General features: G+C 41.1%; 2 protein-coding genes and 2 pseudogenes across 2 annotated transcripts; 1 reads left to right on the top strand and 3 right to left on the bottom strand.

The window, feature by feature from the left end:
• Positions 1 to 14,136: 14,136 nt before the first annotated feature.
• LOC130868816 (ubiquitin-activating enzyme E1 Y-like) lies at positions 14,137 to 21,984 on the bottom strand. The gene is made up of 6 exons (XM_057760838.1): positions 21,946 to 21,984; positions 18,336 to 18,435; positions 17,253 to 17,446; positions 15,454 to 15,506; positions 15,089 to 15,284; positions 14,137 to 14,337 (listed from the first exon to the last, which is right to left on the bottom strand). The coding sequence occupies exons 1-6, from the start codon at positions 21,982 to 21,984 to the stop codon at positions 14,137 to 14,139; spliced, it is 783 nt and encodes a 260-aa protein (XP_057616821.1).
• LOC130868817 (ubiquitin-like modifier-activating enzyme 1 Y) lies at positions 21,983 to 36,200 on the top strand (annotated as a pseudogene).
• Positions 36,201 to 52,296: 16,096 nt separating this feature from the next.
• Positions 52,297 to 52,785, bottom strand: LOC130868862 (probable ribosome biogenesis protein RLP24). Its single transcript, XM_057760874.1, has one exon. The coding sequence runs from the start codon at positions 52,783 to 52,785 to the stop codon at positions 52,297 to 52,299; it is 489 nt and encodes a 162-aa protein (XP_057616857.1).
• A 3,984-nt stretch (positions 52,786 to 56,769) lies between these two features.
• On the bottom strand, positions 56,770 to 63,071 carry LOC130868854 (RNA-binding motif protein, Y chromosome, family 1 member B-like; annotated as a pseudogene).
• Between the last annotated feature and the right edge of the window lie 9,018 nt (positions 63,072 to 72,089).

Consider the following 72,089-nt stretch of genomic DNA (forward strand, 5'->3'; position numbering starts at 1 on the left):
CAAAGAAAGGAACTCAGCATCCCAAAGTAAGGAGAGTTTCATTCCACTCTGTATACCTTTGCACACTCAATTAACTACACACTGCTTCATAATTTAAAGCATGGCAGACATCACACGGCAGCATGCTCCAAACACAAGAACTGGGCTAGTGATCTTATTCAAGATACGTGTCCTGGAGACTTCAGAAACATCTGAGGCAAATGAAGTTAAGATTCCAAATGCCCTAGCAAAGATACTAATGATGAACACAGTCTGTTCAGGCTGCCTTGACAAAACGCCTTAGACTGTCTTCAACAAAGGAAATGGACTCATTCAAAGTTCCTTAGGAGTGATATTCAAGGTCAAGGTGCTTCCCATTCTGTCGCTGATGAGAGTCGAACACCTGGGTTTCAGGAGGAGGTCTCCTTCTTAGGGTCTCTTATAACCATTCCAAGGTGTTTGCTTAAGGCTTGAGTACCCGCTTCAGTGTGTCTTTTTCTCTTCTTAGAAACAAATGTATTGATTGATTAACCGTCCAGGCTATCTTGGAGCACACAGTATAACCCAGCTGCCTTTGAATTTGTGGAAATCCTCCTACCTTAGCCTCCCGAATTCCGTAATTACAGGTATGAACGACTGGGCTCAGCTTCTATTTTTTTTTAATCTTAACTGACATGAAAACATTAAAAATACACACATTAATGAAACATTTGACACATGTATACATGGTATAATATTTAAGCTATCTAAGTTAAACCAACACATCTCTTTAAACATTCACTAACCCTTTATGACAAAATCCTTCCAAATCCTTTCTTTTATCTCTGGACAGCATCCAACTCACTGGTCTCCCTACAGTAACTCTACCATATTGTACCACATCCAAACCTCTTGCGTATGGCATCCTGTAACCCAATAGCCATTGTCTTCCTCCCTGCTAGTCTCCAGCATCTGGTAATTACCCTTCTACTTTCAAGTTCCAGATCAGGGGTTTTATATTCAATACAGGTAAGATCATCAACTACTTATCTTTTTATGCCAAGTCTAATTTAACATAATAGTCTCCAATTCAACTCATTTCGTTAGTAGCAATACTGCTTCTTCCTTCACTCACTGAGTAACATTCCATAGTGAATATGTACCACTTATTTTTATCTATTCATTAGTTTCCTGTATTCTTTTAAACACTGCTTGGCCCACTAGCTCTAGCCTCTTATAGTCTAATTCTCATATTTTGCCTTACCCATTTTTACTAATCTATGTAGCACCAGTCTTACCGGGAAAGATTCAGCATGTCTGACCTGGTGACTTGCTTCATTGCATCTGCTCTGGAGAGGAGTGTCATCGCGTCTGCCCCAGAGAGGAGAGCTATCAAGTCTGAGCTCACTTCCTCTTCCTCCCAGCATCTTGTTCTGTTTACTCCACCCACCTATGTTCTAACCTATGAGGGCCAAGCAGTTTCTTTATTTTTTAACCAATGACCTTCCTCCATCATTTTTTAAACAAAAAAGGAATGCTTTAGCTTTAACATAGCAAAATTACATATAACAAAACAGTTATCAAGTAAGAATTACAGTTACAATATTTACATCTATTTTATCTTTATCATAGTAAGGAAAACTATAACTATCTATCTATTCTTCAACTCCATCAAAGACTCCAGAAGGATATAATATTACCCAAGTAAATGAGAAGTAAGCAACTTACAAAACTCTAGAAATCACAGAGACATCTTGCTGCCTGGACAGTCACCCAAAGTTCCTCTGTACTGTTGGGGCATCCATCTTCGGCCTACAGGTCCATAGTATCCAGAGACGTTTCGATGAAGCAGGAAATTTCAAAGAGAGTTCAGTCACTATCTGCTGTGTCCTGCAGAATGTCTCGCAGACTCTTTCATGAACCAGGAACCCCAAAAGATCATCTCACCTATAGGCAAGTTAAGTACTCCTCTCTCTCTGCGGGTTCTCTGTGTCCAGTTTATACAATAGTCCAGGCAAGAGCAGTTTCTTGCCCAAATGGCTATCAAACTCCATAAGGTAACACTTCAATGCCCATCTTCTTCTTGAAGTAGCTGGTGCTGCCAGGAGCAGACGTGTCTCATTGTTATGAAAAACCCTAAGTTATTAAAACATTAATGCCATATTCTGTAGTCTTTGAAAGATATGAAGAATGCCTATCTGAAATATATCTATGCACATCTAGAAAATCTACTAACATGACTACAAATTTGACTATTATAGATGATTATCTCTTAACAACTTATATACATTACATTTTTACATGAACTACACAATCACAATACCTTAATCAAGATCAGAAATACACACACACACACACATATATACAACAAAATTGACCTTAAATTAATATCATTAAACAAAAATTCATATCAATGCAAATTATTCACATCTATATCATCTCCCCCTTTAACTGTAAAAGAACATTTATAAACAATGTATGGGAACATGGGTGCAGTTATTTCTCTCCAAACTGCTTCCTGCTGTATGGGGGCACTGTTATTCAGGTCTTTCATGATATAACCTGTGTGCTAGATTCATCTCAGTCAGCAGTCAAGTGAGGTAATTTTTTCTTTTTTTTTATTGAAAAAAAATTTTCTGACTCCTCCCCACCTCCCATTTCCCTCCCCCTCCTCCCGCCCCTCTCCCCCTCCCCCCACTCCTCTTCCCCTCCCTCTCCAGCCCCAAGAGCAGTCAGGGTTCCCTGCCCTGTGGAAAGTCCAAGGTCCTCCCCACTCCATCCAGATCTAGGAAGGTGAACATCCAAACTGTCTAGGCTCCCACAAAGCCAGAACATGAAGTAGGATCAAAACCCCGTGCCATTGTCCTTGGCCTCTCGTCAGCTCTCATTGTCCGCCATGTTCAGAGAGTCCGGTTTTATCCCATGCTTTTTCAGTCACAGTCCAGCTGGCCTTGGTGAGCTCCCAATAGATCGGCCCCACTGTCTCAGTGGGTGGGTGCACCCCTCGTGGTCCTGACTTCCTTGTTCATGTTCTCCCTCCTTCTGCTCCTCATTATAACCTTGGGAGCTCAGTCCGGTGCTCCAGTGTGGGTCTCTGTCTCTATCTCCATCCATCGCTAGATGAAGGTTCTATGGTGATATGCAAAATATTCATCAGTATGGCTATAGGATAGGTTCATTTCAGGTTCCCTATCTTCAGCTGCCCAAGGAACTAACTGGGGACATTGGCCTGGCACCAGGTAGCCACTCCAGGTTCAAGTCTCTTGCCAAACCTTAGGTGGCTCCCTTAACTAAGATATGAGTTTCCCTGCTAACCTATCCAACCTTCCTTTATCTCCAATCATCCCATTTCCCCAGTTCCCCCAATCCTCTCCTTCACACTTTTCTCTCTCCATCTCCCCTTACCCCCATCCCACCCCACTCCCAAGATTCCAATTTTTTGCCCGGCAATCTTGTCTACTTCCCATAGCCAGGAGGATATCTATATGTTTTTCCTTGGGTTCACCCTCTTATTTAGCTTCTTTAGGATCACAGATTATAGACTCAGTGGCCCCTATCCATAGCTAGAAACCAATTATGAGTGAGTACATCCCATGATCTTCTTTTTTGGTCTGGGTTACCTCACTCAGGATCGTATTTTCTATTTCCATCCATTTGCATGCAAATTTCAAGAAGTTTTTTACTGCAAGTAGTACTCTTTTGTATATATATTCCACACTTTCTTCATCCATTCTTCCATTGAAGGGCATCTAGGTTGCTTCCAGGTTCTGGCTATTACAAATAATGCTGCTATGAACATAGTTGGACAAATGCTTTTGTCATATGATACGGCATCTCTTGGGTATATTCCCAAGAGTGCTATTGCTGGTTGCAGGGGTAGGTTGATACCAAATTTCCAGAGAAACCCCCACACTGATTTCCAAAGTGGTTGCACAAGTGTGCAGTCCCACCAGCAATGGATGAGGGTACCCCTTTCTCCACAACCTCTCCAGCAAAGGCTATCCTTGGTGTTTTTGATTTTAGCCATTCTGACAGGTGTAAGATGATATCTCAAAGTTGTTTTGATTTGCATTTCCCTTATCGCTAAGGAGGTTGAGCATGACCTTAAGTGTCTTTTGGCCATTTTAACTTCTTCTGTTGAGAATTCTCTGTTCAGTTCAGTGCCCCATTTTTTAATTGGGTTAATTATCCTTTTAAAGTCTAGTTTCTTGAGTTCTTTATATATTTTGGAGATCAGACCTTTGTCTGTTGTGGGGTTGGTGAAGATCTTCTCCCAGTCAGTAGGCTGCCTTTTTGTCTTAATGACAGTGTCCTTTGCTTTACAGAAGCTTCTCAGTTTCAGGAGGTCCCATTTATTCAATGGTGTCCTTAATGTCTGTGCTGTTGGGGTTATACATAGGAAGAGATCTCCTGTGCCCATGTGTTGTAGGGTACTTCCCATTTTCTCTTCTATCAGGTTCAGTGTGTTCAGATTGATATTGTGATGGAGGAGTTACTTTCATTTAATAAAGAAACTGCCTTGGCCCATTTATAGGCCAGCCCTTAAGTGGGTGGAGTAAACAGACAGAATGCTGGGAGAAAGAAGCCGAGTCAAGAGTCGCCATGATTCTCCCATTACAGAGAGACGCAGGTTAAGATCTCCCTGGTAAGCCACCAGATCGTGGTGCTACACAGAATATTAGAAATGGGTTAATCTAGATATGAGAGCTAGCCAGTAAGAGGCTGGAGCTAATGGGCCAGGAAGTGTTTAAAAGAATACAGTTTCCATGTAATTATTTAAGGGAATAAGCTAGCCATGCGGGCGGCTGGGTGCCAGGGACGCAGCCCTGCCACCCTATTACAACAATATTGAGGTCTTTGATCCATTTGGACTTGTTTTTTGTGCATGGTGATAGATATGGATCTATTTTCATTCTTCTACAGGTTGACGTCCAGTTCTGCCTGCACCATTTGTTGAAGATGCTTTCTTTCTACCATTGTTTACTTTTAGCTCCTTTATCGAAAATGAGGTGTTCATAGGTTTGTGGGTTAAAATCCGGGTCTTCTATACAATTCCATTAGTCGACTTCTGTGTTTATATGCCAGGACCACGCTGTTTTCATTACTGTAGGTCTGTATTAGTGTATGAAGTCAGGGATGGTAATGCCTCCAGAAGTTCCTTTATTATATAAGATTGTTTTGGCTATCCTTGGTTTTTTGTTTTTCCATATAAAGTTGATTATTGTCGTCTCAAGATCTGTGAAGAATTTTGAAGGGACCTTGATGGGGATTGCATTGAATCTATAAATTGCCCTTGGTAGAATTGCCATTTTTACTATGTTGATCCTCCCAATCCAAGAGCAAGGGAGATCCTTCCATTTTCTGGTATCCTCTTCAATTTCTTTCTTCAATGCCTTAAAGTTCTTGTCAAATAGATCCTTCACTTCCTTGGTTAGAGTTACCCCAAGATATTTTATGCTGTTTGTGGCTATTGTGAAAGGTGATGATTTTCTTATTTCCCTCTCTGCTTCCATATCCTTTGTGTATAAGAGGGCGACTGATTTTTTGGAGTTGATCTTGTATCCTGCCACATTACTAAAGGCGTTAATCAGCTGTAGGAGTTCTTTGGTGGAGTTTTTGGGGTCGCTCATGTACACTATCATATCATCTGCAAATAATGCAAGTTTAACTTCTTCCTTTCCAATTTGAATCCCCTTTATCCCCTTATGTTGTCTTATTGCTATTGCTAAAACTTCGAGAACTATATTGAAGAGGTATGGAGAGAGTGGACAGCCTTGGCGTGTTCCTGATTTTAGTGGGATGGCTTTGAGTTTCTCTCCATTTAATTTGATGTTAGCTGTTGGCTTGCTGTATATAGCTTTAATTATATTTAGGTATGACCCTTGTATCCCTTATTTCTACAAGATTTTTATCATAAAGGGATGTTGAATTTTGTCAAATGCTTTTTCAGCATCTAATGAAAGGATCATATGGCTTTTTTCTTTCAGTTTATTTATATGATGGATTACATTGATAGATTTGTGTATGGTGAACCATCCCTGCATCTCAGGGATGAAGCCTACTTGATCATAATGGATAATTTTTCTAATGTGTTCTTGGATTCGGTTTGCCAGTATTTTGTTGAGGATTTTTGCATCAATGTTCATGAGTGACATTGGCCTGTAATTCTCTTTCTTGGTTGAGTCTTTCTGTGGTTTTGGTATCAGAGTTACTGTAGCTTCATAAAAGGAATTTGGCAATGACTCTTCTGTTTCTATATTGTGAAATACCTTAAGGAGTATAGGTATTAGGTCTTCTTGGAAGTTCTGGTAGAATTCCGCATTGAAACCATCTGGTCCTGGACTTTTTTTGGAAGGGAGGTTTTTGATAACAGCTTCTAATTCTTCACGACTAAGAGGTCTATTTAGGTTGTTCACCTGGTCCTGGTTTAACTTTGGTATATGGTATTTATCTAAAAAAGTGTCGCTCTTTGGGGACATAACACCATCCAGCTCAGTCTGTCTGGCGCTGGGGGCAAATCCTCAGGGCAAGTAGGCAGGCGAAACCTCCTTTGTCTCACTGGCCCGCCTGCACCAACCAAGGTAGGCGCTCTGTTTACGAACTACCCAACCTGCACGGAGATCTGATCTCGGCACCAGGAGAGACAGCAGTGCGGTGAGTTTGTGACCGGCGGCGGCCGAAGCGGCCCTGGACAGGGAACTCTGAAGTTCCTCATCCCCCACCCTATACTCCCCGGGCTCCCTGCAGGGGCTCTACCCCGCCATACTGCCTCTCTCTTCTTGCCCCACCCAGCTTGCATCCAGAACCCTTCTTCCTTCTGCCCTCTTTCCTCTTTGGGCACATAACACCATCCAGCTCAGTCTGTCTGGCACTGGGGGCAAATCCTCAGGGCAAGTAGGCAGGCGAGACTTCCTTTGTTTCACTGGCCTGCCTGCAACAAGCAAGGAGAGACATCACTAGAACACCAGGAGAGCTATCACTGCAGAGAGCCATCACTGGGAAGGTACATCAGTAGGCAAGGAGACCTGATCCGGTAAAAGAAGATCCATAGGGGAGCATTCGGAGAAAGAGATGGGCAGGCGCCAATGCAAGAATTCACCCAACAGTCTGAAAAACTATATGAAACCACCAGAACCCAGCGACCTCCCAACAGGTGGACATGAACACCTTAATCATGAAGAAGTAGATAAAATTGACTTTATGAAAGTGATTGACGCCCTTAAACAACATGTAAAAAATGCCCTTATAGAAATGGATGAGAAGTATAACAGAAAGTTTGAAGAATTGAGTAAATCAGTGAATGATACCCTAGGAAACCAAGGAAAAACAATCAAACAGATAATGGAAACAGTTCAAGACTTAAAAACTGAAATGGAGGCAAAGAGGAAACACAAACAGAAGGCCAGCTGGACAGGGAAAATCTAGGTAAACGAATAGAGACTACAGAAGCAAGCATAACCAACAGAATACAAGAGATAGAAGAAAGAATCTCAGATTCTGAAGATACCATAGAGAAAATAAACACGCTGATCAAAGAAAACAGCAAGGCCAACAAATTCTCATCACAAAACATTCAGGAAATATGGGACACAATAAAAAGACCAAACCTAAGAATAATAGGAATAGAAGAAGGAGAAGAAGCGCAGCTCAACGGTCCAGAAAATATATTTAATAAAATTATAGAAGAAAACTTTCCCAACCTAAAGAAAGATATACCTATGAAGGTTCAAGAAGCATACAGAACACCAAATAGGCTGGATCAAAAAAAAACATCCTCTCGCCATATAATAATCAAAACACAAAGCATACAGAATAAAGAAAGAATACTAAGAGCAGCAAAGGAAAAAGGCCAAGTTACTTATAAAGGTAAACCTATCAGAATTACACCTGACTTCTCTATGGAAACCATGAAAGCCAGAAGGTCCTGGATAGATGTACTGCAGAAACTAAGAGACCATGGATGCAAGCCCAGACTACTATACCCAGCCAAGCTTTCGTTCACTATAAATGGAGAAAACAAAATTTACCAGGATAAAAACAAATTTAAACAATATGTAGCCACAAATCCAGCCTTACAGAAAGTAATAGAAGGAAAATCACTAACCAAGGAGTCCAACAATGACCACAATATCTCAGACAACTAGAGACCCTTCACCAGCACATCTCAAAGAAGGGAAACATACAAAATTTACTACTAAAAAAAAACACCGGAGTTAACAACCACTGGTCATTAATATCACTTAATGTCAATGGACTCAACTCACCTATGAAAAGGCACAGACTAAGAGATTGGATACGAAAACAGGATCCAACATTCTGCTGTTTACAAGAAACACACCTCAACCACAAAGACAGGCACCTACTCAGAGTAAAGGGTTGGGATAAGGCTTATCAAGTAAATGGACCTAAGAAACAAGCAGGTGTGGCCATACTAATTTCTAACAAAGTTGACTTCAAACCTAAATCAATCAGGAGAGATGGAGAGGGACAAGATCTACTCATAACAGGAACAATTCATCAGGATGAAGTCTCAATCCTGAATATCTATGCCCCTAATATAAAGCACCCACGTACGTAAAAGAAACATTGTTAAAACTCAAGGCAGCCATCAAACCGCACACATTCATAGTAGGAGACTTTAATACTCCTCTCTCACCAATGGACAGGTCAAGTAAACAGAAACCTGACAGAGAAATAAGAGAATTAATGGAGGTAATGAATCAAATGGACTTAACAGACATCTATAGAATATTCCACCCAAATAGGAAAGAATATACCTTCTTCTCTGCAGCTCATGGAACCTTCTCAAAAATCGACCACATACTCGGTAACAAAGCAAACATCCACAGTTACAAAAAAATATTAATAACCACCTGTATCTTATCAGATCACCATGGATTAAAGCTAGAATTCAGCAACAATGCTACCCCCAGAAATCCTACAAACTCATGGAAACTGAATAGTCAACTACTGAACCATACCTGGATTAAGGAAGAAATAAAGAAAGAAATTAAACTCTTCCTTGAAGACAATGAAAATAAAGAAACAACATACTCAAACCTATGGGACACTATGAAAGCAGTCCTGAGAGGAAAGTTCATAGCACTAACTGCCCACTTAAAGAAAACAGAGAAAGCACACATTGTAGACTTAACAGCCCACCTGAAAGCTCTAGAAAAAAAAGAAGCAGACTCACCTAGAAGGGGTAGAAGACTGGAAATAATCAAACTGAGGGCTGAAATCAACAAAATAGAGACACAGAAAACAATTGAAAGAATCAATGAATCAAAAAGCTGGTTCCTGGAGAAAATCAACAAGATTGATAAACCCCTATCCAAACTAATCAAACGGCAGAGAGAGAATTTGCAAATTAATAAGATCAGAAATGAAAAGTAAGACATAACCACAGACACAGAGGAAATTCAGAGAATCATTAGATCTTACTACAAAAGCCTGTATGCCACAAAACTGGAAAATGTAAAAGAAATAGACGCGTTTTTAGATAAATACCATTTACCAAAGTTAAACCAGGACCAGGTGAACAACCTAAATAGACCTCTTAGTCGTGAAGAATTATCAAAAACCTCCCTTCCAAAAAAAGTCCAGGACCAGATGGTTTCAATGCGGAATTCTACCAGAACTTCCAAGAAGACCTAATACCTATTCTCCTTAATGTATTTCACAATATAGAAACAGAGAAGTCATTGCCAAATTCCTTTTATGAAGCTACAGTAACTCTGATACCAAAACCACACAAAGACCCAACCAAGAAAGAGAATTTCAGGCCAATCTCACTCATGAACATCGACGCAAAAATCCTCAACAAAATTCTGGCAAACCGAAACCAAGAACACATTAGAAAAATTATCCATTATGATCAAGTAGGCTTCATACCAGAGATGCAGGGCTGGTTCAACATACGAAAATCCATCAATGTAATCCATCATATAAATAAACTGAAAGAAAAAAACCATATGATCGTTTCATTAGATGCTGAAAAAGCATTTGACAAAATTCAACATCCCTTTATGATAGAAGTCTTGGAGAGATTAGGGATACAAGGGTCATACCTAAATTTAATTAAAGCTATATACAGCAAGCCGACAGCTATTATCAAATTAAATGGAGAGAAACTTAAAGCCATCCCACTAAAATCAGGAACACGCCAAGGCTGTCCACTCTCTCCATACCTCTTCAATATAGTTCTCGAAGTTTTAGCAATAGCAATAAGACAACATAAGGGGATAAAGGGGATTCAAATTGGAAAGGAAGAAGTTAAACATGCGTTCTTTGCAGATGATATGATAGTGTACATGAGCGACCCCAAAAACTCCTCCAAAGAACTCCTACAGCTGATAAACACCTTTAGTAGCGTTGCAGGATACAAGATCAACTCCAAAAAATCAGTCGCCCTCTTATACACAAAGGATATGGAAGCAGAGAGGGAAATAAGAGAATCATCACCTTTCACGATAGCCACAAACAGCATAAAATATCTTGGGGTAACTCTAACCAAGGAAGTGAAGGATCTATTTGACAAGAACTTTAAGGCATTGAAGAAAGAAATTGAGGAGGATACCAGAAAATGGAAGGATCTCCCTTGCTCCTGGATTGGGAGGATCAACATAGTAAAAATGGCAATTCTACCAAGGGCAATCTATAGATTCAATGCAATCCCCATTAAAATCCCATCAAAATTCTTCACAGATCTTGAGAGGACAATAATCAACTTTATATGGAAAAACAAAAAACCAAGGATAGCCAAAACAATCTTATACAATAAAGGATTGTCTGGAGGCATTACCATCCCTGACCTCAAACTCTATTACAGAGCCTCAGTATTGAAAACAGCTTGGTATTGGCATAAAAACAGAGAAGTCGATCAATGGAACCGAGTAGAAGACCCTGATTTTAAAACACAAACATATGAGCACCTGATTTTTGATAAAGGAGCTAAAAGTATTCAATGGAAGAAACAAAGCATCTTCAACAAATGGTGCTGGCTGAACTGGTTGTCAACGTGTAAAAGAATGAAAATAGATCCATATCTATCACCATGCACAAAACTCAAGTCCAAATGGATTAAAGACCTCAATATCAGTCTGAACACACTGAACCTGATAGAATAAAAAGTGGGAAGTACTCTACAACATATGGGTACAGGAGATCACTTCCTACGTTTATCCCCAGCTGCACAGACATTAAGGACAACATTGAATAAATGGGACCTCCTGAGACTGAGTAGCTTCTGTAAAGCAAAGGACACTGTCACTAAGACAAAAAGGCAACCCACTGACTGGGAGAAGATCTTCACCAACCCTGCAACAGACAAGGGTCTGATCTCCAAAATATATAAAGAACTCAAGAAAGTAGACTTTAAAATGCTAATGAACCCAATTAAAAATGGGGCACTGAACTGAACAGAGAATTCTCAACAGAAGAAATTCAAATGGCCAAAAGACACCTAAGGTCATGCTCAACCTCCTTAGCGATAAGGGAAATGCAAATTAAAACAATTTTGAGATACCATCTTACACCTGTCAGAATGGCTAAAATCAAAAACACCAATGATAGCCTTTGCTGGAGATGTTGTGGATTAAGGGGCACACTCATCCATTGCTGGTGGGAATGCAAACTTGTGCAACCACTTTGGAAATCAGTGTGGTGATTTCTCAGGAAATTTGGGATCAACCTACCCCAGGATCCAGTAATACCACTATTAGGAATATACCGAAGAGACGCCCTATCATATGACAAAAGTCTCTGTTCAACTTTGTTCATAGCAGCATTGTTTGTAATAGCCAAAACCTGGAAACAACCTAGATGCCCTTCAATGGAGGAATGGATGAAGAAAGTGTGGAATATATACATATTAGAGTACTACTCTACGGTAAAAAACAATGACTTCTCGAATTTTGCATGCAAATGGATGGAAATAGAAAACACTATCCTGAGTGAGGTAACCCAGACCCAAAAAGAGGAACATGGGATGTACTCACTCATAATCGGATTCTAGCCATAAATAAAGGACATTGAGCATATAATTTGTGATCCTAGAGAAGCTAAATAAGAAAGTGAACCCAAAGAAAATCATATAGTCATCTGCCTGGAGAGGGGAAGTAGACAAGATTGCAGGGCAAAAACTGGGAACTTGCGGGTGAGGTGGCATGGGGCAAAGGGGAAATGGGATGAGAAACATGAGAAGGGGAGGATGGGAGGAGCTCGGGGGATTGGGATGGTTGGGATATAGGAAGGATGGATACGGGAGCAGCGAAGTATATATCCTAACTAAGGGAGCCATCTTATGGTTGGCAAGAGACTTGACTCTTGAGGGGTTCGCAGGTGTCCAGGAATATGTCCCCAGCTGGCACCTTGGGCAACTAAGGAGAGGGAACCTGAAATGACCCTATCCTATACTGATGAATATCTTGCATATCACCTTAGAACCTTCATCTGGCGATGGATCGAGGTAGAGACAGAGACTCAATTTGGAGCAATGGACTGAGCTCTTAAGGTCCAAATGAGGAGCAGAAGGAGGTAGAACATGAGCAAGGAAATCAGGACCACGAGGGATGCACCCACCCACTGTGACAGTGGAACTAATGTATTGGGAGCCCACCAAGGCCAACTGGACTGGGACTGAATAAGCATGGGTTGAAACTGGACTCTCTGAGCATGGTGGACAATGAAGGCTGATGAGAAGCCAAGGACAATGGCACTAGGTTTCGATCCTAATACATGAACTGGCTTTGTGGGAGCGTAGCCTGTTTAGATGCTCACCTTCCTGGGCCTGGATGGAAGTGGGAGGACCTTGGTCTTCCTGTAGAGCAGGGAATTTGGACTGCTCTTCAGTATCGAGAGGGAGGGGGAGTGGACTAGGGGGAGGAGAAGTGGAGTGGGGACAGGGGGAGGGGAGCGGGGGGAGGGGGCAATATGTGGGAGGAGGGGGAGGGAAATGGGAAACGGGGAGCAGTTGGAAATTTTAATTAAAAAAGAATAAAAAAATGAGGAAAAATAACAAAACAGGTAACATATTCATAGGAGATGAAGGATGGGAGAAACTAAATTATCCATCAATGAATGAACAGACAATCGTACAGAAACCTACTAAGTCATAAAGAGAGGTAATTCCGGGAGCATATGGCCATTAGACTAAACAAGAGAGATGAGATAAAGAAAGAAAAATCTGGTAGGATTTTATAACTCTGTGGTTCCACTACTATGTTACAGAGGGTGGTCAAATAGATTGAAACAAAAAGTAGACAAAGGTTTTCAGGGCTGGTGAAGTGGAGGAGGATGGGAGAAGTCGTTCAATGGGCACAGGGCTTTAGTTTTGCAAGATGAAGACAATGGAGCTGGGGCAAAGTGATTCATGTAAGTGCACAGGAAGAAATGACAAGCAGTGGTATAGGGGAGAGAAGCAGACACATACTGTTACGAACAACGAGTGAAGGACACGGAAGTCGGAAAAGGAGGCCGTTGGCCAAATATACAAAAAGAAAACACGAGGAGACAAATACTTTTTTAAAATATTTATTATGTGTACAATATTCTTTCTACATGCATGCCTACAGACCAGAAGTGGGCACCAGACCTCATTTCCGATGGTTATGAGCCACCGGGAATTGAACTCAGGACCTTTGGAAGAGCAGGCAATGCTCTTAACCCCTGAGCCATCTCTCCAGCCCCTGGAGACAAATACTTTAAAGGGACCTATATTAACTGGGAGAGCTGTACAAGAGAAGAGACTTCAGAGGGTTCGGAAGAGGAGGAATCGAGCATCATAACATGGAGTGCAGAAAGCCAGGTGTGTTTCAAGCAGACACAAAGAGGGCACTGACACAGAGGAAAGTCTGAGGTAGATACCTGGGTGGGAAACTAGAGGAGACCTATTATGAGACAGAGCAGCCAAGGTATCTAGACGCCCAGAGGGCAGGGAGAATTCACATTCTTTTTGTATGAAAATAAATCAAAAGGAAACAAATGAAACATTTCCATAAACCTACACTGCAAAGGAATGAGATACAGAAATCTGTTTCAAGCATCCATCCTTAAGTCCAGACTCAAAAGAAGATAGACTAGGTAACTCTCAAAAATACAGTAAAGAGCATGGCCAATGGCAAACAGCAGAGAGAGGCTTAGAGGGGGAGGAGACAAATAGGTGGGTGATCCCTGAACTCATGACAAAGCATTCTCACCAACTGTGGCACTGGTGCTCTGGAATTCCTGCTCAGAAACGTGAATCCTTAATGCAGACTTGGGAGCCAATTGGGGAGCTGCAGAGACTGCAGGAGTCTGGCCACAGCAGCGCTGTGGTGGGACCCTCCTAGTCTGGGCAAACAGGTTGACAGCAGCCATCACGCAGTCCAGATGCAGGGGCTGAAAGGCACGGCAAAGAAAAGTGAGCTCAAAACTTAACATGGGGTTAAGGGTAGAGACCTACTCGCCAGACACCTACCTAAGAGACCCTAAGGACACTTACACTGTTTGTGTCAAAGGTGAGTTGGTGTGGACAGCATTTTTGGCCCCGCCCAAAAGAGGGCTCCAGAGTTTGTTTACTAGGGCAGTGAGAAGGTATGAGGAGGGCTGAAGGAGAAGGAATTCTCAGGCAGACCTCAGTCCAAGAAGCCTAGGTTCACATTCTTGGAAACTGGCAATGAGCCATATACACAGCAAGTTAAACTTGCTGATTCATATGGTATTAAGTCGATGAAATTTTAAAAAGTGCACATTAATCCTCTCTAAATTACAAGCCATTATTACACCAACTTCACAGGTATGGCTTATCAACACACTATACTCAACATGACCCAATGTCAGAAACAACTGGACTCGAACCCACAGGTTGCTCTTTGCGTAGCTATAAAATTTCTCACTTGTAACTTGTAGTTACAGCCCTCAAGAGAAATCTGACATGACTCAGCCCAGGTGCAGGCAGCAAGGATACTAAGCCCTTCTTGTGGGACAGGAAGCAGGAAAACACAAATGTGTGCATAAGGCACTGGCCCAAACCCTTTCTTGGTATGCCTGGGGTGGCTGGCCGCCTGGAATAAGCCATATCCACAGGACAGTAACCATCCAATTCCCAGGGCACATACTGGGCCAAATATACCCATCGGGTGTGTAATACCTGGTCTGGAGGGAAGTTGTGCAGCAACTGCTGGATATTGTCAGAATACCGTGTGTGCCAGTAGCGGTAGGCCCAAGTCACACAGTCAGCCCAAGTCTGTGGCCTATGCAGGAGTAGACTATGCTGTACAGCTGCCAGTACTTCCAAAGGCTGGGTGCCAGCCAGCTGCAGTGTCTGCTCCGTGAACTTGGGATCCCTGTCCAACGCAAAGAGCTGGATTGTTTCAGAGGTCTAGAAATACGGTTTCTGGACAAGCCTCCTTTCTCCATGGAAACACCTCCCAAATTCACCCAGCTCATCCACTGTGACTCAGGCGGGCAGACGGAATGCCTTGGTTGATGGGCAGAACAGTGTCCATTACTTACGTGAGGTACTGGTTAACAGTTTCTGCTGACTGCTTGAATTCATCCCGAGCCCACTACTGACAGAACAAATACATGCATGAGAGACTACCAACTAGTAAAGCTTGACCTGCCTGAAGACTGCATTCAGACTCTAAATTCTAACTATCACACATACTTCCTACTTTTATGACCCATTGCAAGGGAACAAACACACCTGTACCCATTTCAGCTTTAAGCCTCTGAGTAAACCGTAATATCTGCAGTCATCCAAGTGAATGAACGAGCACACACCTACCATAATATTGAGTACAGTGCCAAATACAGGCCCAATCCAATGCTAAGTACTTTACCAACATCCTGTGATGGATAAGACAAGCCCAATCCACCCTTAAGTGCTTTACAAAATCTCTCTGGTACATTATTGCTTCAATGCACATTTCTCTCTGATAGGCATCACTTCAATCCACATTTTGCAGATAAGGAATCTGCGGGTCCCAGATGGGTCCTACAAAGTTGCTGGACACTCTCTGAAACTTTTTGTCCTTCACTGCCTGCTGTGCAGATTCAGAGAACAACTCCATAACCTCCAACAAGGACTATGACACTATTGCAATTCAGCTGGACTGCTCCACACTGTAATTTTTTCTAATCTTCAACCCCTTAGGATGTCCTTACTCTACTATACCTACAAACCTATGAGCCAACAGAAACCTAAACAGGTTTTTTTTTCTCAGCTTTAAAGAACATGAAAAGGACTAGGCTCTCAGTTGAGTTTCCACTCACTTAGCCATCCAGGATGATTGTGTACCTGACAACACAGGCAGAAGTCACACTGACAAACCAGCTGCTTAACACACTCTTGGTAAGAAGAAACCAACCAAAAATGCACTCACTCTACAGATAACTAAGAAAATCATCAGAAACAACATTAGTTGATCTGTGTAGCAAAAGCACTGTTTACACAGATCATTCTCACTGTTCGACACATGGTCAATGGTGCTCCTTTAACTCTTCCAAAATAGAAAGCTCGACATTAATTTTTGTACTAAAATGTTTCTTTTACAGTATACTTTGAGAATTTTCCCCTCTGCCAACACCCCCCAGAATCTCCTGAACTCCCTACCCACTCAACTCATGTTCTCTTTCTTTCTCCCTCCCTCCCTCCCTCTCTCTCTCTCTCTCTCTCTCTCTCTCTAACACAATAAAAGTAAACACCAAGCAAAGAAAGGAAGAAATGGCACACACACACTCACACACACACGTAGGACAAAACCAAAGTACACAAGAAAAACGAGGTCCAATCGTTCACGTACTACCAGACATGAGGCGTACCCTGGAATGTGGCTGATACACCCAGTTACATTCAAGTGTAGATAATGGATTTTCCCTTTCCAAACTGGTATCAATATTCTAGGTGGTGGTGGTGGTGGTGGTGGGGACGGGTGTTGCGGGGAGAGGTGTGAGGACTTCACCTTCTTTATGCTGGAATTTGCTTGGTTTGAACTTGTTAGACCTTGTGAGAGCTGTTCAGAATTGGACGACTCCAAAAGAAACTATCTATGCTAGTTAAAACAGGGTTGATATACATAAGATCTCAGAGACTCTCACAGCACACAGAAGATGTGAACGAAGGTAAAGTCCTTTTTATAAGAAAGCAATCACTGGCAGGTACTCTGACTGCTGGTATAGTCACAGAATGTGTTCTACACACAAAGCCCACAGAAAACCAAAGGAATTTGGAGGATGAGAAGAGCAAAGCCTTGATGATGGCCTGTTGCCTAATCCTTCTCCTACCTCCCATTCCTTCCAAGGTTGATCACCTGTAGGGTGTGCTCAATGGCATTGGGGAAGTTCTTCAGTGTGCAGATGGGGATGGATTTCTCAGGTGGGTCCTGAGAGCTGTAAGATTCTGTCAAGAAGGGAATGACCACCTGCACGTTCCCCTTGGTGCCCAGGGTGCCTGATTCCAGCAGAGGCTTTTGGTAATACACACAATGGAGGTCCATGTACAGACCTTCAGGGAGATGGGAAGAAATGGCAGGTGAGCAGCAGCAATGTTTGAATAAAACAGAAACTCAGGCAGGAACAAAAGCATCTCGCAAACACACACACACAGCAGGTGAGCAGCAGTAATGTTTGGATAAGACAGGAACACACACAGGAACACAAGCATCTCGTGAACACACACACACACACACACATTTGTCCTCACTTTACTCCATCTTATAAGCATCCACATTGCCCTGGGCATTGGCCACACCACCCAGGTTTTGGAAGAAGTCACCATAGAGATGTGTTCTGTCTCAGGGCCTACTTGTTTCAGGTGACTGAACACCCTGATGTGTGGATTTATGTCTCATACTGCAGCAACAGCAGTCTCAGACTTTAATTTCTGGGTGGGAATAAGGAGAACAGAGCTCTTTCCGAGGCACCGACACACAAAAACTTCACAGACAGATCCCGCGAAAGGATTTATGTCATGAAGGGCAATGAAGGCTCAAAGAGAAGCAGGCTCCAATTATGTCCATACCACAGGATGTTCTTTTATGACAGCAGGGATTCTGCTTCAGTTCATGCCCCGATTTTCTTAATGATAGCCTGACATAGAAATTCACCTACCAAATACATGTATTGGTGAGAAGGCAAGGGTCTAAACCAAGGATTCTAGGGAAAACTTGCTTGTTTGCTCTCTTACTCAGCTGGATTTAATTCTTGCTGTTTTGAGGGCACATTCCATGTTTTACTTCCATTTAATGCTGTATTAACCTCAAAATGACACATTCATGCACTTATCCTGCTTGTTGACTTCACCTAAATCTTAAAGCAAAGATTATAAACAAAGACTAATTCTGTACTCATGGTTGTCAATTTTTTTCTGTCCTGTTGCTTCTGTATTGACTCACCACTGAATTGTTTTATTTTACTGGAGTTCAGACTGTGGCTATCCACCCTTACTACCCTGTCTTCCTTTTCTAACGAGCAAGCATTTCTAATATCTGTTACCTGTAACAAGCAGGAACAGGTTTTGACAGAAATTCGTCAGTCACAAGGCATCATATTATTATGAATTCACTTTTTATTATAATACACCTTGAAGCTATTTTGATATACCAGTAGTCACCACCAACATTGCTCCAAAAGTTAACACAATTTGTGACAATATTCATTATACCTGCCACTGTAAAAATAATTCCAAGTATGATGTATAAAACATGCCATTTCTGTTCTTCCCTTTTGAGACTGTGCTTCTCAGGAAGACAAAGGTTTCCATGTGTGTCAGAAGGCAATGGAATACACAGCAAACCCAAATGCAGGGACACAATGAAGGTGATTCAAAGAGGAAAGTCACTAGGCACTAAGAGCCAACATAAAAGAACTGGAGAGTTCTCTTCTTAGCAATTCAAAAGCACACTTGCAACCTCTGGGACAAAATAAAGAAATCACACCCAAGAGGAGTGGATGTCAAGAGATAAACTCTGGGCTACAGTCAATAAAACAGAACACACATGCACAAACACAACGAATCAATGAAACAACAGTTAGATCTCAGAAAAATCAGTTAAGATTAGCTGTCAAACCCTTCTACAACTTATCTAAGAAGAGAGAAAATATCCAAATGAACAAATCAAAAATGAAAAGGAGACATGACAACAGACACAGGAGAAATCCAGAGAATCTTAAGGACATACTTTCAAGAAAATCTGAACACTACCAAATTGGAAAACCTCAACAAATGGGTAATTTTCTTCATGGGAACCTTATCAAAGTTAAATCAAAAGCAGAGAAATAAGTTAAGAAGTTCCATAGCCCCCAGCAGAATAGAAGAAGGCATTAAAGTCTCCCAAACAAAGAAAAGCCCAGAGCCAGATGATTTCAGCAAAGAATTCTACCAGACATTCAAAGGACACTTCGAGTCAATGCTCACAAGATTATTCTACAAAGTAGAACACTGTTGTCCAATTCGTTTTATGAGACCACAGTTACACAAAGAGATTGGAATTCTCCTGATCCTTTTATAGGATCACAACAGTTCCCTCTACGACTCAGTTCACCAAAATAGCCACAACTCGATGTTGTTAGTAAGAACAAGGAGATTAGACATACATTCCTAAAATCGGCCTCTGTTAGCCTGAATAGACCTTAGTTAAGGAGAGGCCCTTAGCCTAACTGCTTAGGTCCCCAACTTGCTGCATTATGAGATAGGAATACCTCCTTAGTCTCCGGAGTCGAGCTGTGGCCCTAAGTTTAAGACTTTTACTTACCTATTTATCAAGATTACATATTGATGATATTAGAAAATTAAAATGGTCTATAGATTTGTAATTTTAAATAATTTTAAAAGCTGTTCTTTAAAAATACCCAGCTTCTTTGTAAAAATCCATAATTCCCTCTTAGAAAGTACAAAATCTCTCAAAAATAAAGTATCTTTTAATTCAAGAGGGAAAAAAACAAGGGGAAAAATCATAATCCACACAAGGCAAAACCAAGATCCAACAGAACAAGCAATTTAATATTCAATATCCGAGGATTATTCCTAATCACCTGGCCTTTCCCAAGGAGCTTGGGTCACCTCCTGGATCCACCCTTGGCAGCATTATGCAGCCCGCCTTCTAGGTCCCAGCTGGCTCCATTTAATTGTGGCTGGGATTTCAGAAGACTATCCCATGACACATAAAACTCACTTTCCATCTGACATAAAGACCTCAATTGAGTTCTAGATTGTCTGCTGTGCTGGCATCCTTGAGGTCTGTGAGAAAGTTCTGATTAAGCCCGTGGGAAAGAGCATGTTTTGCCCATAAGAAAGAACAATTATCTATTAAGATTTGTTCTGGTGTATGCTGGCTGGCGGCACTACTCCTTAGTGATTAGTATCTGCTTGCTGTTATTGGAATTCTTGTATTGAGAAAATGAACCTGCTGGAGCTTCCTCCCAAGGATAGTGCGGGAGGCGGTTAGCTGACTTTGTTGTGCCTTTTGCCTGTAATTAGTACATATGATGGCGAGAAATAAACTTGGGGCTGTTTGGTATTCACCTTTGTTCCTCCAAGTCTACCCAATGTTTCTGTCTTCATTTCTCTTACTCTTTTTTTTCCCCTCAGCTTCAGCGCCTCCTCCCAAGTACCCCTCCAGCTGATTCCTGCCAGGGCATTCTCTGACACATCAGCCCCTCCAAAACTGTTCAGGTCTCTTCCTTGCAACTGGGATCTCTTTAGGAAATCCAGTCTGGTCACATGCTTGATGCTTGCAAACCTTAGTTGTTTCCCATAGAGCCATCATTTCTTTTTTTTTTTGGTTTTTCGAGACAGGGTTTCTCTGTGGCTTTGGAGCCTGTCCTGGAACTAGCTCTTGTAGACCAGGCTGGTCTCGAACTCACAGAGATCCGCCTGCCTCTGCCTCCCGAGTGCTGGGATTAAAGGCGTGCGCCACCACCGCCTGGCAGAGCCATCATTTCTTAAAACCAGTATCATCTGGGTGCCTCTTCATGTTACAAAGTTTGAGTGCCAATTCAAGGTACATTCTTGCTTATGAGGTGCAGCCCTAAATACCTCATTAAAGAAGCATTGTTTTATGAACCATGTTTTCAAGACAGGAATCATCATACAAAACTATCATGTAAAAATTTTTCTTGTTTAAAAGGATCTTTGGAGACCTGTTCTTCCCTAGGTGGCCTATACCATGTCATCACCCTTAGACAATATGGCAGTGAAGCCAACTGGCAGATGTCCTCTCCAACCCTAGCAAAGATGGCTTATATGTCAGAACTTACCCCAGAATTGAATCTTACCTTATGATTTGTTTCCGACTACCTAAAGCAGTCGGGCGGTGGTGGCACACACCTCTAATCCCAGCACTCAGGGAGGCAGAGAGGCAAGCGGATCCATCTCTGGGAGATGGAGGCCAGCCTGGTCTACAGCATGAGTTCCAGGACAGTCGGAGATACACAGAGAAACCCTGTGTGGCAAAACCAAAACAAAGGAACAAAAATTCACCTAATGCACAGATTTTTAATAATCAATCCCGGTTAAGAGTTTTAAGTTAATTTTTTGTTACAGATATCACAGATTTTAACCATCCCCAATAAACTTAGTAGGCTTTCTTCCTCCAATAATAGGCTGCTCCACCATTGCAGTAAAACAGATCAAGCCAAACCGAAAAGCTGTTAACAACAGGTTTATTTGAGCAAAGGAATTCCTGGGCAGGTGTTCTCTTCCTGCGCTGACATTCCTGGGGATGTAAGTCCAGGTCAAGGTGTTGGTGCACAGAAGTCCTTGTGCTCACAGAGAAGCACTAAGAGCACCAGGACTGTGAATCATGACAGGTGCTTGCTCAATGGAGGATAAAATAAATACGTCTGTCACTACAATAAAGTAGAACTTTTCCTGTTCTTAACATCTATCTCTCTTGTTTAATTACGTGTTCAGTCATACATTACGGAAAAAGATGTATCAATTTTACATTAATAATTTGTTTTCCATTTGGCGCCTGCACACATGCACCAAGAAATATCGCTCACCCTATCCTCCCCACCCCCACCAGCCCCATGCCCCGCCATGGCGGGTTTACATTTTGTCAGCTTTGCCTTTAAAGGTACAAGTCATACTGAAGTAGTCATTCAGACCCCAAGGCTGATGATTCTGTGTAAGAGAAGAGGGAGAGAGTGCAGCCATCAGCTCAGCGTAAACTCCTATTCGCTGGGGTGGGGAAGAAAGCTCCACAGCACGGGCAAGTGACCAGGAGTATAAACAGTAAAGGCATGTTCTGTTACCGGTCTGTACGGCAAGCATTTTCCCAGCAGGTGATTTCCCCATGGTTTCATGCCCTGCTTCCAACAGGAGCAATCACCATTTCTGCAGGGAGCTAGGCTGTCGCTCGAGAGGTTTGGACGATACCTGGCAGAGCAGAGTCACGCTTGCCTGCGGCTTATGTCAGACATGATTCCTGAGTGGGTGGTTGTGACTCTGGCTCCTCCTTTCCGCTTTCTCCTGGCAGATGCCATCTTGTTCCCCGACTGAGGAGAGGGATGCTCCTCGAATGGAGGGAGCTTCCAGTTACTCCTCTGGTCAGGGACCTGAAGGTGGAGCTGCCCCGGTGTGGGCCCGAGTCTTCGAGGAAGAGTAAGTATGGAAGAGAGTGGCAGGCAGGTTCGTTCTCTGGGCGGGCAGCACAAACTGCTTGTGGTGGAGGCTTCAGGGGCTCAGGAGAAACCTGGGTTCGGCTTCCTTGTGCCGGAGGCCTAGGATTTAGCAGGTGGAGGAGCTCAGTTTCACCTCAGTGTCTTGGATTCAGGGCTACAGGCAAGTAGGAGGTGCTTTCTCTTAGCTGTTCAGGGAGTTAAAGCTCAGGGCCGGACCTCAGTCACCAATGCTCCTCTAAGGCATTCTGGTGGGCAGAAGGAGCTAGTGCGTTTGCTCAGCAGAGAGAGATAGGCTGTGAGATAGAGTGCTTTAATTTATTTGTTGTGGTTTTATTTATTTGTTAAGTTTGTATTGTTAATTAGGATAGAAATGGAGCAAAAGAACGGAGATCCTGCAGTCACTTTTTTAGGCCACCATTTCCATAAACGAGGACACTCTGCAAATTTCTTTCTGACATCTACTCTGGATTTCTGAATTTCTCTTGATGCTTTTAGAACTAAGGACTGAATCACTTGGGCCCCCATGGCACACTTGTCTGTACCACATGACCAGTCTCACTCTAGGACTTTATGTAAAATCACTCTTGTGACTTAGCTTTTTTAAAATTAAGTAATTAATTACTTTCTTAGTGGTTTATTGAGATCAGGTTTCTCTGTGTAATAGTCCTGGCTGTCCTGGAAGTCCCAATGTAGACCAGGCTGTTCTTGAACTCATAGAGATCAAGATTGCCTTCCTCAGCCTCCCAGGTGTTGGGATTAGAGACGTGCACCACCACCATTCAGCCTTGACTTGAATCTTTAAGTCAGTGAATTAGTGCCTACATACCTTCCTGAAAAGATTTCTTAGAGCCAGCCTAAATTTCCTGGAGTGTACTTCTATAAAGACTCAGCAACTATCATTTACTTCCTTCTTGTCTGTTCATAAGGACCTGGTATAGGAAGTCTGTTTAGCCAAACATCGTTCTTTAGAAAGAGTACATTTGTGATGTAGCCTCCACTTTGATTGGACCCAGCACTTTCTTCAGATTTACTTTAGTTGTCTAAAGAAATTCTGAATGGACTAGATGCAAGACTAGACTTGTTATGTGTAACCTGTCTGCTGTAACTGTCCCAGTCTGATTTTCCAAGGCCTGCATAATTCTCATCCTTTTGATGGCTCTTCCCTACCTCTAGCTTTAAAAGCAGGATATAATGTGGAATTCGGTCTTATTGTCAGAGAAACCCAATACTACTTTGGGATGTCTGCTCTCTGAATCTTCTGGGGGTGAACTGTCAAATTCCTGATCTGTCCTGCAGGAGGGTCCCAGGAGGCTTTACAGCCGGCAGCAAAAACTGTCAGGGGGAGGTAAGACGGAAACTCAGATCAGCCTGATTTGGGTACTGGTGCTAGACCAGGAAGGACTTCTAGAGTCTGGCCCAGATCATTTTACTTTAGCCATTGTTTTACTTTAGCAGTTGGGGAGAGGACGGTAGTAGTCCTCTACGAACTCAGCCCCAAGTGCACAACAATTTTACGACATGCTTACACCCAGATTCTTTACAAAACTATGTCTGGTTTCTTTCATAAGAATGGGTACTGTTGACTCAGAGACAGTACCCAAGATTTAGGATCTAGGGAACTTGACTTAGTAAACATGATGCCTGTGGGTGTCAGGATTGGCCCTAAGAAAATGGAGAAGTCACTTAGGCTGTTGTTAAAACACAAGAGACCTCATAAGAATGGGTTTTATGGACTGGAATTGGTGCTCAAGATTTAGGTGAAAAGGGTTTGGGATAAGCAAAACATGAATTATTGGTGTTACGTATGGAGGAGGCTGGCTCCTCAGAGACAGCAGTGGATCAGCCATTGTGGTGGCGCAAATGAATGTAGACAGATTATATAAATATATACAGCTTTAATAAGGAAATAGACTTACAGGACCACAGGTTCCCGCTGAGCACAGCGGAGCAAAAGAAGAAAAAGGGGCTGCTGGGACTGGCAGATTTATCAGCAAACATTAGCCCGAGGCGAACACGCCCCCAATGGGTGGGGCTATGTCCCTACATCTCCCCCTTTTGTCTAAATAAGATAGAACTAAACCAAATACAACTATATACAATAATAACAAATAATAAATATAACAAACAATATTGAGAACAAAACTTTTGCTAAACATTCTATCTCAAGGAGTCTAAATAACATAGAGAGTAACTACAATTATATAATCTTCAACTCCGTCAAAGATCTGAGAAGGGAATAAAGATTACTTAACAATCGAGAGATATCCAAAATGTGCAACAATTGACAGAGACAACTGACTACCTGGGCAATCACCCAAAGTCTCGTTTGCAATGTTGAGTCAACCAACTTTGGCTAAGGCCTAACATAACTGGCATACCATTATTAAAGGCAAGGAACTTTCTTAGGACTATCCTACCCTGTCTTGGCAAGATAAGACAATACTGTTTCATCCACTTAGGGATATTCTGTATCTTTGTCAGAAGTTGAGATATGGGCTTTTCTTAACCCAAAGGCCAGTTCTGCCAAGAAGACAAGCTCCCAGTGGAGTGTCTTTGGTGCTCAACGTTTTCTCGGGAGTAGAGTGGTGTTGCCAGGAGTAATTGTGTCTCTTTGGCACAGAAATTTTAGGTTAGATTAAAGGCCATTTTCTACAGCTCTTCGAAGAGGCTGAAGATCATACTATCTATACTAAATATAATCTCTATGTAACTAAAAGACCTGATTAACTTAAAAATAAATATGACAAACATATAATTCTCAATACCTATCTAACTTTGAAGACTAAAAGAATAAACAACTGTGCAATATATGAAGACAATGATCTTCAACTGTAAACAATGTCATAGTATCAGAGGTAGAAATGTACAATGTAATATGGTAGATGTATCAATACAATATAGACAAAGTTATAAGCATACTCATACAAAAATAGAGGTAGGAACACTCACATTCAATATTCAACATATCAATATACAAGAAACAGTACCAGTACAATTTTCTATAAACAGTAATTCACAAATGCCAATCAACCTAAAAAACCAGTTACCCCCTTCTTCTTCCTCTTCTTCTTCTTCTTTTTTTTTTTAAAAAAAATATCACCCCATCCCCTCAAACCTAAACCAACCACTAAAAGATGTCACCAACCCTGAGGGCAAACTCTGTTGGGAGAGGGGATGTCGTCCTCTAAGATTGCTTCTAGCTGACATGGGGGCGACGTTCTTCTTAGGGGGTCCTGTGAAAGCAAATGATGGTAAAATTACCAAATTAACCTTTGACCTAAGAAAATTGTAACTAGTCTCAGAGCGTTTTGAGAAGGTCCGACCAGAGTGTTGTCAAAAATGTGCACCATTCGAAATTGTCTCTTGTAGTTGGTACCAAAAAACAGGTCTAATATTAGCGCTTTAAAAAAAAAATTCATGACGTCATAAAAACCAGATGGAGTTGATGTTGTGGGGCCCCATCTTCGTCCTGGAAACTTCAAAGATTACTGTAGGAAAATTTGTTGCTTGTTATGGGAAATTTAAACATTAACAACAAGGACATATACTGACATATAAAGAAAGACACAGATATGAGGAAAAGCAAAGAAAGTATAAGACATATATATATATATATATAAATTAATACTTACAGAACATGTCCCTCCATCAGTAAGTAAATATTAGGGGTCCCTTAAATTCTTTGAAGATGGGTATTTTCCTGTGGAGATAAGAAGATAACCCTGCCCCCAACCTATCTGTATTACTTACCATCAGTATGATTGCCATCCATGTGATTGAATTGTTATTTATCTTTCCCAACTGGCTTCTCTTCATCAAAAAAACCTTTATCAATTTTGATGGAATCCACAATTTTTCCTCACCTGTGGAGACAAGAGCAAATCCCCTTCCCCAACGCAGCACATCTCCTGGCTTCCATTGTGAGGTCAGCACATCCTTGAAATAAACTGGTTGATTTAGTTCAGTAGACTTTTCCATTATCCAATGTCTTTCTGCATTGATGTTCCCTTCTCATTAGCGTTGAGGAAATTTTAGGTTAACAAAGCATTATGTAACCTATTTCTGGGGGTTTTTTCCACCCCTTTCTGTTTGTTCAACATATCCTTTATAGTTCAATTTGATCTTTCTATGACTGCTTGACCTGTAGGATTGTATGGTATACCTGTAACATGCTTGATATTGTAATAATCAAAAAACCGTTTCATTTTCCTAGAGACATAAGCAGGACCATTATCTGTCTTTATTTGTGTAGGTATACCCATGATAGCCATGACTTCTAATAAATGACTGATAACTGAATCAGCTTTTTCTGAACTTAAAGCCGTTGCCCACTGAAAGCCTGAATACGTGACAATGGTGTGATGAACATATTTTAATTTGCCAAATTCTGCAAAGTGGAACACATCCATCTGCCAGATTTCATTCCTTTGGGTGCCCTTTGGATTAGCCCCTGCAGGCAGTGGCATTTGGTTATAGAAAGAGCAAGTAGGGCATTTCTTTACAATCTCCCTAGCTTGTTGCCATGTAATAGAAAACTCTTTCTTCAAACCTTTGCTATTAACATGATGTTTTTTATGAAATTCAGAGGCTTGTAGCACACTACCAATCAATAATTGATCAATTTCTGCATTACCTTGTGCTAGAGGACCTGGCAGACCCGTATGGGATCGGATGTGTGTTATGTACATAGGGCAAAGCCTGTTCCTAATCAAATCTTGCACCTGGATAAACAAAGAGGTTAGTTCTGTATCATCAGGTATAAATTCAGCAGTTTCAATATGTAAAATAACTCTTTCTGCATATTGTGAATCAGTAACTATATTAATAGGTTCTTTAAAATCCCTTAGCACCATAAGAATGGCATATAATTCTGCCTTCTGGACAGAATCATAAGGACTTTGTTCCACCTTACCCAAGTCTTCTGATTTGTAACCTGCCTTCCCTGATTTATTGGCATCGGTATAGAACGTACGGGCTCCAGTTATTGGAGTATCACGGACGATTCGAGGAAGGATCCAAGAAGTTCTCTTTATGAAGTTAAGCCTCTTGCTTTTTGGATAGTTGTTATTAATGTCTCCCAAGAAATTAGCACAAGCTCTTTGCCATGGTTCATTATCTTCCCATAATTTCTTTAGTTCATCAGCAGTGAAAGGCACTATAATTTCTGCTGGGTCTATGCCTGCTAGTTGACGAAGTCTCAACTTGCCTTTTATAATTAAGTCAGAGACTTTTTCCACATAAGTTTTCAGTTTCTTACTTGGTTTATGTGGTAAAAAGATCCATTCCAAGATAATATCATCTCTCTGCATTAAAATTCCTGTAGGGGAAATTTTTGATGGTAGTATGACGAGAATACAGTTGAGCTCTGGATTTACCCTATCCACATGTGCCTGTTGTAATTTTTCCTCAATCATCGTCAGTTCCTTTTCTGCTTCAGCTGTTAATTCTCTGGGACTGTTTAAATCTTTGTCACCATCCAAGGTTTTGTTCAAATGAATTATTAGATCAGGTGTTATCCCAATAGCTGGCCGTAGACTGGAAATGTCCCCTAACAGTCTTTGAAAGTCATTAAGAGTCCGTAGGCGATCTCTCCGAATTTGTGCCTTTTGTGTCTTAATTTTTTGTAAACCTATTTTATAACCTAAATAATTAACAGAATCTCCCTTCTGAATCTTTTCAGGAGCAATTTGTAATCCCCATTTAGGTAAAAGTATTTTTATTTCTTCAAACAGTCTGTTCAAGGTATCCATGTTTGAATCGGATAACAAAATGTCGTCCATGTAATGATATACTATCGATTTGGGAAATTTCTTGCGTATTATTTGCAATGGTTGATTCACAAAATATTGGCACAGGGAGGGGCTATTTAACATACCCTGGGGGAGGACGGCCCAGTGGTACCTCCTCGAAGGTTGAGAATTATTATAAGTAGGCACTGTGAAGGCAAATTTTTCTCTATCTTCTTTTTGTAAAAGGAAAAAGCAATCCTTTAAATCAATAACTATGAGAGGCCATCCTTTTGGCAATAAAGAGGGCAAAGCAATTCCAGATTGTAGAGGGCCCATAGGTTGAATAACCTTGTCGATAGCCCTGAGATCTGTCACCATTCTCCATTTACCTGATTTTTTCTTAACCACAAATACAGGAGAATTCCAAGGGCTGGTAGATTCTTCTATATGTCCAGCATCTAATTGCTCTTGTACCAACTGTTCTAAAGCCTGTAACTTTTCCTCAGCTAAAGGCCATTGCTTTGTCCATATTGGTTTCTCAGTCAACCATTTTAAAGGCAAGGCTGTTGGTATCTCTGAAGGGACATCAATTGCTTGTTCTTGTACAGCCCGAATGGCCAGTTTTCTCTTTTGTAATATCTTTTAATATTATCCCCAGAAATATAGGCTCTAGAAGTAGCAGGAATGTTAATTTGGGTATTCCATTGTTGTAATAGGTCACGACCCCATAAATTCATTGCAATATTGGCTACATATGGCCTTAATTTTCCTATTTGTCTCTCTGGCCCTATACATCCAACCCATCTCGTGCTCTGCCTTACTCGAGATAGGGTTCCAATTCCCAGGAGCTGAACATTTACATTCTGAAGAGGCCAATATGGATGCCAAGATTCTGGGGTAATGTATTGTACTGCCTGTTAAGGGAAGGGGTTGGCGGCTTTTGCTTCAAAACCACAGTGCTTCCCTTAAATCAGGCAGTGAGGGTTTGGAAGAAGCAGGGAGCTATTAACTGCTCTGTGGGGGGTCGCTGCTCTGCGACTGTAGTGGCCTGGAGTGGGGGAAGGGAAAGCGAGCAGGGAGCACGCTGTAAATCGCCTTCCTGAGCTCCGGTAACTAGCCGGGAAAGGTGGAGCTTGCGCCCCCCTTTGCCGGGTCAGGGGCAAAATAGCCCGATGTTGGGACGCCAAAATGTGGTGGCACAAATGAATGCAGACAGATTATATAGATATATACAGCTTTAATAAGGAAATAGACTTACAGGACCACAGGTTCCCGCGGAGCACAGCGGAGCAAAAGAAGAAAAAGGGGCTGCTGGGACCGGCAGATTTATCTGTAAACATTAGCCTGAGGCGAACACGCCCCCAATGGGTGGGGCTATATCCCTACAAGCCATGTTGTGAACTCCATCCATTCCCATGGTTCCAGGAGGAGGACAGGTAAACACCACCTTCTTTGAAGGATGCTTGTGTATTTAACTTTGCTGGCTTCTCGGGTGCTTATATGTGTGCACGAGCACGTTTTGCACACTGCACCAATGCTTAAGAGCTGCATTGGTTTGACCTAAGAAATCTATCTTTCATGCCTTCTCCGTCAGAACAGGATATCAGTACTCTAGAAAACCTCTCTGAGTGGATACCAGGAAAATGATCCTGTCATACATGCCTCAGCTTGTGATGCTCTCATTTTTCTTCAGATGTCCAGCTCAGTCCTGTCCAAGAAATGCAGAGTGTTTAGACCCAACTCTAAGGTGCATTCTAAATGGTCTCCCATCAGTTCTACTATGTTTGAAATACCCCCAGGGTCAAGTAATGTGAGTATTTTCCTCTTACAGAGAGTCGGGATGGTGTCCAGAGAGGTTGCTGGTGATAGTGGCCAAGTAGTACTTCAGCCTTTCCATATGGCCAATTCCCATCACTATTTTCTCTCCCCTGGAACTCTGTGTTGATTTTAGGAGCTGTCAAAAAACAAGGAAATGAACATAGATGAAGACCTTTACTTTTATCAGCTGTGAGTAGTATCTGGGAGGAGAGATGGAGAGTGGAGGAGGCATGGAGTGGGTTAGGCCCTAACCTGGAGTTCTTTGCTGACAGGTATGTACTAGGTCATGAGGCAATGAAGCACCTCCAAACTTCCAGTGTGCTGGTAATGGGTCTGGGTGTGGAAATTGCCAAGAATATCATCCTCGGTAGGGTCAAGGCTGTCACTCTCCATGACCAGGGCACTGCCCAGTGGGCTGATCTGTCTTCCCAGGTATCGTGTTTTGGCTTCTCCTTGCCTAGGCTCCACCTTAGGCGCCCATCTTCCTCCACCCTTTCTATAGTTCTACCGATGTGAGGAAGATATTGGCAAAAACCAAGCAGAGATATCACAACCTTGCCTTGCTGAGCTGCACAGCTACACTGGACCCCTAATTGAGGACTTTCTTAGTGGTTTTCAGGTATCCTCAAGCCTCCTGCCTTAATCTTTCTCTTTGTTGTCCTTTAGGCTGCCTCAGTGTGTCTGTGTCAGGCTTTGTGCTGGGAAACTAGGAGATGTAGGCAGCAGTTAGAGCTCGCCAAAGGGGCAGATTCATATGTAGAAGGGGGTTGTGGTATGAGCTCTGGAGGAAATCACCTGCATATGTTATTCTCAAGCCTTGTACAGGCAGGTGTAATGAGAGGAAACCTGGGATGACTGAGTTTTCACCCTAGGTGTGTATGACCTGGCTGTAGGTAGCCAGCAGTTCCTTTCACCAGATACATTCACTTAGCCAGTCTTCAGACCTTGTTCGCCTGCCGTAGCATCACTGTTACTCTTGCTGTTGTAGTTAGGAGTGTTTTCTTGAATCTATTTTTTTGAAACCCTTGGGACTTGTGTGCTCACATGGCAAAGGCTGAGTCAGCCAAACCTGTGTGTTGTTTTCTTCCCCCTACTCTCTCAACTCTGACAGCTTTTATTATCTTTTATTCTCTCACTCCACCCCAACCCTGAGCCTGCTGGTCTTCACAGGTGGTGGTTCTTACCAGTACTCCTTTGGAATATCAGCTGCGGGTGGGTGAATTCTGTCATAGCCGTGGAATCAAGCTGGTGATGGCAGAAACTCAAGACCCAGTTGGGTGAGTGCTTGCCCCTTCCTGGTCTAACTTCCACCAAACATAGGTGGAGAGTCTTCCCAAGCCTTCATGTGTTCCTCCACCAACGAGATCCGAGATAAGCTTTTTTGTTTTCCCTGTGTGGTGTGAGAATCCTCTGCTCTGCTCCAGTACCTCGAGTGCTGGAAGGCCCTGTGCTTGGCCCAAAGCTCCGCTCCTGTTGATCCCCTCCGTAGGCAACTCTTCTGTGAGGAAATGATTCTCACTGATTCAAATGGGGAGCAGCCACTCAGTGCAATGGTTTCCATGATCACCAGCGTAAGGAGGCCAGCCCTATAGGTTCTAATTCAGAGGCTGGCAGTAATTGTTATTTCCTTTCCTTTTCCTATTTTTCTCCCTGCCCTTCTGTTTTCTCTCTCCTCTCCTCCCTTTCTTACTTTTTATTGATGTTTCTTTTTCCTAACCCTCTTGATTTTTCCATTCTTTTCCTGTTCCCCCTTTCTTTCCCCTCACCTACCTGACTGGTGAACTTGGAACCTGTGACTAAATAGGTGAGTACTCTTTGCCTGTGATTGACCTTACCTGCTGGCAGCCTGCCCTAGACTGTAAATACTTTTGTTTGTTTGTTTGTGTGTGGTGTTATTGCTGTTCAGTGTTTGTGCTTGAGACATTCTCAGTAATGTAGTAAAGGCTAGCCTTGAATAGACGATGACCCTTCTGCCTTGGCTTCCATAGAAGTGTGACTGACTATAAGCATGCCTCGCTGTGTGCAGTTTAGCTCTTATTAACTCTTTCCCCCTCCCCGCCACCAGGAGAGTCCAGGGGTCGTCACCTGTTTGGAGGAATCCCGACATGGATTTGAGAGTGGTGACTTTGTCTGTTTCACAGAAGTTCAGGGCATGACTGAACTCAATGGCATCGGTCCGATAGAGATCAAAGTTCTGGGTACGGCAAGCCTGGGGAAGGAGGGTGAGAAGTTGGTGGCACAGACCAAAGGGAAAGGTGGCTCTGTGATATGGGCTGTCTCAGAAGCCACAAGATCACTGTAGAGCTTGCCGATCTGACTGGGCTTATCTCAAAGTCAGCATTGACTTACCTTTGCCTCCTGAGTTCTGGGGTCAGAGCCCTGTGTCACCAATGGCCTGGTATAATGCTGCCTTCTAATTTGTGCCGCCCTGGCCCCTGTTGCATCATCTCTTTCTGTGCAGCAGACTTCTGTGAAGCTGTTTGTGAAGCAGCCGGTTTATGCTTGGCTCATTCCCTTTTGACTTTTCCCCATCTTGGTTGTAGGTTAGGCAATTCAGTTTTCCCTGCTAAGCTGTAAAAGGACTAAATGACTAGATCCTTTCTAGTATGTAAGATTGGTAAGCTAGGTTCTGGTAGAATAGAACCTGGAAAGAGAGGTCAGTGTGCAGCGTGCTTGCTGTGTTAAACACTTGCTCTCTAAAGGACAGAGTTTGAATTCAGAACTCTGTAAATCTAGCCATGTAAATCACTGTTACGTGGTGGGGCATGGCAGTACATGCAGGGAAGGCCTGCACCAGCCAGTGGGGCGCAGGGTGGAGGACGGAGACAGATGGATCCCAAGGGCTCCCCTCAGCCATCCCACCTGCATTTTTGAGAAAGTATCTGAAGGCGATAAGGGAGTGATGGGAGAAGATTTGGGGAGATGCATCTACAGTACTTCAGAACAGTTAGTGTATGCAGTTGGTCAAATACAGTGAAACCCCACAAAGGTGCGAGACTAACAAAACTTCTGTGGAGATTATGTCCCTTAAATTAGGAAAGTTCGTGAGCACTGAAGTGAGACCTGTGAGCTCAAGCACAGTCAAAGTAGCATGATGTTTGATATTATTTATAGCTGCAAGACACTTGCGTTACATATTTGATGCTGGCTTTAGTTGTACTGGCATGCTTGGTTTCTAAAAGGTTTGCCTAGTTAAATCTTGGGTCTCATCTCCTTGTATTATGTAGACTTGAATGAGTGGGATTACTGAATACTCATGGCCATCCCCTTTTTCTTGGAGAAATGCCTGCATGGGCTGCAAACTGATTAGTCATTGATGAGACAGGACTGAAGGTTCTTAAGTTGTTTTGTACATAGTCCTCCATCCCTGAGCTCTGTGAGTAGAAACTGTTTGTCAGAAAGGAAAGTTGGTTGCCATTGTGGATGATGGCATGCACCTGTAATCCTGGTGCTCCAGCAGGTGGGTGCAGGAGGATTAGGCCTTCAGGTCCAACCTTAGCTACAGAGTAAGAGGCCAGCCTGGGCTCTGTGAATACCGTGTCCAGATGAAGAAACAGATGCAAACAATGTTTTTGTTTTGAACATGTACAGCTTGTTTTGTCTTCTCACTCACTAAATAGTAGTGGGATAGTGAGCGTTAGTGTAGCAAGTCGGTTGGTTGGTAGTTCTTGCAGTGCAGTCACAAGTGCCTGAGTTTGATCCCCAGAATCTCTGCCAGGAAAGTTAGGTGGTATGGCCTGTATCTGTAAGCATCATGCTTGGGAGATGAAGACAAGTAGGTTTCTTTTTTCTTGTTTTAAATTTAGTTGCATGCATGCGTGCGAGCCTGTGTGCGTGCGTTTTGAGATTCCCTGGAGTGAGAGGTACAGACTCTAGGGAGCTGCCCAAAGTGTGTAGTTGGGAACTTAACCAGACTCCTGTCTTCTGTGAGAGCAGGATGCTCCCTCAACTACTGAGTCAGCTGTTAGTCAGAGGGGAACTACTCTTCCTTCCCATTTTGTTTGGCTGTGTTGAAACAGAAGCCAGATGCGGTGGCTTAGCGCCCAGAGTCTGAAGCTGGGTAAGTGTGTTTGCTGTCATTCTGGTTGTCATGGGTATAGACCTGCCTTTGAACTCTGAATCCACCTGAGTTGACCTCTGAGGTGCTGGGATGAGAGTTGTGTTCTGTATTCCAGTACCTTTGGTGGGCGTGGTTTGTTTGTTTTGGGCTTTATTTGTCTGTCCTTCCCCCACTCTCCACCCCCGTGTTTGAGTAAAGCATTCTGTAAAGAAACAAAAACTGGGATGTCTTAGGCTTCTATAAAGATTTTGTGCTTTGGTTTAGATGGTGCACTGATTGTTGGAGAGTCGCAGGGGCACTGCATGGGCTGTCAGTCTTCTCTGTCTGTTTCTTCTTTCAGGTCCCCATACCTTTAGTATCTGTGATACCTCTGGCTTCTCCGACTACACCCGTGGAGGCATTGTCAGTCAAGTGAAAGTGTCTTGGAAGATCAGTTTTGTGTGTAGGTGGGGAGGGCCTGTGAGTAGATGAACCTTTGTCTTGGAGAAGCCTAGGCTGTCCACATCTGGTGTTGATGCTCCATGATCCACAGAAACCCTTACTCACCTCCTTGGCAAAGCCAGATTTTGTGGTAACCGAGTTTGCTAAGTGTTGTCACCCTGCTCAGCTGCACATTGGCTTCTAGGCCCTGCATCAGTTCTGTACTCAACACAGCAGGCTTCTTCGGCCCCATGATGAGGTGCGTGAGTGGGAAGGCATCCAGAAACCCTGGCTTGTCTTGTCTGTTCCTGTGCCTGTTCTTCCTCCAGTAGGGCATGATAGGGTCTCTCTCGGTTCCTTGTATCCAACCCGGAGGATGCAGCAGAAATGGTGACCTTGGCACAAGCTGTGGATGCTCGAGCATTGCCAGCAGCTCAGCAGGATTGCTTGAACATAGACCTCATCCGGAAGTTGGCATATGTAGCTGCTGGAGATCTGCCACCCATGAATGCCTTCATTGGTGGTTTGGCTGCCCAGAAGGTCATGAAGGTCATCAGGAGGGGGAAGGGGTGTGGAGCGCTGTGCTCCTCTGATTCCATCACTACCTGTTTGTTGTTGTCACTCTCGGCTCCTGTGACTGCTGGCAACGCTCTTTCCCCAGGCTTCTTCTGGGAAGTTTCTGCCCATTAGACAGTGGCTGTACTTTGATGCCCTTGACTCCCCGAGCACAAAGTGACTTTCATGGAAGATAAATGCCTGCCGGTAGGACAGTGGGAACAATGGAAAGTTTGGGAACATCTTGAGGGAAGTCTATCCCTAACCTGTCTTTATTCATATAAATCCAGCGCCAGAACTGTTACGATGGGCAAAGTGGCTGTATTTGGATCAGAAGTACTTCCTGGTGATTAACACTAATGGCTTCTGTCCACCATATCTAGGATTTGTCTCTCGCTCCCTGATTCTTTTGGGGAGGGGGTCGTTTGTTTTTCGTATCCTGGTCACACCACCTGTATTTGTTTGAGAGGAAAGGCCTCATGTACCTCTGTCCCCATTTACCCGTTCTGCCCTCCTCCCTCGGGCATCCATATGAATTTCCAGCCCTGTGACCTTGGTAGTACATGGTCTTACATGCTCTTGGTGGTTTGTTTTGAGAATAAGGAGTGGTGGGCACCCACCATTAGTGACATTGATCAGTCTGTTTGCCAACTTGTAGGTAGGTGCAGGTGCCATTGGCTGTGAGTATCTCAAGAGCTTTGCCATGATTGGCCTCAGATGTGGGGAGGATGGGGAAATCACAGTTACAGACATGGACACCATTGAGAAATCAAATCTGAACCAACAGTTTCTTTCATTCCTGGGATGTCACAGTGAGTAGGATGGGATGGCTTTCTCTCTCTCTCTCTCTCTCTCTCTCTCTCTCTCTCTCTCTCTCTCTCTCCCCGCTGATTCTAATCTAAATGGCTTAGATGTTTATGCTTTCCCGTCCTTTATTCCTTCCTACTTTTCAGTACTTTTTCTGGTATGAGATCAACGCACATTGTCACATTTTTTCATTTGCCTGTTTTTTCCTCCACCTAAGATTGTCTGATTGTTCATTGCAGATGTGACATTGTGAAATGAGATAGTAGAGGCATAACTGGGAATTCTCTGTAGGTCAGTGTTCTTTTGACTTGGGAATAATCTGTCTTTCCTTTGCTTCATTTTACACTAAACAATTCTAGACCCTAGAAAACACATGGTCCACTAATGAAATGTTCTGCCTCTCTCTAATTCAGAACAAGGGACAAATTTCCTGGATGCATTTTGATGTCCCCCTCCTGTAACATTTACTGAGTTTGCAAGACTCAGTAAAAACCTAAATGGTGTTAAATTCTATTTGTCTTTGCATGCCCAGATTGCTCAGTGGAAAAGAGAAATTTCTTCCATACTTGGAGAAAGCTTTCCCTTGTTCAGTGAAGCTATTTTGAGATGACTAGTTTGTGATGGCAAAAAGAAAACAAACAAATTAATAAAATACAGTTATCTTTGCCAGGCTTTTTGGACTTGCCACAAAAAAGTTAGACTTCCATAATTGGGAGGCTGAAGCCAGAGATTTTGACCAGCCTGGGACGTGTATCACAAAAGCTCTTTGCGCGTGTTTGGTTTCTGTTGTGGTCAGTGCATACTTGGATGGGGTGTCAAATGTGTAAGAGAAGCAACAGAAACAGAAGTAGCAAATGGCCATTTCAGATGGGGCTGGTTTTCGGTTCTTATGAAGACTTTCCCCTAGAGAAGTTGGCATTCCAGTGATGAGGCAGGTATCAGGGTGAACAGCTGACCATGCAGAGGTAGTAGTAGTAGTCAAGATAGGTATTGACTAGAGCTGTGTGGTGAGTTGAGGTGGGGGAAGACTACATCCCATTTATATCCCAAGGGAAAGTGTAACTGGAGGAGGTTTTGGGAAGTGTCATGTGAGTCGGTCTCTCAGAGAAATTTCTTGTGTGTGTGGTTTTATTTGGGTAATACTGGTTCCATTAACTGAAAAACCAGTAGCCATTTTTTGAACCTTTATTACCCTTCATGAGATAAATCCCTTCCTGTGGGCCGAGTCATATCAGATTTCTCTTGAAGGCTGTAACTACAAGTTACAAGTGAGAAATTTTATAGTTAGGCAAAGAGCAACCTGTGGGTTCGAGTCCAGCTGTTTCTGACGTTGGGTCATGTTGAGTATAGTGTCTTGATAAGTTATACCTGTGAAGTTGGTGTAATAATGGCTTGTAATTTAGAGAGGGTTAATGTGCATTTCTTAGTATTTCATCGACTTAATACCATATGAATCAGCAAGTTTAACTTGCTGTGTGTATGGCTCGTTGCCAATTTCCAAGAATGTGAGCCTAGGCTTTTTGGACTGACAATCTCAGTAACACTCTTTTAGTTATGGTCATTAACTTCTGTGACAAGGTTGAGAAAGAATCAAGCCAAGTACAAAATTATTACAGTTTAAGGCATTGAGGACTATAAGGAGGTGAAGTAGAGAAGCTGCACATTATGTTTTGTAACAAAATAGGACCAGGGTGTGGTTAATACGAGCTATAGAAATTCAGCAATCTTTAATCAACTAGAACTGATGGCTAATTCTGGCATATGGGATTATTTGTGCTACCAGTTATTTGTCTGCAGTAACATTCGTGAATGCTAGACACATAAACTCCGAGCCCAATATCACAGCCCAATATCAAGGAAACAAAGAGTAATAGTCAGGACAAGAATTAGTGGATCCTTAGGATCTCAGGACTGCCTAAGTTGATTTTGTGGGAAGTCCAGTAATTGTTTCTCCTCTTATCCTCCAGTTGTTTCACCTTGAACCAAAAAAAAAGAAGCAAGATTAGAATAGATGGTCTTTTCCATCTCTACCCCTTTGCTGTAAAGTAGTAGAAATATTAGTGGTATAGAAATATCAAGGGTTTGCTTTCTTTTTTTGATTGAAAATATATTCTGTAAAGAAAGCAACTAAATTATTGATCATTTTTATTCTTTATGTGTGTTGCTGGGCAATTGTGTTTGTGGTCTTAACTCTCCCATCATGGGCGTTGTCTGTTTCAGTGACTTTTCTCCAAAAGATGTGCATGATAGGTGTTAATATATTACTGCCAGAATTATAATTTGACATGAATGTGTATTTGATTTTGGCATTTCCTGATGCCATATATAGTGACAAGTTATATAATTAATAATACTACTTTACCAATAATGATGCAATGAGTTAAAATAAGAATAAGTGTGGTTAAGTAACAGGGTCTGGACAGTTGTAATTGTGGTTTATATCTTTACTCTAGAACTTGGGAGGCAGAGGCAGGTAGATATTGTGAGTTTGAGACTGACCTGGCTTACAAAGCAAGTTCCACCACAAATTCATACACACACACACGGAAGAGAGAGAGATAGGAGAGAGATAGGAGAGAGAGAGAGAGAGAGAGATCCTGTCTTGAAAATACAAAAAACTATTACAAACACTGCATCCAAAACAGTTCAGGAGAGGAAAGGATTTATTTATATTTCTAGGTTACATCATTGAGAGAAATCAGGGCAAGAAATCTAAACAAAAACAGTGGAGGAGTACTACTTGTTGCTTATCCAAAGCCTCATTTTAACATTTGGAGACTTTATTTATTTTCTCCTCTAGTACTGGACCCCATCTGGCCTGAACCTCTGTAGTTCCTGTGATGCTTTCTGAGTTTCCATGAGTTCATATGTGCATGATTCATATTGTGTCTGGAAGTCAGTGTTTCCTTGCAGTCATCCATCTATGGCTCTTAGTTATTCTGTCTTACCTTCTGCGCAGCTCCCTGAACCCTGAAGGGAAGGTTTTGATGAAGACATCGCATTAGGCCTGTGTTCCAAACTCTCTCATTTTTTTCTTTCTTTTTTTTATTTTTTATTGCTTTATAAATACTATTTAAAATTTTCACTTGCTCTCTTCCTCCCATTTCCCTCCCATTGCCCCTTTCACCACCCCCTCAACTCCTGAGAAAGGGCATGGTACTCTGCCCTGTAAGGAAGTCCACGGTCCTCCCACTCACATCCAGGTCTAGGAAGGTGTGCATCCAAACATACCAGGATCCCAAAAAGCCATTACATGCAGTAGAGACAAACCCCAGTGCCATTATCATTGGGTTTTCAGTCAGCCCCCATTGTCAGCCACATTCAGAGGGTCCAGTTTGATCACATGCTCGTTCAGTCCCAGTCCAGCTGGCCTTGGTGAGCTCCCAATAGATCAGCCCCACCGTCTCAGTGGATGGGTGCACCCCTCATTGTCCTGACTTCCTTGTTCATGATCTCCCTCCTTCTGCTCCTCATTTGGACCTTGGGAGCTCAGTCCGGTGCTCCAGTGTGGGTCTCTGTCTCTATCTCCATCCATCGCTAGATGAAGATTCTTTGGTGATATGCAAGATATTCATCAGTGTGGCTATAGGATCCGGTCATTTCAGGCTCGCTCTCCTCTGCTGCCCAAGGAACAAGCTGGGAACTTCTCCTTGGACACCTGGGAACCCCTCTAGAGTCAAGTCTCTTGCCAACCCTAAAATGGCTCCCTTAATTAAGATATCTACTTTCCTGCTCCAATATGTACCAATCCTCCATCCCAACCATCCTATTCCCCCAAGTTCTCCTCATCCTCCCCTTCTCACTTATCTCTCTCCATCTCCCTCACCCCACCTCATCCCCAAGATGCCAATCTTTAACTGGCAGTCTTGTCTACTTCCAATATCCAGGATAACTGTATGTTTTCCTTTGGGTTCACCTTATTTAGCTTCTCTAGGATCACAAATTATAGGCTCAATGTCCTTTATTTATAGCTAGAATACACTAATGAGTGAGTACATACCATATTCATCTTTTTGGGTCTGGGTTACCTCAATCAGAATAGTGTTTTCTATTTCATCCATTTGCTTGCAAAATTCAAGAAGTCATTGTTTTTTACTGCTGAGTAGTACTCTAATATGTATATATTCCACATTTTCTTCATCCATTTCTCCATTGAAGGACATCTAGGTTGTTTCCAGGTTCTGGCTATTACAAACAATGCTGCTATGAACATAGTTGAACAGATGCTTTTGTCATATGATAGGGCATCTCTTGGGTATATTTCCAAGAGTGGTGTTGCTGGGTCCAGGGGTAGGTTGATCCCACATTTCCTGAGAAACCGCCACACTGATTTCCAAAGTGGTTGTACAAGTTTGCATTCCCACCAGCAATGGATGAGGGTACCCCTTTCTCCACAACCTCTCCAGCAAAGGCTATCCTTGGTGTTTTTGATTTTAGCCATTCTGACAGGTGTAAGATGGTATCTCAAAGTTGTTTTATTTGCATTTCCCTGATCACTAAGGAGGTTGAGCATGACCTTAAGTGTCTTTTGGCCATTTGAATTTCTTCTGTTAAGAATTCTCTGTTCAGTTCAGTGCCCCATTTTATAATTGGATTGATTAACCTTTTACGGTCTAGTTTCTTGAGTTCTTTATATATTTTGGAGATCAGACCTTTGTCTGTTGCGGGGTTGGCAAAGATCTTCTCCCAATCTGTGGGTTGCCTTTTTGTCTTAGTGACAGTGTCCTTTGCTTTACAGAAGCTACTCAGTTTCAGGAGGTCCCATTTATTCAATGTTGCCCTTAATGTCTGTGCTGCTGGGGTTATACATAGGAAGCGATCTCCTGTGCCCATATGTTGTAGGGTACTTCCCATTTTCTCTTCTATCAGGTTCAGTGTGTTCAGACTGATATTGAGGTCTTTGATCCATTTGTACTTGAGTTTTGTGCATGGTGATAGATATGGGTCTATTTTCATTCTCCTACAGGTTGACATGCAGTTCTGACAGCACCATTTGTTGAAGATGCTTTCTTTCTTCCATTGTACACTTTTAGCTCCTTTGTCAACAATCAGATGTTCATAGGTTTGTGGGTTAAAATCCGGGTCTTCTATTCGATTCCATTGATCGACTTCTCTTTTTTTATACCAATACCAAGCTGTTTTCATTACATTGTAATAGAGTTTGAAGTCAGGGATGGTAATGCCTCCAGAAGTTCCTTTTTTGTATTAGATTGTTTTGGTTATCCTGGGTTTTTTGTTTTTCCATATAAAGTTGATTATTGTTTTCTCAAAATCTGTAAAGAATTTTATTTGGACTTTTATGGGGATTCCATTGAATTTATAGGTTGCTTTTAGTAGAATTGCCATTTTTACTATGTTGATCCTACCCATCCAAGAGCATAAGAGATCCTTCCATTTTCTGGTATCCTCCTCAATTTCTTTCTTCAATGCCTTAAAGTTCTTGTCAAATAGATCTTTCACTTCCTTGGTTAGAGTTACCCCAAGATACTTTATGCTATTTGTGGCTATCGTGAAAGGTGAAGTTTCTCAGAATTCCCTCTCTGCTACTCTATCCTTTGTGTATAGGAGGACAACTGATTTTTTTTTTCGAGACAGGGTTTCTCCGTAGCTTTTGCTTCCTGTCCTGGAACTAGCTCTTGTAGACCATGCCTGCTTCGAACTCACAGAGATCCGCCTGCCTCTGCCTCCCGAGTACTGGGATAAAAGGTGTGCACCACCACCACCCGGCTTGCAACTGATTTGAGTTGATCTTGTATCCTGACACATCACTGAAGTTATTTGTCAGCTGTAAGAGTTCTTTGGTAGAGTTTTGGGGATCACTAATGTACACTATCTTATCTTCTGCAAATAACGAAAGTTTGACTTCTTTTTTTCTGATTCGAATCCCCTTGATCTTCTTATGTTGTCTTATTGCTATTGCTAGAACTTCAAGTACTATGTTGGAGAGATATGGAGAGAGTGGACAGCCTTGTCTTGTTCCTGATTTTAGTGGAATGGCTTTGAGTTTCTCTCCATTTAATTTGATCTTAGCTGTTGGTTTGTTATATATTGCTTTTATTATATTTAGTTATGATCCTTGTATCCCTAACCTTTCCAAAACCTTTATCATAAAGGGGTGTTGAATTTTGTCAAATGCTTTTTTCACATCTAATGAAATGATCGTATGGTTTTTTCTTTCAGTTTATTTATATGATGGATTACATTGATAGATTTTTGTATATTGAAACAGCCCTGCATCTCTGGGATGAAGCCTACTTGATCATAATGGATAATTTTTCTAATGTGTTCTTGGATTCTGTTTGCCAGAATTTTATTGAGAAATTTTGCATTGATTTTCGTGAGGGAGACTGGTCTGTAATTCTCTTCCTTGGTTAAGTCTTTGTGTGGTTTTGGAAGCAGGGTGACTGTATCTTCATAAAAAGAGTTTGGCAAAGACTCTTCTGATTTTATTATGTGAAACACTTTAAGGAGTATAGGTATCAGTTCTTCTTGGAAGTTCTGATAAAATTCTGCATGAAAACCATCAGGTCCTGGGCTTTTTTTGGATGGGAGGTTTTTTTATGACAGCTTCTATTTCCTCACAACTTTTAGGTCTATTTAATTTGTTCACCTGGTCTTGATTTAATTTTGGTAAATGGTACTTAATTAAAAACAAGTCCATTTCTTTTACATTTTCCAACTTTGTGGCATATAACGTTTTGTAGTAAGACCTATTGATTCTCTGAATTTCCTCAGTGTCTGTTGTTATGTCCCCCTTTTCATTTCTGATCTTCTTAATTTGCAGGTTTTCTCTCTGCCTTATGGTTAGTTTGGATAAAGGTTTGTCAATCTTGTTGACTTTCTCAAAGAACCAGCTCCTTGTTTCATTGATTCTTTGGATTGTATTCTGCGTTTCTGTTTTGTTGATTTCAGCCCTCAGTTTGATTATTTCCAGTCTTCTACTCCCCCTGGGTGAGTCTGCTTCTTTTTTTTTCTAGAGCTTTCAGGTGTGCTCTTAAGTCTCCACTGCGAGCTTTCTTCATTTTTTTTTGTTTTGTTTTTAATGTGGGCACTAAGAGCTATGAACTTTCCTCTTAGCACTGCTTTCATAGTGTCCCATAGGTTTGGGTATGTATTGTTTAAATTTGTTTTTATCCTGGAATATTTTGTTTTCTCCATTGATGGTGAATGAAAGCTTAGCTGGGCAAAGCAGTCTGGGATTGCATCCCTGGTCTCTTACTTTCTGCAGCACATCTATCCAAGACCTGGTTTTCATGGTTTCCATAGAAAAGTTAGATTAAGTCTGATTGGTTTACCTTTATAAGTTACTTGACCTTTTTTCTTTGCAGCTCTTAATATTCCTTCTTTATTCTGTATGCTTTGCGTTTTGATTATTATATGGCAAGGGAATTTTTTTTTTTGATCCAGTCTATTCGGTGTTCTATATGCTTCTTGAACCTTCATAGGAATATCCTTTAGGTTTGAAAAGTTTTCTTCTATAATTTTGTTGAATATATTTCCTGGGCCATTGAGCTGTAATTCTCCTTCTTCTACCCCTATTCTTACATTTGGTCTTTTTATTGTGTCCCAGATTTCCTGGATGTTTTGTGATGAGAATTTGTTGGATTTGCTGTTTTCTTTGATCAGTGCTTTTTTTTCTCTATGGTATCTTCAGCATCTGTGATTCTTTCTTCTATCTCTTGTATTCTGTTGGTTATGCTTGTCTCTGTAGTCTCTGTTCATTTATCTAGATTTTCCATATCCTGCTGGCCCTTAGTTTGTGTTTGTGTTTTCTTCCTTGCCTCCATTTCAGTTTTCAAGTCTTGAACTGTTTCCTTTATCTGTTTGATTGTTTTTTTCTTGGTTTCCTAGGGTATCTTTTATGGATTGACTCAATTCTTCATACTTTTTGTTATTCTTCTCATCCATTTCTTTAAGGGAGTTTTTCATATCCTGTTTAAGGGACTCTATCTCTTTCATAATGTCAATTTTTTCTACTTCTTCTGGATTGGGGTTTTCAAGTTTTCCTGTTGTATGTTCATTGGGTTCTGGTGTTACCATGTTGTTTTTCAGGTTGTTGGAGGAATTTTTGCATTGGCGCCTGCCCATCTCTTCCTTCAAAAGCTCTCCAGTGGATCTTCTGGTTCAGGATCAGGGCTCCTTGCTGGCCAGGGACCAGTCTGACAGGTTGTCCTCAGCACAGGGACAGGACTCTTGGAGTTCGAAGGACCCCGCAGACAAAAGGGCAACTTGGGGGAGTAGGGGAGGGTTGTGTGGAGCCAAGAAGCCCTGCAGCAGGAGCTGGAGGGGCCGTGCACTCCCCTCCTGCTGGGGGGGTGCACACTCACTCCTCTGAGTGGGTAGCCTCAGTGCAGGAACAGAAACTGTTCCTGGGCCAAGGACCTCACAGACACTAGTGCAGGCTTGGAGCAGCTTTATTCTTAAGACAGAAAAACTCTGGGTCAACTCAATATCAGGTTGACCCTGGGGGAGGGTAAGGCAGTCTCTTTTAAGCTTGCTTAGGGGAATTCCAGCTGTTACTTTGAAGTGATTGAGTACAGACCCTTACTAGACAGGAATCATTTTATGATTGACTCATGACATCTAGTCAACAAATGCAGTTGTGGTGTCAGGGGTCTGTTTGCCATATCAGGGGTCTATTTTACTGAAAATATCAAGAACAGTTCCTGCTGGTGGCTCAGTAGACCCTGATTAGTCATCAAACTGTATGTATTTCCTGAGGGTCTGGTTGAAGTCAGACATGAGACAACATAGGATGGCAGACATTTCAGCATACTGACCCCTCTGGGAAAAAAAAAACAATGGGACCAGTACTTTAATATTTTGAATTTAAGTGCCCATATATAATACAGCTTTTTCTTATAATTAAACTCATGATTCATGATGGCAAAGAGCCAAAAGTTCACATAGGGAGGCTTGTTATAGGAGACTCAGAGGTTACTATTACTGTGGTAGTGGAACAGAGGTTCAGTTAGGTGTTTCCGGGAGATGTCCTGTGGAGACAGGAGACTGAGTCAGGGAGAGAAATGGATTTACTAAATTGTTGGTCTTGGTAGTTCTGATGTTTGAGGGCCCTGAAGTTAGTCCCTGTCCCATTTTCCTTAAAGAGGGCCTTGGGGAGAAATACCAGGATCATGGGTAGTAAGAGGCCAGGCCCAGAGCAAAGCAACCAAGTCAGAAACATGAAGGAATGACCTCACTGCATCAAACAGGTACAAGATCCTTCACTCGGGAAGCCAGTGCTTGTATCTGACCCTAGCTGGGAAGTAGAGCTTGATTTGTATGTAGCTTGTGGACGATGTTCTGAATGAATTGAAAGACAAGACACAAGTGAAGGTAGATGATCCTCAGACTGATCATTTGTTGCCTCTTCCATCATTAGGGGCATTAGTTAATGAGGATAAAGGCCTGGATACAAAGGTGGTATCCTGAATCTGCAGATGGTTGGTGGAAGTGAAGGAGTTGTCATATAGTGAATCACCAGATGATCCAGAATCCAGAGGGTATGTCAGCTTCCTGAGGAAATACACAAGTATACCCTCTTCCAAAAGTTAAGTGTGGGATTGAATATGACCCACAAAGAAAGGGCAACCCTCCTTTTCTTTCTAATAGCACTTTGTAAATCCTATAATGACAGGAAAATGGTAGTATGAGCTGTGGGCAAAAAAAGTTTCAATACAAGGAAACAAGTCAGACACACTCATAACAGGTATCTGTGTAAATGTTAAAATGTTGTGCATGTAAGAATTTTGAAATGACCAACAACACTGCTTTTCATTTTACACTTTGGCAGAGGATTCCCCTGTCTGAAATTATACTTCTTCCTCATTTATAACATAGGCTGTTGTTCTACTGGCATACCCATCTGTAAAGACAAGCTTGTGGGGTAGAGGTTTGACTTGGAGGTCAAGAGAAAAATAAAAGCATGAGATTTAGCAAAATGTAACATTGGGGAGGCTGAGAGATCCAAAAGCTCCACCAGGGAGCTAAGAGGAGCTATGATGAAGCAGGGTGGGCATCATGGTGACAGCTCATGCTGGAAATGATGTGGTGCCAAGGAAACATTCCTCGTTTGCTAGTAGGAGTGTAAACTTGTACAGCCTCTATGGAATCACTTTAGTGGTTCTTGAGGAAGACAAGAATTTATTTACATCAAGCTCCAGCTACACACACACTCATCTTCATTGCGACTATTCATAAGAACCAGAAATTGGAAACAACATAGATATTCCTCAACAGAAGAACGGATAAAGAAAACCTGATACTTTTACATATGGAGTACTGTGTAATTTGTATGCAATAGAGCAAACGAAAAAATCATCCTAAATGAGTTATCTTGACCTACATATAAATATGGTATGCATTTGCTTATATGTGCATATTATCTGTGAAATCAATGATAACAAACCTAGTATCTATTAACCCAGAGGTGTTATATATAGAGGAAGGGATGAGGGCAAACACATGGATCTCCTTTGGAAGAGGGAATAGATCTTTTGGGTGGATTGACAGGGTGTGGGAGGATAAGAATAGGAGAACCAGGTACAGAGTGGAAGGAGATTTGTGTTGAGAGAGTTAATTTTGGAGAGCGATGGATGGAATAGAAGGGCTATTTTGTGAGAATATGTGGAAACCTAGCATAATAGGAACTCTCTATAATTAAAGAAAGGAATCTAAGTGAGGGCTCTTAATTACAGGTAAGACAGAGTCCAAGAGTCTTTTATCACCAAATGAGAATACATTGCATCCAATTTTTGGCCAAAAGGGTCCCATGGAATCCCCAAATATCCAGCCTACTGCTAAGACAATGGACTGTCCACCACAAACTGACAGTAGGTCTCGTTTACCAAGGAAAACACCCATGTAACTCACTGAGCATGGAGAAGTCCAGTTGGCACCTACACAGAACCTCCACCATACATACATACATACATACACACATATATACATTCTACTGTCTTTGGTGTGGGAACATACTCTGCAGGCTACTAAAGAGACATGCAGACATGAACTCTGCCACCAAACATTTGAGCTACAATATATTCTGCCTGACAATGATGGTATAGAACTTGTGGGAGCAACCAACTGATGTCTAATTAGACTCAAGGCCCACTCCACAAGACAGAACCCCTACCCCACACTGCTTGTGTGACCAAGAACCGGAGACCAGATAGCCAAGAGACCTAAGGCAAACACTACAGATAACAATAATAATGATGATAAGAGTAATAAAATAATACTAATATATCAATAAAATGATTCCTGATGATACCCTGCTACACTCACAGAGCAGTGCCTTGTCATGTTAACAACAGAGAGGCTCCTTCCTCAGCAGATGAGAACAGATGCAGAGACCCAGTTCCAGTTCTTACTCAGAGAAAGAATCTAAATAAGACATCTTCATCAAATTCCTCCCCACAGTACCAAGGGACTCTTGCAGAAGAGGGGGTGCAAAGAGTGTAAGAGCCAGAGGCATGAGGACACCAAGACAATGATGTCCTCTGAATCAACTAAGCCAAGCGCTGAAGAACTCTCAGAGTCTGCAGCAGCAAGCACAGGGTGTACACGAGTCTACCTACCAGGTCATCTGTTAAATATATCAGAGCTTTCATTTTAGTATTTTTATAGAATTCCTGAACATGTGAATGAGTGGATCTCCAGCTCTTGAGTCTGTTCTTGGTGCTCTTCCCTTCCTGTTGGAGTTGCCTTGTCCAGTTTTTATGATTGTTTTTGTTCTAAATTATTATATCTAGTCATATTAGGTTGTTATCTCTCAGAAGCGTGTTCTTTTCTAATGACAGAAAGACAGTGGAGGGGAGAAGATGTGGGGACTAACTGAAAGGAGTAGATAGTAGAGAAACTATCATTAGGTATTTTAAAAAGAATTTACTGTAAATGAAAAGAAAAGAATCATTAGAAATGAAAAACATGAAAGAAAGGAGAAAGATAATGACAAAGCTCTCAAATATTGAATCCAGTTCTCAAGGTATTGAAATCAGGCATATGGAAACCTCCTTAATCTCATCTAATTAACATACCCAATTAAATATACCACTATATCCTAACACAGGGTTTTACCCTTTACCTTTACAAACTGCTATTTGCCAACAGGCCACGTTTGTCTCCTCTCTATCCAGAGGCAGTCCTTTGTCTTTCTGGAACAAATGTCCTTGGCCCTTTCATTTGTTCCCTTCCCCTTCTCCCTAGTCGCTATCTTCTTTCCCATTGTATACTAGTTCATGCTAGCACAAACCTCCTCTGCTTCTCTTCTTCAAAATTATACCTATTGAAAGACCCTCGGGGAGGACCTTCCCTCAGGAGAAGACCCCTGAACCCAAGGAACAGTCCGAGACCACTGGCTGCAACGGCAAGAGGTTTATTGGGTGTACACAGGTACCTGCGGGCGGCAAAGTCTTTCAGAGAACTTGCGCGCCCTGCAGTCTGGGAAAAGGTCTTTTTATAGGAAAAGTGCAGCAGAAGCAGTCATACAGAAGCAGATGGATGGCTACAGGGATCCCATTGGTCAGTTCGAATGAGGTGAAGGGTTCACTTGGGGACAAGCTCCTCGGGGACATGAAGATCTGATAATAGCTGACTTGGCTCTATCTAGGGCTCATGTGGATTTTCCCAGAACTTTTCGTTCCCTTCCTAGGCCTGATGTTTGACCACAGATATTCTGTTTGGCAGCCTAGGAGTACCGACTTTACCTTGAACTAATACTTGTTTGTGTGTAGGCCTTGCAAAATGGCATCACAGCAGCTAAGCTGGGGTCTTTCACTATGAGGTTATTTGCTGCTGTTTTCTGGTTTTCCCCTGAGTCATAATGTAGTCACTTTAACCTTTCTTTCCCACTTAATAAAGGATTTCTCTGAAAAACCACGTGTTTGTGTGCTGTTTGTATCTAATCCTGGTTCTGAGAGGAAGCCCCTGCCATGTGGCAGTGGGTTGAGGGGATCCCCATCAGATAGGAGCTTTTTCTTTATTTTTTTTTTACAAAGAATTAATTTGGAACTTTCCATGCTGTATTACTAGTTAGCAACTGTTGTGTCTACTAGATTTTTACTTAATTTAGCAAATGCCTAGAGAGTGTGTGGCATTATTCTGAGTCCTCATTACTATGAGAAGGAAGTAGCACAGGCTCTGCCTAATCTGTCCCTCTGGGATTCTTATTTTTGCTCAAGATATAACTTCTTAAGAGTTGGTGTGCCGGGTGGTGGTGGCGCACGCCTTTAATCCCAGCACTTGGGAGGCAGAGGCAGGCGGATCTCTGTGAGTTCGAGACCAGCCTGGTCTACAAGAGCTAGTTCCAGGACAGGATACAAAACCACAGAGAAACCCTCTCTTGAAAAAGAAAAAAAAAAGAGTTGGTGAAATCTGTAAAACAAGGGGATAAAATGTCTATAAAACAATGGAATCTTATGGAGACTAGGCAGAGCAAAAATACATACTCTTCCTTTGCTGTTAATGTAGAGAAAAAACCACAGCAAGGAGTTGACTTCCTACTCCTATCCACCCTACAAGCTGGACTTTGAATGAGAAGCGCATGCTTTTTGAAAGTGGATTTAGCTTCTTCATAGAACCCCGAGTTTCCCTCAAAGGAACACGGAAAGTTTTTGGAGAAGGACACACTTTAATGGTCAGTTTTCTCTTCACTATTCTCACCTCTATCAGCTTTTGTGAATAATGCACAAACACATTTATTTCTCTCCGAGGAGAAGCACTTTCTTGGAAGCGGTAGAAAGCATTGCGAGAATCGGAGGGGAGTGTTCCCCTCCGCTCTCTTGCTTGACTTTGAAAGACAAGCCCATTCTTTTGGAAGTGAGTGTATTCAGATTCGTAAAAGACTTGTGAGTTTCCCTCCAAGACATACTCCATAAGCTTACCTGAAAAACTCATATGTCTACTGCACCCACCTAAGGGCTGGCCTATCAAAGGCCAAGCAGTTTCTTTATTAATTAACCAATGAAAGCAACAGATAGATAGATGACCTTCCCACATCATTTCCCCTTTTTCTGTTTAAACAAAAAAGTAGGCTTTAACTTTAACATAGTAAAATTACATATAACAAAACTGTTATCAAGCAAGAATTACAGTTACAATATTTATATCTATTTTATCTCTTATCATAACTAAGGAAAACTATAACTATAACTAACCATTCTTCAACTCTATCAAATACTCCAGAAGGATATAATATTACCTAAGCAAACAGAAGTCCAAAGCTCTAGAAATGACAGAGACATCTCGCTGCCTGGACAGTCATCCAAAGTTCCTCTGTACCGTTGGGGCATCCATCTTCGGCCTTCAGGCCCATAGTATCCAGCAGACTTTTCCATGAAGCAGGAAATTCCAAAGACAGTTCAGTCACTTTTGCTGTGTCCTGCAGAATGTCTCGCAGACTCTTTCATGAATCAGGAACCCCGAAAGAAAATCTCACCTTTAGGCAAGTTCAGCAGTCCTCTCTCTGCGGGTTCTCTGTGTCCAGTTTATGCAACAGTCCAGGCAAGAGCAGTTTCTTGCCCAAATGGCTATCAAACTCCATAAGGAGCCTCTTCGATGCCCATCTTCCTCTCGAAGTAGATTGGTGCTGCCAGGAGAGGACGTGTCTCATTGTCATGAAAAACCCTAAGTTATTAAAACATTTAAATGCCATATTCTGTAGTCTTTGAAAGAGATGAAGAATGTCTATCTGAAATATATCTACGCACATCTAACTAACATGACCAAACTTGACTAGTATAGGTGATTATCTATGAACATATATTTCCTAATTATACATTACATTTTTACATGAACTACACAATCACAATACCTTAATCAATATCAGAAACACATATACATATAACAAAATTGACTTTAAAATCCATCCCAATGCAAATTATCCATATCTATATCATATCCCCCTTTAAATGTAAAAGAACATTTATAAACAATATTTGGGAACATGGGTGCAGTTATTTCTCTCCAAACTGCTTCGAGCTGAATGGGGGCACTGATAATCAGATCTTTCATGGTGTAACCTGTGTGCCAGGTTTATCTCAGTCATCAGTTGAGCGAAGTAATTTTTTAAGGGTATTCACAGCAACCTTTCAGGAGGGCGTGGTCTATCATACCATATTGGTATAGACGCAATCCACAGGGTCTCATCCTCTGTGAAAACAAAAGAAGACCCTCTCCAAAGCATCATGTTCTTAGACCCAAATTCTGAAGTCAAACCTTTATGAAATCCATTCTGGTTTACCTTGGCAACCCATATAATGAAATGTCTCTCTGTACTTAGATCCTTCAGTTAAAAATTTTAAAGGAAACACAATAAAATACATAATCCAGAATCTCTGTGAATTTTCCATTTTTACGTGGCTTATTTTCCTTTATTTCTTTTTTTTCACTTTAGAAATGGTTTTATTTATGCACAAATTAATAGACAACATTCTTTCCATCTTTCCATTCTGTTTTCCAAAAACAAAGAGTTTTTGTTTGGCTGGTTTTTTTTTAAAGAAAATCAAAAATGTTTAGTGTGATGGTGCACACCTTTAATCCCAGCATACAGGAGGCAGAGGCAGGTAGATCTCTGTGAGATCCAGGACAGCTAAAGCTGCACAAAAGAGAGACCCTGTCTCAAAAAAAAAAAAAAGAAAAGAAAAAGAAAACCACAAAATAAAATTTAAAAGGCACCAAGATTCTTCTGCTTCTAGACCATTGCTGGGCTGGAGAGAATTGGGGGTGGAGGGAGCAGAAGTCCCAACTTGGAGTTGAGCATTCTCCAAAGCAGTAACAAGGTATCATCCAGGAAGTTTATTAAGCCCTGCCCCGCCCCACCCCCACCCCACAAGCTACCAACTACACAGCTGAAGCAGGGCAGAAAGCCCAGCATAACTCAGAAGCACGGGGGCACTGTATGAGGCCATAATGCAACTCTAAGGAGATACTAAACAGACTAAAGCAAAACAAGAGACTGGGGTTGTCATGAGAATGGTTAGTTCCTTGCTGTGACCTCTGCATCAATAACCCTAACAAACTATCCTAGTGCAAGGAAAATATTATTTTATTACAAATTTCACACTAGCATAATAGTCAATGCAGAAACGCTGCCTGGTGCCATTAAGCAACAATTCAACCATGTTATGCCCAAGGTTCACACCTTCATCTGCACACAAACTTTCATGTTTCTGTGAGCATAACACAGTGAAGCAGAACATTGAGTTGAGACCCACATGGATGTTTTTACAGGCTGCACTGTAGAGAGAAGCACGCGAGTCACCTTTGCCTGGGGGACATTATGTAACCAATCAATAACTTAGGGACCAACAGTGTGCATAGGGCTGGCTGCAGGCAGCACCATTAGGAAGCGCCCTCCATGTCCACATCCTCCTGTAACGGCTGTACCATTTTTTCCTCCAGCTGCTTTCCTTTGCCTGCAAGAGGAGCCCGGATAAGGTGGATGTTCTGTTTGACTTTGATATCCTGAACCTTCTGTAGCTCTTTGTTTTTCTTCAACCTGTTCATTATAGACTTAGCCTGCCGTTTCTGTTTGATCTCTTCAACCCTCTTCATTGCATCAATACTTTTATTCCACAGCTCTCGCTGGTATTTCACAGGTTCATTTCTACGTTTTTCAAATTCAAATGAGTTGTCCACCGTGAGCTCCTTGCCAGCTGCCTTCCGGAAGGCTTTATTCCACCTGACCTTGCGTGGATTCCACTTCTTCTTGAAGTTTCTATGACACTTGGATTTGCAAAATCGGAACACCTTGCAGTCATTGCAGACGAACATCATGCCATGACCAGGGTAGATCGGCCCGGAACAGAAATAACATTTCTCCATCCTCATGTTGACTCCACGTGGGCCCCACCTCCCAGGCACCGAACTTCTTTTCCTTTATTTCTTATAATACTCTTTCTCTTTAAAGACTTTACCCTTTTTTTTCTCTCTTTATATTTTTTCTTCTCTCTCCCAAGCCTATGTCTGAATCTGTCCTATTGTGAATCTGTAATTCTTTACTATCCAGGAGCACTTCATAAAATGCTTTACTATCCAGGAGCCTTCTTAAAAACTTAAGTTGCACCATGTAGAGGTAATATGGTACTGCCTGTTTACTGCCAGTCTAAACCTCAACTGCACTGTTATTATGGTAATTACGATCGTTCCTGCCTGAGGTCAGCACAGTTCAGCAAGGTGGAGCAGCTTGTGTCTCTGAGCTGCAGAGCAGTTGGCTGCTCTGGATGTTGGCGCCACCTCTCCAATTTCAAAATGGAGTACTTACCATTTTGTGCTAGCTCTGGGGCCGCCAGGTAGGAGCCACACTCAGCACTTTAACTCTGAGACTGAACGTGTGGCACAGAAACTCTTTTCATCTAAGTTACAGCCAAATCTGACACGCAGAGCACTGCATAGTCTGGAAACACCTTTCTGTATGGTGGCAGGAATCCGCCATGCTCTTCCACCTGCCTAAGCCTGATTCGGCCATCTGCCCAGGTGCAGGCGGGGAGCGCTGAGCCATTGGCATGGTCTCAGCTACTTTCCTCCTGATCCCAAGTGGGAACAGAAACATTCAGTCCCATAAAAGCCATTGAAATGCTTTAAAAAGCCAGAGTTTGCAGTGGCAGCACAGCCCCAGGAAGCCACGTTTTAAAATGACGCAGCTTTTTTTTCTGCCGCTGTTGCTGAATCAGGAAATCTCTCTACAGCACGCCGTAAGAAACAGCAAAAGACTGTGTTAAACTCTTTTTTCCCTCTGTTTAAAATTAAGCTCTCTCGGGTTTTACATGGAGTTTGTTACCACGTTGGGCAGCCACTCTCTAGTGACAAGCAGAGGGCTGTGTCGTGTCGTCCCCCCTCCCCCCCATTCCCACACAACTAGCTTAGCCCCAGAATAATAACATGGAAACTGTATTCTTCTAAACACTGCCTGGCCCGTTATCTGTAGCCTCTTACTGGCTAACTCTCACATCTCGATTAACCCATTTCTAATGAGCGTAGCACCACGAGGTGCTGTCTTACTGGGAATATTCTTAACCTGCATCCATCTCGGAGAGGAGAGCTATGGCAACTGACTCACTTCCCTTCTTCCCAGCCTTCTGTTCTGTCTACTTCACCCACCTAAGGGCTGGCCTATCAAAGGCCAACCAGTTTCTTTATTAATTAACCAATGAAAGCAACAGATAGATAGATGACACTCCTACATCAAAAGGCAGACAAATAAAATACATTTCCTAAAGCACTGGGGAAAGATTTATACTCAGAAGCACAGAGAGTTGAAGATTATAGGCAACTGGAAGCTGATTTCACATACTGCTTGAGGTATCTGAATGGAAGCAAATCCACACAAAGGTAGAAGTGTATAGTAATACAAGGCAATGTTTGTCTACAATTAGAGCCAAACTTCTGAAATATTTGAAATCAAAATAATTGATATGTTTAAACAAAATGTCTATCTGTTGAATCCAGACATGACCTAAGATGATGGTGCTGGGAAATGCAGGCTTTGGCAATTCACTTGCTAATCACACTTTGTTGATGTAACTTCTCTGATGCGTAGCAAGAATAAGATACTAAGTATTTTTCCCAAGTTCAGTAATTATTTTTATAATCTGCATAAAATTAGTTGATAGCACAGTGAAGACCAAAAGCTGTCTAAGATCCAAGAGGTTCCCTTGTCTCCTCAGCAGCAACTTTTCCAACAGTACCTAATATACACACTAAAGTTAGTATGGTTCTATTAGCACTTTGGAGTCTCCTGTCAGGCCTAAATGTCCCTCACATACATGGGAAGGGTGGCATCTCTTTCAATTGTTGATTTAGGTTTTCAGGATTTGAAAGCACTAGACAAGTTCTTCTAAAAAAGATGGTTAGCTATACATTTGTATTCTCAACAAAAATCTACCTATAGGAGACAGAAATTCCATAGGTCTTACAAAAATTCCAAGGAATCGCATAAAGGAATCTTATTTTTTCAGCTTTCATTAGCTTTTTATTGACACCGACAAATATGCATGAACAGAACATGTAAAAAAAACTGAACAAATTTATAAGAGAATGTTACCATTTCCACAATTTCTCATCCTATGTGATTTGTTAGTAAAATCCTTGACTGGCAGTTTTCCCTTTTTATTTAAAAGCATGCATGTATCTTTTCATCAAATAATGTAAAATTACTCTTCGAATGATCAAGGAAATCAAAGAATCCTATTGTAGCACAGTGAATTAACAATAATACTTACAGCCCTGGCTGCAAATCCAGGCATTCAGTTTCACTTAACCTAGTCCTTGATCCACAGAGCTACATAGCAGTGGAGTCTCAGTGCAAAGGACAGGTCCTTGATTTGTCTGAGCTTCTAGGAACACTGGTGAAGGCTAATCTTAGGAAAATGTGAAGAGGAATGACAAGACAAGGATACCCTAACTTCTTTCATTGTTTGCCAAAGTTTATTTTCTGCCAATTAGATCATAAATAACCAGACTTAATTAAAATATTAATTAACCAGACTTAATTAAAATAGCTTAAGCTAGTTACTATCCCTTACAACTTAACCCATTTCTATTAATTTATGTGTTGCTACATGGCTTATGAATTGTTACTTCATTTTCTAAACCTCCTGCTCCTTGTCTGGCTGTCAACCACACCCTTTTCCCAGCATTCTGAGTCTAGTTTTCCCACTTAAACTCTTCCTGTAGATTCTGGCCAGTTAGCTCTTTAATAAACCAATGAGAGTAACCCATCTTCACAAGCATCTAAAATAATTATTCCACAATATCAGCTTTTTAGTGCGGGTCTTACCAGCTCTGCTGTGTCTTAGAGACTTATTTGCAGTTGTGCCTCACTCTACTCCTAGATGCTGCTTCTACTGGTAGCTAGCAGGACTGGCCAGTGGGTACTAGATCCTGTTGTGTATTTCTAAGTTCACAGAACCAAAAGTGCAAGAATTACAGACCCTTTGGAGGCACAATGTTTTTAGTTTTCCATCTTTCACTTATAAAAATCCCTAGTGATGGGTTTTTGAGAGTCATCCAATCTACTATCTATCCAAAATTTGACTGACATTGCTAAGGCAGCCTTAGTTTATTTATTCTTCTCTACTTTCTCCTTTTACATTTTAGTCTAGCATTTTTTTTCTTTTCAGGTTTTACTTCTAAGATTGTAATTTCTCCCAGATTTTTCTTACCAGTACTATGGCTATAATGGGAGTCAACACTTTGGACAAACCTGCAGCATGAACAATTATACTTGTGCATGTTCCTTCCAAGTGCTTTTGTAGCCTCATATATTATCCACAGTATTTGCATAGATTTAAAGTGAAGTTGCTTATTACAAATGATACAAAATTCTTCTATATATTTACATATAACACTGAATTTATGTCTCAGAATCCATAAACTTTAATATGAACTCACTCTCTAAATAAAGATGTTTCTATGTTTTTTTAAACCATAATAAAACCAGACAATGGCATCTCATTGCAACTTTTATTGACAGACTTTTTTAACAATGCAAAAACTTAATCTCTACTAGAGTAAATTCTATTTCTACAATTAACAATTAAGAAATTTTATTTAACAAAGAGTTATTCTGAACAGTTTTATCTTTCTCATCTTTAGTTTCAGAAAAGAATTCATGGTTGGAAAGTTAACCTATTTCACTTTCCCCCCAAACTAATGTTTTTCAGTATTCAAGCAACACAGTAAAACTTAAAATATGTCTCTTCTCCTAAATTAACATATTTTAGAGTTCAGATAACATAGGGATAGCATTGTATTTTTCCTTTTGGAAATGAAGTTAGGCACACAACTAAAGACTTTTAGTATCTGCCTCTACTTTCATATCTGCTTTCTCCACGACCTCCAATAGAGCTCCTAAACTTTGAACTACTACTGTATGACTCACGAGATGGCATATACAGCCTATCCATAGGTGAATGCTCTCGTTCTTGTCTGCTCCCACGCTCAGGATATTCCCTATCAAAAGGTGGATGAGTTCCTTGCCTACTGCTATGTTCATAACCCCTTGAGTATGTATCACTTCTGCTGCTTGAGTGATTTTCTTGGCTTCCACTATATCCATCTCGTGAGCCACGATAGTCATCATAGCGGTTGTTTCCCCTGTAAGTCCCTCTTGCGGATGGTGCCACACAGAAGCTTCCTAAAATCCACAAACAACCATTAAGAAATCAACAATTTTTTAATAGTATATAATGAATTTAAAGTTCCAAATACTTAGCAATATGTGCTTTTATTTTCTGAAAATGGGCTGGGATTTCAAATTCTCATATTGTCTCTTAACTCACTGAAATAAGCATGGACATTATTGTAAAATGCTTTTTCACAGACTAGATAAATGTAAGAATGCCTATTTACTCATAATAGGAATAAGTTAAGAATGCAAAATTACAAATACTGTAAACATCCCCTAATTAATCAATAATCCATGCTACATTTCTATGTAAATTCAATTAAACAGCAATTATTTATCAAGTAAAAATAGGACTCTTACCATAACTTTCATAGGTATCTCTGTATGAGCTTCCACTAGAATATTCAGAATAATCTCTATCCTGTCCTCCACTATAGCCAGCATGTTCACTAAATTGTAAAAGAACATTTTAATTAATGCATGAATAAACAATTTCAGAAACATATTCCATAAAAAATTGTAATACCTGAAGACTTTAGATGTGTGTTCATACTGAGAGCTGTAAAAGTCATAATCACGGTATCTGTATCCTCTAGATGTTGATGCATATTCCTTGATGTCTCGAGAACTTGGATAAACTCTCCTTGAATAACTTAAATTAAAAATAATCATTCAATATTTTAGGTTTGGTTAGTGGGCCAGTGAATCCAGGGGAACGGGCAAAGATATTAACGGGTACTTCTCTAAATAATACAAGCCAATGGCCCCAAACATGAACTGCGTTCATAAAAATTACTAAATATTATTATAAAATTCAAATAAAATATGCTAATTAAGCACAACTATCAGAATTATTAAAAATTTTTTAAATGCTGACAAACACAATACTTGGGAAGAGAAAGATTGTTAAAACCTAAAACCTTAACACAAGACTGGTAAGATATAAAATGACAGGTTTTTTGTTTTGTTTTGTTTTGTTTGATTTTCCGAGACAGGGTTTCTCTGTGGTTTTGGAGCCTGTCCTGGAACTAGCTCTTGTAGACCAGGCCGGTCTCGAACTCACAGAGATCCGCCTGCCTCTGCCTCCCGAGTGCTGGGATTAAAGGCGTGCGCCACCATCGCCCGGCAAAATGACAGTTTTATAAGGTAACATATTACTATATTAGCAAGCAATTTCATTCCAATACACTTAAAAAAAACTGAAAAGAACACTAATAACTGTAACATTAATGTCCCTACCATTGTTACATCACAAACAAAACCAGACAGCTTAAAAATTATATACATGTAGTAAAATATAAGTCATAATAGAAATACAATAATTTAAAAAATTAAATATTAATATACTATCTAAAATAAACAGCTCAAATCAGAATACAGCATATTATTTGAGCCTTATTAATAGTATATATCTAGAATATGACTGTGCAATTGAAAGGTAATAATTTTTTGTATTGAGAACAGATGATAGAGTTTTTAATTACACATATGCAGAGCACGAGTATGACTGTGAAAGGACATCCTCAAATGTTTGTTCTTAGATATGTTCCAAAGTCTGTTCAAGACAGTGTCTCATACTGTTCTGGAACTTTGTCATACAGGCTAAAGGCACATGAGGTTCTCCCAAACAACACAGGTGAGGTTATAGGTCTTATGCCTGGGTTCTGAGTATCTGAACTCAGGTCTTCATCTTAAGAAGGAATTACGTGGCTCAATGAGCCATCTTTCAAGTTTCTTGAAAATATTTTATGTAAGTATCTATTTATGTAATTATCATTTGTGAGAAATGTGCTAGTGTACAGTGGCCAGAAAAATCTCTTTTTTCCTGAGATTTTGTGACATCTTGACATCTCCTTAGACTTTGACACTAAATACATTGTTTTTATTTGGCACTAAATACATTAATTAATTAAAACAATGAAAATTTAACCATTTTGCTATTTTTCTTTACCTGTCTTTAGAAGAGTGTCCATAATCCCTTGGTAATAGGTAGTCATCTCTTCTGGAAGACAGTGTCTCTTTTCTTGGCACATTTCTAGAAATCTCTCGACCATGTGGTTCTGGACATATAATTGCAAATACTATTTTGCAAATATTTCAAGTTGTAAATATTTCAAAGTAACATAATTAACAATGGATTTTTCTTTCCAAAATACTTTTTAAAATATTCTAATACAAGCACACTCCATCTCTACACCTGCCTTGTATGAAGAAATAATCACTTGGTGTGTTATTTTCTGACACAGTTGTCATATCAGTAAATGGTACCACATGTTTCAAACATAGTTTTCAATGTAGTCAAATATCAATCTGCCTGTTTAACTTATAGTTAACAAATTGCTCATTTGTTTTCATTATTCCAACTATGTCATTTATATTTTAATGATCTTTACTCATATTGCTTATTGTGTGCTTCATTATGTTGTTTCTCTACCACCTAAAATTCTCTAATCAAAAATGGATGTAGGTGGGAGGGCCTTGGACTTCCCATGGGGCAGGGTGCCTTGCCCTCTCTTAGAACTGGACAGAGTAGAAGGAGGGTGTGTGTGAAGGAGCGGGAGGGAAGTGGGAGGAGGGGAGGAAGTGAGAATTTTGATTGGTAATACTTATAAAGTAATAATAAAAAATATATAAAAAACTCACTATCATCATGTTTAAAATTTTTGGATACATCTAGAAACCTAGACATTTCCTGCTTTCTTTTATGTGTGTGTGTGTGTGTGTGTGTGTCTGTTAGGCAAGAATTTACCCTGTCCTCTCAGTCCAGTACTGCTTCTTGTCAGAGCAGAAAGAGTAGATCTTTTAAGAGAAGGACCTTCATTTTTCAAAGATAAACTTCTTTTAACTGCAAAGTGTCTCCGAGAACTCATGTTGAAATCAGGAGTATATCCACAATCATCTGCATTTAAAGTAAAATCTTCTGAGATAAGGGACATCAATACTTCACAGAGTAAGGTCTAATTGTCATCACAAACTTATTAATTTATGCTATGGTCTTAGAAACTAGCATTTTTCCTAAATTGGTAAAATTTACTATTTCCTTTTTGAAACTATCATTCCAAATAATGGGCAAAGGCAACTTTAACATTTATTGCAAAACTTAAAGCTCTACACTCTGTTAAAGAAATGATAGAGAACTAGAGGGAAGGATAAACAAAAATTTATCAATTAAATAAACCTAAAATATGTATTACATATAATTTGTTTCATTACTAGGAAGAATAAATTAATTTTCATGTATTCTTATTTCCAGTAATATTCTATAAGGCACATCTATGAAATGCAGTAATTCAAATGTAAAAGCAAAATATACTTACCAAATACCAAAAAATAAGGATAAAGGAAATAATACATCATACAGTTAAGAAAGTAACACTACTTATGAAACATACATTAAATTCTTAAAATCATTTGTTTAAACATTTAAGTGTACATTCTAATTCCGAGTCGTAAATAAATTTCTATTTTCACACACGAGACTAAAAATGTTAGATTTAACTCTTAAGAGTAATCCATCTTAGAAAATATCACCTGTCAACAAATAACGTATTATCAAAACAGACTTACTTGGTTGTTGAGGATTGGTTAATAAACAATTAATATACATTTTAATAAAATTTGAATTTGTTTTTAAAGTATGTTCGTCATTACTACCTAAAACCATTGTAATGTATCATCATATTCTCATTCATATAGCAAAGGTTAACATTTATATAACTAGAAAATGGTGTTACAGAGTCATCAACTCCTTTGACCAACTCAAGGTTTAAATACTTAAACGAGGATAAATTTTGTCATCAGGTTTATAAACAAACTGTCATTAAAAGAACAAGGAAAAATAAAACAAACAAAAAAGAACAAATGAAAAGTTTTTCAGATAAATGCACAATAACAAATGTTGTAGGGCCAATCCTAACATTTGAAAATATATTTCTGAGTTATTAAAATTAATTTTACCCAAATTTTCTTCACGTGAAGGGTGACTTCTTGCTCTGCTACTTTGTCTTCTTCCACATTTCAAAATCCTTGAATAGCCTCTGCCTCTTGAAATGGGTGGTGGTCTCCACCGACTACCACTTTCAAGTGATGGTCTGCTGGCTTGCTCTACTTTAATTTTTTTTCCATCCAAAGACTTAAAAAGATCAAGAATATTATTAACAATGACAAATTTATTAAGTTACATGTTTTAACTCTCAGTGAATCGAACATGATTTTTTTAGAATATTTGGATTCTTAAAGCAAATACATACATGTTCATTTTTTCCAGAAAGGAAAACATATGAGACAAAAACAGAATGTCAGTTTTTTACAATCTGAAAAACAGAGCTTAAAATACAAAATGGCATTATCAGGAGTTAAAATAAATGAACCATAAAGGTTGGTGGAAGTGGAGGAACCCTGTTATAACAAATGATCAGTCCTAGAAATATCTAAGTAAAACAGACAAAGCAGGTTGTACACACACGTATGTATTGTATATATGCAACAATGAAATAAGAGACCATGAATTTGAAAGAGAGCAAAGAAGAACACATACTGAAGGATTTGAAAGGAGGGAAGGAAGAGAGAAATGACAAAATTACATTAAATCCCTCAAAAAAAGAAACATATTTTAAAAGTTGCTGGAAAATTTTAGAAAAAAAATAGTAAAGAATAAACTTAAAAGTAATTTTAAATTTTTTTCATGACTCTGAAAACTGCTATGGGAAATTCAATCTAGATTCTTAGATGCAGAAAAACTAGAGTGTCTGCTGAACCAATTTTCTAAAATATATAAATTAATGAGGTGACCATTTTCAAAATTATTCTTACATAAGGTGGTTGTTAAGACAAAACAGAATTCCAACTATGTAAAAATAAACAATGGTTGATGAAATAACTTTATAGTTATCTATTCTGATAATCAAAATCAATTTGAATTAACTGACATCTGTAAGATTTGTAATCTATTCAAAGGTGAATTTTACGCAAAAGACTTTCTCAAGAACATTTTCCCACAGAATTTCTTCCATAACCTGCCCAAACCTTTTTCCAACATTCCAATAGTAGGTTATTGCCTGTATCTTGTGAGTTTCTCTTAAAGCGTATATATACCCAATTTACACTATTGCAGAACATGATCCTGATGCAGATTTAATGTATATGACAGTTTAAACCTTCTAAAATCATAATTTTGTTATTGGTATATAAAAACAAATGTCAGTCAATTTTTGTTCGTATTTTAGCAAACTGAAAATACCATCAATTAATAGTATTAACTGTTTAACAAAGTATATTCTAATTATATTCTTACCACTCCATTCATTTCTCTGATAGCATTCTTCGCATCTAGAGGATGTTGAAAAGTAATGAAAGCAAAGCCTCTAGACTTCTTAGTTTCCCGATCTTTCATCAAAATAACTGGAACAAACAAAGATTTCTAATTTATAAACTTTATAAACCTAAAATTTCTATAATTTTCTAAAATTATCAATTTTTAAAACACTTATATTTTGAAAAGCGAGGCACAACACAGCACCAATCATTAAGACAAACTTTAAAAAAGACCCTAAAATCTTACGTTCACATTGTTACTGGCATTCTCAGTATCAACAGACAATAAATTTAGTGCCAGTCTGTTATTTTGTCATATATCCACAGCATACACACAGGTGCATGCGTGTACACACGTACATACACACATGCATACACATACATACATACACACACAGACACAATCTTGGGTATAATTTTATCTAATGCAATCAGTTTTATAATGAAGAGAAAATTATAAAAACAACCATGGAGTTACAATAATGAAAATATCATAGTTTCTATAATTCACAAAAAATACTTTATATACACTCTGAAGAGACTTAATAGTACTGTTTTAAGAGGTACCTTGTGCCAAGGGTCCAAATCTTCCAAATACTATTTGAAGAGTTTTTTGTTTGGTCTCAATGTTGAGGCCTCCTATGAAAATTTTCCCAGGCTGATCAGCTTCTGCCATCTTTCTATAAGTAGATAAAAGGATAAAATATCATTATAACATGCTTAAAACAAAAATACAATGAAGCTGGAGAAATTTCTCATTTCAGAGGATGCAGATTTGATTCCTAGAACATGGCAGTTCAAACTCTAATTCTGGCCTTCATGAACAAGCACATGTTTCAGAGGCACACATATAAACAAAAGACTCATATAAAAAGTACTAAGCAAATAAAACAAGGAAAATACATAACCTTACATCTTAATGGTATCTTCTCTCTCATTATTTAGGACATGTTTGCTTATAGTAATAACTTTTCATGTATCCATTCTATTGGCCATTTCCTCTAGCTTTCTTCAAGCCTGCCCTTCCCCTGAAGAGATGTGCCACTAACGTGTTTTACCCATACTGCAGCATCCCATTAGTCTGCCTTTCCCAAGCTTTGTGTTCCAACAGCCTGTCCTACTCAGGTGGGGGTGACCCAGCATCTACCTTTTACAATCAGTAGCATCCCACTAACCTGTATTACCCAGTCAGAGGTGACCTAGGACCCTACCCTTCTCAGATAGCAGTTGTTCTACCTAGAGCGCAGGATTTGCTAGTTTGTGCTTTTCTCAGCCGGTTTACTCAACAATCTGTCCTACACAGGCAGAGGTGTTGTTCCATGATCAGTCCCAAGCTATGGTTTCATGCGGCAACAGGCACCTGAGGTTTTCAGTGCAGCGTCCCACATGCATGTGCTTCTCAAAGAGCAAGGTCTCACTCGAGACTTCACTCAGGCACCTTATCCTGCAAGACTGGTCTTTGCAGAGTGCACTGTAGCAGGAACCTATAATTTTTAGAGTCCAACAAATTTGTCTCTCCCAGCGTCTTACTAGTCTGCTCTACCCTAGCAGCCACATATTAGGGTCCTTAAGGAACTGTGGTGTACGGTCAGCGTGCCCCACCCAAGCAGCAGAACGTTGTTAGCCATCCTAAGCTAGGTTCCTGCCACAAACCCATCTGTCAGAGAAAGCGGCATCTCCCCCTCCCACAGGGTTTCTCTGTAGCTTTCTAGCCTGTCCTGGAACTAGCTCTTGTTTAACAGGCTGGCCTCGAACTCACAGAGATCCGCCTGCCTCTGCCTCCCGAGTGCTGGGATTAAAGGTTTGCGCCACCACCACCTATCCAGCGGCATTTTAGCATCCTTTTCTTTACAGGCTACAGTAGTTCACAAACTGGCCATACTCAGCCGGCCTTATATAGGAGGAGTATTCCCCGCACAGAGACCAGAATCTTTGTAGCCTACTCAACCAAGTGGGCAGTATCTTAGAAAATTTCCCTACCCAATTACTCCAATTCTCACAAGTCGGGTCTCCCCAGGCTCCGTCGCCCACCCTTATAAATCAGCAGCACCTCACAAACCTGTTCTACCCGGTCCACGGAGAGTAAAAGAACCTCGCCTCACGAGGTGATAGCACGAGCCTGTCCTTAAAGGAAGTGCCTAACGAGAGGACTCTGCGCAAGCGCAAGTGACGTCTTCATTAAGTCTAACCTATCAAAGTGGTGAGTCGCTCAGGCCTCTCCTTCCAGGAGGCGGGAGTCCAACCCTACGCAGGTGACGTGTTAGGACGCAGGCTACGTATTCCTGAACTGTAACGTATCATCATAGCACGAGCTTGTCCCCGACACAAGCTCTTCCTGATGCCTAACCTAAGTGTTGTTTTATCAGGAGCCTACACCGAGGCAATGATACTATAGCATTAATACGTGTTGCCTGTGGTTCAGGTGCTCTGAGCTGGAAAAGTTAAACTGACTTTGCTGTGAACCCAAAGCGGCACCTGAAACAAAATGGTGCCTAAATGCTTGGCGCCTTCGGCCAAACACCTCACAACCCCCAAGCCCCGCCCCAAATCTAAACAACCGCTAATAGAAGCAACTAATTAAAAAACTATCAGTCACCCATTTCATACAAGTACATATTTAAATCCCTATTCCCTCCTGCTCAAGCAAATTTACTCTCCCATGAACAGACTTTTGCTCCGTTTGAAAGAATACATACGTAATATTCGGATGTACGTTCAATTTTAAAACATTTCTGCCAACCACGACAGAAAAATAGGTCTGAATTATATTTCCCCGTGACAGCAGATAATAACGTTATATTATCTTTACTAAGATATAAAATGATGAATTAATTCATTACCTTTTGCTGATATTCTAATTTTTGTCTCAACAGATCACACACGCCTGAAGCAACCCGAACTTCCAGTTAACCGCTCAACCCGCCTGGCAAGTCATATAAACAGGACGCAGGGACCCGGATGTCATCAACCGCAAAGGAAGTAGGGAAGTCGGGAGCTGTAGAGGATTGAACTAAGAAATGACTTTGTTGAGAGGGGTTACGATATTAGGTTTCAGAGTCAGAGATGAAGACTTTACTTAATGAATAGGGGAGAAAAATAGGTGAATGGTGAACAACTTGTTGAGTCAGTTTAAGTGGAAGCAGCACTTCACAAACCCATGCTGGTATTGGGCTGGAAGTCTATGCCTCCATTAATCCCGAGATAGCAGTTACAGAGTTGCTGCTACAGTTCTGGGCTTAAACCTAAGGCAGTGTACTACCTCGCTGCTGTCCGTTTAAAAATTTCAAATTACCAAAATATATTCACTAACTTGTATGCATCATTTTAAAATTTTCTTCTTATCACCAAGATAGCTCAGTGGATAAGAGAACTGGCAGCTCTTCCAAAGGTCCTAAGTTCAATTCTCTGCTACCACATGGTGGCTCTTGTACAACCATCTATAATGAGACCAGGTAAAATTCGCAGTGTCTGTCTCAGGCAGATCCATGGTCGGTACCTCTACTCTGCTTTCTTCCTCCCAGAATTCAGTTCTGTCTTCTTAACCTACCTAAGTTCTGCTCTATCAGGTCAAGGCAGTTTCTTTTTTCTTTTCTTTCTTTCTTTCTTTCTTTCTTTCTTTCTTTCTTTCTTTCTTTCTTTTTTTTTTTTTTTTTGATTTTTCGAGACAGGGTTTCTCTGTAGCTTTATGGTTCCTGTCCTGGAACTAGGTCTTGTAGACCAGGCTGGCCTCGAACTCACAGAAATCCGCCTGTCTCTGCCTCCCGAGTGCTGGGATTAAAAGCGTGCACCACCACTGCCCGGCCCAAGGCAGTTTCTTTATTAACCTAGGAAAGCAACACACAGACAGAAGGACCTCCTACACTATTTCATAAGATGTCTCCCTTAATTAGGACATATGCTTCCCTGCTCCCATATCCACCCTTCCTTTATCCCAATCACCCCGATTCCCCAAGTTCCCCCCATCATCTCCTTCTCACTTTTCTCTCCCCATCTCCCCTCACCCCCATCCCACCCCACCCCCAAGATCCCAATTTTTTGCCCAGCAAAATTGACTACTTCCCATATCCAGGAGGATGACTATATGTTTTTCTCTGGGTTCACCTTCTTATTTAGCTTCTTTAGGATCACAAATTATAGACTCAATGTCCTTTACTTATGACTAGAAACTAATTATGAGTGAGTGCATCCCAAGTTCATCTTTTTGGGTCTGGGTTACCTCAATCAGGATAGTGTTTTCTATTTCCATCCATTTGCATGCAAAATTCAAAATGTCTTCACGACTAACAGGTCTATTTAGATCGTTCACCTGGTCCTGGTTTAGGTTTGGTATATGGTATTTATCTAAAAAAGTGTCCATTTCTTTTACATTTTCCAGTTTTGTGGCATACAGGCTTTTGTAGTAAGATCTAAAGATTCTCTGAATTTCCTCTGTGTCTGTGGTTATGTCCCCCTTTTCATTTCTGATCTTATTTATTTGCGTGTTCTCTCTCTGTCGTTTAATTAGTTTGGATAGGGGTTTGTCAATCTTGTTGATTTTCTCCAAGAACCAACTTTTTGTTTCATTGATTCTTTGGACTGTTTTCTGTGTTTCTATTTTGTTGATTTCAGCCCTCAGTTTGATTATTTCCAGTCTTCTACCCCTTCTAGGTGAGTCTGCTTCTTTTTTTTTCTAGAGCTTTCAGGTGGGCTGTTAAGTCTCCAATGTGTGCTTTCTCTGTTTTCTTTAAGTGGGCAGTTAGTGCTATGAACTTTCCTCTCAGGACTGCTTTCATAGTGTCCCATAGGTTTGAGTATGTTGTTTCTTTATTTTCATTGTTGGGAGTAATGGGGAAGGGAAGGAGTGAGAACGTGGGAGCCAAGATGACGAAAGCTAATGATAACCTTAATTTTTAATTGATGTAAACTCACTGTGACTGTCAATATATTTCATAAGGATGCTGTAGCATACTCATGCTTTGACTGTGTTTCTCCCATGGCCCTTCACTGTGCACCTGGTGTCCCCTTGTTCCCTGACCATGGAGGATTGCTTTGGCTCAGGTTTCAAGGCCAGCCAGGCCACAAATCCAACTATAGGGTCATATAGCTCATCCTGATTTTTTTGTCTGTAGTTTGTATCTGATTCTGGCCTCATGATTATTGCTCTTGCAGAGGACCCTAGTTCAGTTTCTAGCCCCCACAGCGACCTTTAACTTCACGGCCAAGGGATCCGATGCCCTCATTTGGCTTCCACAGGTATCCACATACATGCATACCCAAACACATACACACGTAAAATCTTTAAAATCCTGAAATCTTGAGTGTGTCTGAACAATACAGAAACAAGTGAAGGGCATGAATAGGTTCTTACTTTGAGTGCTGAATTATGTTAAGGTGGTAGAATCGGAGGGGAAAATTTAACTTTTGGCAATCATTGAAGACTGAGGCAGTCTTCACTTTAGTGTCAAAGGGGAAATCTTGATAGGATCCTATTTATGGGGCTTTAAGATGTCAGTTTCTTATTTCTTTAACAGATTGCTACAAGTGTAGCTTCTTGAAAAGGTTTTGGGGTTAAAAACTCTTAGCTGAGTCTTACACAGCTAAAAATTGCAGTTATTGGCAAAGCCGGTACCTTCTGGGAGAATACATTTGCTACCCCTTCAGTTCCTTGAGGGGGTCTGCATTTCTTGGCTCTTAGTTCCTTCTTCCAGTTTCAAAACCTTTAGAGTAGCAGTTGTCAGGTTGCTCCTTCTTTTATGTTCCTTGGGTAGGGCCTCTTGGAATTACACTAAGCTTCGCCCAGACGATCTAGACACTAGCCCCACTTACATGCCTGCTAAGGCTGCCTTGCCATATGAGGCAGCGTCTGCACAAAGTTCTGAGGATTAGGATATGACCGTGATCAAGGGCAGGGTATTTATCCTATTGCACTTTGCAAGGGAAAGCAACTTGACAGTGGACGAACTGGACACAACCTTGTGCAGGTGGCCAAAATCAACTTGCCCAATTGGCAAGCGGACATCTTGTGCTTCCAGAAACTGCAGTCTTAATACAATACTTGGCTAAGAATGGATTACCTAAACCTACCCTTAGCCCTTGACCCGACAGGCTATGTACTCCTCAAATGTAGGGTGCGCTAAGCAAGTGCTACTTCTGGCCTCGCCCAGTGTTGGCCAATTTAATAAAAGTAAGGATGTGGAGCAGGAGGGATGGCTCAGTGGATAAGAGTACTTGCAATTTCAGAGGACCTGAGTCGGGTTTCCAGTTCTCATCCCGTAGCAGATGCTCCGCGGAGCTGGGTTCCTCTTCTGGCCTCTGACTTCAGGCATGCCCACAGTACACATAAATGCAGACACACGTATACATAAAACTCTTAAAAGTATTGATTTTAAAATAATCAGGCTATGAAAGGCCACAGATCTGAAGAGGCTCAGTGGGTAAGACAGTGTTATTTCTGACCTAAACCAGACCATATATTGGAGGAGAAATGCTGCCAAGTTGTCAATTGATCCATTAGAATGTAGGTAGTAGAATCAATACAGGTGTTTGTGTCCATTGCCGACTTTACCAAACTACGTATGCTACTTCTTAAGTTTGAAATTATTTTTGCACGTAAGTTATTAGATAAAGACAAAAGATGTAGAGATGGTGTCTTACGGTTTTTATTGCTGTGAAGAAGGCGCACCATGACCATGGTAACTCATAAAGAAAATATTTAAGCCAGATGGTGGTGGCGCACGCCTTTAATCCCAGCACTAGGGAAGCAGAGGCAGGCGGATCTCTGTGAGTTCTAGGCCAGTCTGGTCTACAAGAGCTAGTTCCAGGACAGGCTCTAAGCTACATAGAGAAACCCTGTCTCGAAAAAAAAACAAACAAAAAATGCCACTCCCTATGAGATTATGGGCACCAATTACGTTCAGACTACCACAGAGAGGCTCAGTGGTGATCAGCTTGTACTGCTTTTGCAGAGGACCTGAGTTCTGTTTCCAGCACCTATAAAAAACTACCTATAACTCCAGCCCCAGGCATCCAGTGTCCTCTTCTGGCCTTCCTGGGCCTTCTGTGTACAAGTGTGTGCATGCTTGCTTGCTTGTGTGTGTGTGTGTGTGTGTGTGAGAGAGAGAGAGAGAGAGAGAGAGAGAGAGAGAGAGAACTGGAAGCCCTGTTCTGTGTTCAGAAAATTTAAAAATAAAGATAAAATCTTTAAAACAAAGACGTTTGCCTGAGAGGCACACTAGCAAGTTTAGGGCATATGAAACCACAAACCTAACAGTAAGAACAAGAGTAATTCTGTGTCTCTCAAAGAAGGACACTGGAGCGTTAGGTTGTACCCTACAAGATAAGACTATGGGATGCTCCTGGGGCCACAGACATCTGAGGGGCTAAATTAGATGTTTGAGGCTTCTTGTGTACTTCCACAGAGAAGCAACTGTAGGGAGCTACAAGTGTCCTACTGGAGATCACAACGTTTGGAAGAGCAGCGCTGTGCCGGTGAAATCTGTGGGAGAGAGATATCAGGGAGACCAAGAGACTTGGAGACTCTGCCTCAATACATAACGTTCAGAGTGACCGAGGGAGATGCCACACACGTCAACTCCCTCTCTCTCTCTCTCTGAGGTACTCAGCCGAGGACTCTGACGAGTTCCGCTGGAAAGGAAATTGTGTAGAAACAGGGAGAGAAAAGCTGACGCAGCACCTATGACTTGAAAGCCCATGGGCATCACTTGCTGGTCTTACAAGAATCACATCTGATTACGTAAAGTCTTAGCCTAAGCCCAACAGCCTGTATCCCTCACCATCCAATGGGTGGATGCTTATGAGGTCAGTCTGAACCGCACTTTGACTACTGAATAAATGATGGAGATCTGATAGGTCACATTGTAAAAAAAAAAAAAAAAAAGAGGAAAATAAAAAAAATAAAGAAAGAAAGAAAGAAAAAAAAAAAAGAAAGAAAGTGCTGGCCTGAACCTGCTGCTGAATGTAAATGTTTTAAATATTGATGCATTATTATAAGCATCCTTGATATATAGGTGTTGCTATAATAATTTCTCACATGACTTCCTACTCATGTCTAATGTTCTCATGAATAGTATTTGAATGCAGGCCTAGAACGGCAGCCAGCATGCATGAGGGCCTGGGTTCAGTCCCTACACTAAAACCAGAAAGGTGGCCTGATAAAGCACTAGCCTGATGCTCCTATGTGAATGCCCAAGGGTTCTCCCCAGAGTCCCGAGTCCTCCCCAACGTTTGAAAATCTCCAGACAGTGCTGGTGGGTAGGGGTCCCATTAATGAAAGCTGCACAATGCGGACATTTTCGAGTGTGATTTGGAAAGGACTGGAAAGCCCGCTCTGTGTTCAGACATTGCACACTGAGAGTTCTAAACACAGGATAAGGGACTGTATTCTTGACCCAGCTAAACAGGCAATTTACTGAAGCCTGGCTCGTGCTTTGATGTTCCCGGCTTTAGTGGGTATGCTTATTTCTGTAAAGGGTAAAAACTGGAACAAATTTCAATTTGTGCTTCGGTCTTTTGCAGGTTTATTGAAGATACAAAGAGTCATAAAGGAAAAGCTTGGAGGTCATACAATTCTATTCTGGCACTTATTAAAGCGCTCTGGCTGCAGTAGCTGGGTCGGGGTCAGAGGAGACAAGTGTTGAGTACCGGGAGAACACGGCAAGAAAAGAACGTGTAGGCAGCCTTTTTAGCAGCAAAAGAAAAATAAGTGTGACCCGCCTGCCACAGTAAGAGGGCATTAGGAGAGTGCGGGAAACACACACGAAGGGAAGTGTAGGCTTAATATGGTGAGAGCTGGAAAGGCTTGCGCACAGCGTACAGTTTAAGGGATGTGCAGGGCCAAGGGCATTTATTATATGTGCATGATAAAATGTTTGACGTTGCAGTGTTGTTTAGAAGCAGGATCACGGTAGATGATGAGATGAAAATGTTCGGGTGGACTTTTTACCGATTTGGCTGACGGTCTCTTGGACTATAGAAACAAACGGTCTTTTGGATAAGGGGCGTTTGCGCACTGTGAGGCTAACAGTGCTCTTTGGCAAGGCGAGGAATGCCCGAAGAAACACATCAAACTGATTTTCCCTCACCGTTTCTAGAAGAAGCAACTTTGCCGTCACTTCGATTTTAGACTTCTAACCTCCCCAACTATGAGAAAATCATTTTCCCGTTGCTGAAGCGACCCAGTTGATGGCCTATTGTTAGAATATCTCTAAGAAATCGATACTAATGCCCTTCAAGATTCTTGCTGTGGTTTGGATGAGTGTATCCTAAGGTTTTCTGTGTTGGAGGTGTGGTCATAAGGGTGGCACAGCTGGGAAGCGCTGTGAACCTGTGAGAGGTAGTGAGTGCCTACTTGGAGGGCCTTGTGTGATGGAGCCATGTCCCCAAAAGGGCTTGTGGGTCCCTGCTAATGATCCTGTTCTCTGCTTTTTGGCTCACGAGATGAGTGATTTGCCCTGTGACACCCTCCTGCTGGGATGACTCATTCTCTCTAGAAGCCCAACGTGGAGTAGAACCTTCAGGATGTGCCCCGGTAAACCTGTCTCAGAAGTTAATTGGGTATTTTGTTATAATAATACGAAGGGAACTAACACATAGCCGGTGGAAGAAGTTTAATTTATCAAAGGTTTACTATTTCATAACAAGCAAACTTGAAATCCCAGCTGCTTCCAGCAGCAAGTATTGGTTTCTCTCTCATTTC

Source organism: Chionomys nivalis, chromosome Y (genome assembly GCF_950005125.1).
Source record: "Chionomys nivalis chromosome Y, mChiNiv1.1, whole genome shotgun sequence".
NCBI lineage: Eukaryota > Metazoa > Chordata > Mammalia > Rodentia > Cricetidae > Chionomys > Chionomys nivalis.

Excerpts from the sequence above, each read along its gene's own strand:
- LOC130868816 (XM_057760838.1), bottom strand. The coding sequence starts at position 21,984 with ATGGCGGGGCATGGGGCTGGTGGGGGTGGGGAGGATAGG. Across the intron at positions 15,507-17,252 it reads CCATTGAGCACACCCTACAG|TGGGCTCGGGATGAATTCAA; the intron begins GTGATCAACCTT and ends TTCTGTCAGTAG. Across the intron at positions 15,285-15,453 it reads ACTGTTAACCAGTACCTCAC|GGATCCCAAGTTCACGGAGC; the intron begins GTAAGTAATGGA and ends TGCGTTGGACAG.
- LOC130868862 (XM_057760874.1), bottom strand. The coding sequence starts at position 52,785 with ATGAGGATGGAGAAATGTTATTTCTGTTCCGGGCCGATCTACCCTGGT.